Genomic DNA, 72,089 nt, shown 5'->3' on the forward strand with positions numbered 1-72,089 from the left:
TCATACAATCACAATCATACAATCACAATCATACAATCACAATCATACAATCACAATCCGACAATCATAATCGTACAATCACAACCATACAATCACAATCATACAATCACAATCCGACAATCATAATCGTACATACAGAATCGTACAATCACAACCATACAATCACAATCATACAATCACAATCATACAATCACAATCATACAATCACAATCATACAATCACAATCATACAATCACAATCATACAATCACAATCATACAATCACAGTCGTACAATCACAATCGTACAATCGCAATCATACAATTGCAATCATACAATCATAATAATACGATCACAATCATACAATCACTATCATACAATCAAAATCACACAATCACAATCATACAATCACAATCATACAATCACAATCATGCAATTCAAATCATACAATCGCAATCATACAATCGCAATCATACAATCGCAATCATACGATCGCAATCATACAACACAATCATACAGTCACAATCACACAATCACAATCATACAATCACAATCCGACAATCATAATCGTACAATCACAACCATACAATCACAATCATACAATCACAATTCGACAATCATAATCGTACATACAGGATCGTACAATCACAACCATACAATTACAATCATAGAATCACAATCCTACAATCGCAACCATACAATCACAATGATACAATCATAATCATACAATGACAATGTTATAATCACAATGATACATCCACAATCGCACAATCACAATGATACAATCACAATGATACAATCATAATCATACAATCACAATCATACAATCACAATCCGACAATCATAATCGTACCATCACAACCATACAATCACAATCATACAATCACAATCCGACAATCATAATCGTACATACAGAATCGTACAATCACAAACATACAATCACAATCATTCAATCGCAATCGTACAATCACAATCATACAATCACAATCATACAATCACAATCATAGAATCACAATCATACAATTCAAATCATACAATCACAATTATACAATGGCAATCATACAATCAGAATTATTCAATCACAATCATACAGTCACAGTCATACAATCACAATCATACAATCACAATCATACAATCACAATCATACAATCACAATCATACAATCACAATCCGACAATCATAATCGTACAATCACAACCATACAATCACAATCATACAATCACAATCCGACAATCATAATCGTACATACTGAATCGTACAATCACAACCATACAATCACAATCATTCAATCACAGTCATACAATCACAATCATACAATCACAATCATACCATCACAATCATACAATCTCAATCATACAATCACAATCATACAATCACAATCATACAATCGCAATCATACAATAGCAATTATACAATCACATTCATACAATCACAATCATACAATCACAATCATAGAATCACAATCATACAATCACAATCATACAATCACAATCATACAATCACAATCATACAATCACAATCATACAATCACAATCATACAATCACAATCATACAATCACAATCATACAATCACAATCATACAATGCCAATCATACAATCACAATCCGACAATCATAATCGTACAATCACAACCATACAATCACAATCATACAATCACAATCCGACAATCATAATCGTACATACTGAATCGTACAATCACAACCATACAATCACAATCATTCAATCACAATCATACAATCACCATCATAGAATCACAATCATACAATCACAATCATACAATCACAGTCGTACAATCACAATCGTACAATCACAATCGTACAATCACAATCATACAATCCCAATCATACAATCGCAACCATACAATTGCAATCATACAATCATAATCATACGATCACAATCATACAATGACTATCATACAATCACAATCACACAATCGCAATCATACAACACAATCATACAATCACAATCACACAATCACAATCACACAATCACAATCATACAATCACTATCATACAATCACAATCATACAATCACCATCATAGAATCACAATCATACAATCACAATCATTCAATCGCAATCATACATGCGCTATCATACAATCACAATCATACAATCACAATCATACAATCACAATCATACAATCACAATCATACAATCACAATCATACAATCACAATCATACAATCACAATCATTCAATCGCAATCGTACAATCACAATCATAGAATCACAATCATAGAATCACAATCATAGAATCACAATCATAGAATCACAATCATAGAATCACAATCATACAATTCAAATCATACAATCACAATTATACAATGACAATCATACAATCACAATCATTCAATCACAATCATACAATCACAGTCATAAAATCACAATCATACAATCACAATCATACCATCACAATCATCCAATCTCAATCATACAATCACAATCATACAATCACAATCATACAATCACAATCATACAATCACAATCATACAATAGCAATTATACAATCACATTCATACAATCACAATCATACAATCACAATCATAGAATCACAATCATACAATCACAATCATACAATTACAATCATACAATCACAATCATACAATCACAATCATACAATCACAATTATACAATCACAATCATACAATCACAATCCGACAATCATAATCGTACAATCACAACCATACAATCACAATCATTCAATCACAATCCGACAATCATAATCGTACATACTGAATCGTACAATCACAACCATACAATCACAATCATTCAATCGCAATCGTACAATCACAATCATAGAATCACAATCATAGAATCACAATCATAGAATCACAATCATAGAATCACAATCATACAATTCAAATCATACAATCACAATTATACAATGACAATCATACAATCATAATCATTCAATCACAATCATACAATCACAGTCATACAATCACAATCATACAATCACAATCATACAATCACAATCAGACAATCACAATCATACAATCACAATCATACAATCACAATCATACAATCACAATCATACAATCACAATCATACAATCACAATCATACAATCACAATCATACAATCACAATCATACAATCACAATCATACAATCACAATCATACAATCACAATCATACAATCACAATCATACAATCACAATCATACAATCACAATCCGAAAATCATAGTCGTACATACAAAATCGTACCATCCCATTCACACAATCGCAATCATACAATCACAATCATACAATAACAATCACACAATCACAATCACACAATCACAATCATATTATCACTATCATACAATCACAATCATACAATCACCATCATAGAATCACAATCATACAATCACAATCATTCAATCGCAATCATACATGCGCTATCATACAATCACAATCATACAATCACAATCATACAATCGCAATCATACAATCACAATCATTCAATCGCAATCGTACAATCACAATCATAGAATCACAATCATAGAATCACAATCATAGAATCACAATCATAGAATCACAATCATACAATTCAAATCATACAATCACAATTATACAATGACAATCATACAATCACAATCATTCAATCACAATCATACAATCACAGTCATACAATCACAATCATACAATCACAATCATACCATCACAATCATCCAATCTCAATCATACAATCACAATCATACAATCACAATCATACAATCACAATCATACAATAGCAATTATACAATCACAATCATACAATCACAATCATAGAATCACAATCATACAATCACAATCATACAATCACAATCATACAATCACAATCATACAATCACAATCATACAATCACAATCATACAATCACAATCATACAATCACAATTATACAATCACAATCATACAATCACAATCCGACAATCATAATCGTACAATCACAACCATACAATCACAATCATTCATTCACAATCCGACAATCATAATCGTACATACTGAATCGTACAATCACAACCATACAATCACAATCATACAATCACAATTCGACAATCATAATCGTACATACAGGATCGTACAATCACAACCATACAATTACAATCATAGAATCACAATCCTACAATCGCAACCATACAATCACAATGATACAATCATAATCATACAATGACAATGTTATAATCACAATGATACATCCACAATCGCACAATCACAATGATACAATCACAATGATACAATCATAATCATACAATCACAATCATACAATCACAATCCGACAATCATAATCGTACCATCACAACCATACAATCACAATCATACAATCACAATCCGACAATCATAATCGTACATACAGAATCGTACAATCACAAACATACAATCACAATCATTCAATCGCAATCGTACAATCACAATCATACAATCACAATCATACAATCACAATCATAGAATCACAATCATACAATTCAAATCATACAATCACAATTATACAATGGCAATCATACAATCAGAATTATTCAATCACAATCATACAGTCACAGTCATACAATCACAATCATACAATCACAATCATACAATCACAATCATACAATCACAATCATACAATCACAATCATACAATCACAATCATACAATCACAATCCGACAATCATAATCGTACAATCACAACCATACAATCACAATCATACAATCACAATCCGACAATCATAATCGTACATACTGAATCGTACAATCACAACCATACAATCACAATCATTCAATCACAGTCATACAATCACAATCATACAATCACAATCATACCATCACAATCATACAATCTCAATCATACAATCACAATCATACAATCACAATCATACAATCGCAATCATACAATAGCAATTATACAATCACATTCATACAATCACAATCATACAATCACAATCATAGAATCACAATCATACAATCACAATCATACAATCACAATCATACAATCACAATCATACAATCACAATCATACAATCACAATCATACAATCACAATCATACAATCACAATCATACAATCACAATCATACAATCACAATCATACAATCACAATCATACAATGACAATCATACAATCACAATCCGACAATCATAATCGTACAATCACAACCATACAATCACAATCATACAATCACAATCCGACAATCATAATCGTACATACTGAATCGTACAATCACAACCATACAATCACAATCATTCAATCACAATCATACAATCACCATCATAGAATCACAATCATACAATCACAATCATACAATCACAGTCGTACAATCACAATCGTACAATCACAATCGTACAATCACAATCATACAATCCCAATCATACAATCGCAACCATACAATTGCAATCATACAATCATAATCATACGATCACAATCATACAATGACTATCATACAATCACAATCACACAATCGCAATCATACAACACAATCATACAGTCACAATCACACAATCACAATCACACAATCACAATCATACAATCACAATCATAGAATCACAATCATACAATCACAATCATACAAACACAATCATAAAATCACAATCCGACAATCATAATCGTACAATCACAACCATACAATCACAATCATACAATCACAATCCGACAATCATAATCGTACCTACAGAGTCGTACAGTCACAACCCTACAATCGCAATCATTCAATCGCAATCGTACAATCACAATCATACAATCACAATCATACAATCACAATCATACAATCACAATCATACAATCACAATCATACAATCACAATCATACAATCACAATCATACAATCACAATCATACAATCACAATCATACAATCACAATCATACAATCACAATCCGACAATCGCAATCATACAATCCCAATCATACAATCACAATCATACCATCACAATCATACAATCACAAGCATACAATCACAATCATACAATCACAATCATACAATCACAATCATACAATCACAATCACACAATCAGAATCGTACAATCACAATCCGACAATCATAATCGTACATACAGAATCGTACAATCACAACCATACAATCACAATCATTCAATCGCAATCGTACAATCACAATCATACAATCACAGTCATATAATCACAATCATACAATCACAATCATACAATCACAATCACACAATCACAATCATACAATCACAATCATACAATCGCAATCATACAATCACAATCATACAATCACAATCATACAATAACAATTATACAGTCACATTCATACAATCACAATCATACAATCACAATCACGCAATCACAGTCATACAATCACAATCATACAATCACAATCATACAGTCACAACCATACAATCACAATCACACAATCACAATCACTCAATCACAATCATACAATCACAATCATACAATCACAATCATACAATCACAATCATACAATCACAATCATACAATCACAATCCGACAATCATAATCGTACATACAAAATCGTACAATCCCATTCACACAATCGCAATCATACAATCGCAATCATACAATCGCAATCACACAATCACATTCACACAATCACAATCACACAATCACAATCATACAATCACAATCATGCAATCACAGTCATACAATTCAAATCATACAATCACAACAATACAATGACAATCATACAATCACAATCATTCAATCACAATCATACAATCACAAACATACAATCACAATCATGCAATCACAATCATACAATCACAATCATACAATCACAATCACACAATCACAATCACACAATCACAATCATACAATCACTATCATACAATCACAATCATACAATCACAATCATACAATCACAATCATGCAATTCAAATCATACAATCGCAATCATACAATCGCAATCATACAATCGCAATCATACGATCACAATTCGACAATCATAATCGTACATACAGGATCGTACAATCACAACCATACAATTACAATCATAGAATCACAATCCTACAATCGCAACCATACAATCACAATGATACAATCATAATCATACAATGACAATGTTATAATCACAATGATACATCCACAATCGCACAATCACAATGATACAATCACAATGATACAATCATAATCATACAATCACAATCATACAATCACAATCCGACAATCATAATCGTACCATCACAACCATACAATCACAATCATACAATCACAATCCGACAATCATAATCGTACATACAGAATCGTACAATCACAAACATACAATCACAATCATTCAATCGCAATCGTACAATCACAATCATACAATCACAATCATACAATCACAATCATACAATCACAATCATAGAATCACAATCATACAATTCAAATCATACAATCACAATTATACAATGGCAATCATACAATCAGAATTATTCAATCACAATCATACAGTCACAGTCATACAATCACAATCATACAATCACAATCATACAATCACAATCATACAATCACAATCATACAATCACAATCATACAATCACAATCCGACAATCATAATCGTACAATCACAACCATACAATCACAATCATACAATCACAATCCGACAATCATAATCGTACATACTGAATCGTACAATCACAACCATACAATCACAATCATTCAATCACAATCATACAATCACCATCATAGAATCACAATCATACAATCACAATCATACAATCACAGTCGTACAATCACAATCGTACAATCACAATCGTACAATCACAATCATACAATCCCAATCATACAATCGCAACCATACAATTGCAATCATACAATCATAATCATACGATCACAATCATACAATGACTATCATACAATCATAATCACACAATCGCAATCATACAACACAATCATACAGTCACAATCACACAATCACAATCACACAATCACAATCATACAATCACAATCATAGAATCACAATCATACAATCACAATCATACAAACACAATCATAAAATCACAATCCGACAATCATAATCGTACAATCACAACCATACAATCACAATCATACAATCACAATCCGACAATCATAATCGTACCTACAGAGTCGTACAGTCACAACCCTACAATCGCAATCATTCAATCGCAATCGTACAATCACAATCATACAATCACAATCATACAATCACAATCATACAATCACAATCATACAATCACAATCATACAATCACAATCATACAATCACAATCATACAATCACAATCATACAATCACAATCATACAATCACAATCCGACAATCGCAATCATACAATCCCAATCATACAATCACAATCATACCATCACAATCATACAATCACAAGCATACAATCACAATCATACAATCACAATCATACAATCACAATCATACAATCACAATCACACAATCAGAATCGTACAATCACAATCCGACAATCATAATCGTACATACAGAATCGTACAATCACAACCATACAATCACAATCATTCAATCGCAATCGTACAATCACAATCATACAATCACAGTCATATAATCACAATCATACAATCACAATCATACAATCACAAACACACAATCACAATCATACAATCACAATCATACAATCGCAATCATACAATCACAATCATACAATCACAATCATACAATAACAATTATACAATCACATTCATACAATCACAATCATACAATCACAATCACGCAATCACAGTCATACAATCACAATCATACAATCACAATCATACAGTCACAACCATACAATCACAATCACACAATCACAATCACTCAATCACAATCATACAATCACAATCATACAATCACAATCATACAATCACAATCATACAATCACAATCATACAATCACAATCCGACAATCATAATCGTACATACAAAATCGTACAATCCCATTCACACAATCGCAATCATACAATCGCAATCATACAATCGCAATCACACAATCACATTCACACAATCACAATCACACAATCACAATCATACAATCACAATCATGCAATCACAGTCATACAATTCAAATCATACAATCACAACAATACAATGACAATCATACAATCACAATCATTCAATCACAATCATACAATCACAAACATACAATCACAATCATGCAATCACAATCATACAATCACAATCATACAATCACAATCACACAATCACAATCACACAATCACAATCATACAATCACTATCATACAATCACAATCATACAATCACCATCATAGAATCACAATCATACAATCACAATCATTCAATCGCAATCATACATGCGCTATCATACAATCACAATCATACAATCACAATCATACAATCACAATCATACAATCACAATCATACAATCACAATCATACAATCACAATCATACAATCACAATCATTCAATCGCAATCGTACAATCACAATCATAGAATCACAATCATAGAATCACAATCATAGAATCACAATCATAGAATCACAATCATACAATTCAAATCATAGAATCACAATCATACAATCACAATCATACAATTACAATCATACAATCACAATCATACAATCACAATCATACAATCACAATTATACAATCACAATCATACAATCACAATCCGACAATCATAATCGTACAATCACAACCATACAATCACAATCATTCAATCACAATCCGACAATCATAATCGTACATACTGAATCGTACAATCACAACCATACAATCACAATCATTCAATCGCAATCGTACAATCACAATCATAGAATCACAATCATAGAATCACAATCATAGAATCACAATCATAGAATCACAATCATAGAATCACAATCATACAATTCAAATCATACAATCACAATTATACAATGACAATCATACAATCACAATCATTCAATCACAATCATACAATCACAGTCATACAATCACAATCATACAATCACAATCATACAATCACAATCAGACAATCACAATCATACAATCACAATCATACAATCACAATCATACAATCACAATCATACAATCACAATCATACATTCACAATCATACAATCACAATCATACAATCACAATCATACAATCACAATCATACAATCACAATCATACAATCACAATCATACAATCACAATCCGAAAATCATAGTCGTACATACAAAATCGTACCATCCCATTCACACAATGGCAATCATACAATCACAATCATACAATCACAATCACACAATCACAATCACACAATCACAATCATATTATCACTATCATACAATCACAATCATACAATCACCATCATAGAATCACAATCATACAATCACAATCATTCAATCGCAATCATACATGCGCTATCATACAATCACAATCATACAATCACAATCATACAATCGCAATCATACAATCACAATCATTCAATCGCAATCGTACAATCACAATCATAGAATCACAATCATAGAATCACAATCATAGAATCACAATCATACAATTCAAATCATACAATCACAATTATACAATGACAATCATACAATCACAATCATTCAATCACAATCATACAATCACAGTCATACAATCACAATCATACAATCACAATCATACCATCACAATCATCCAATCTCAATCATACAATCACAATCATACAATCACAATCATACAATCACAATCATACAATAGCAATTATACAATCACAATCATACAATCACAATCATAGAATCACAATCATACAATCACAATCATACAATCACAATCATACAATCACAATCATACCTTCACAATCATACAATCACAATCATACAATCACAATTATACAATCACAATCATACAATCACAATCCGACAATCATAATCGTACAATCACAACCATACAATCACAATCATTCATTCACAATCCGACAATCATAATCGTACATACTGAATCGTACAATCACAACCATACAATCACAATCATTCAATCACAATCATACAATCACCATCATAGGATCACAATCATACAATCACAATCATACAATCACAGTCGTACAATCACAATCGTACAATCACAATCGTATAATCACAATCGTACAATTACAATCGTACAATCACAATCATACAATCATAATCATACAATCCCAATCATACAATCGCATTCATACAATCGCAATCATACAATCGCAATCATACAATCGCAATCATACGATCGCAATCATACAACACAGTCATACAGTCACAATCATACAATCACAATCATACAATCACAATCATACAATCACAATCATACAATCACAATCATACAATCACAATCATACAATCACAATCATACAATCACAATCATACAATCACAATCATACAATCCCAATCATACAATCGCAACCATACAATTGCAATCATACAATCATAATCATACAATGACTATCATACAATCACAATCACACAATCGCAATCATACGATCGCAATCATACAACACAATCATACAGTCACAATCACACAATCACAATCATACAATCACAATCATACGATCACAATCATACAATCACAATCATAGAATCACAATCATACAATCACAATCAGACAATCACAATCATACAATCACAATCATACAATCACAATCATACAATCACAATCATACAATCACAATCATACAATCACAATCATACAATCACAATCATACAATCACAATCCGACAATCATAATCGTACAATCACAACCATACAATCACAATCATACAATCACAATCCGACAATCATTATCGTACATACAGAATCGTACAATCACAACCATACAATCACAATCATACAATCACAATCATACAATCACAATCATACAATCACAATCATACAATCACAATCATACAATCACAATCATACAATCACAATCATACAATCACAGTCGTACAATCACAATCGTACAATCGCAATCATACAATTGCAATCATACAATCATAATAATACGATCACAATCATACAATCACTATCATACAATCAAAATCACACAATCACAATCATACAATCACAATCATACAATCACAATCCGACAATCATAATCGTACAATCACAACCATACAATCACAATCATACAATCACAATTCGACAATCATAATCGTACATACAGGATCGTACAATCACAACCATACAATTACAATCATAGAATCACAATCCTACAATCGCAACCATACAATCACAATGATACAATCATAATCATACAATGACAATGTTATAATCACAATGATACATCCACAATCGCACAATCACAATGATACAATCACAATGATACAATCATAATCATACAATCACAATCATACAATCACAATCCGACAATCATAATCGTACCATCACAACCATACAATCACAATCATACAATCGCAATCCGACAATCATAATCGTACATACAGAATCGTACAATCACAAACATACAATCACAATCCTTCAATCGCAATCGTACAATCACAATCATACAATCACAATCATACAATCACAATCATAGAATCACAATCATACAATTCAAATCATACAATCACAATTATACAATGGCAATCATACAATCAGAATTATTCAATCACAATCATACAGTCACAGTCATACAATCACAATCATACAATCACAATCATACAATCACAATCATACAATCACAATCATACAATCACAATCCGACAATCATAATCGTACAATCACAACCATACAATCACAATCATACAATCACAATCCGACAATCATAATCGTACATACTGAATCGTACAATCACAACCATACAATCACAATCATTCAATCACAGTCATACAATCACAATCATACAATCACAATCATACCATCACAATCATACAATCTCAATCATACAATCACAATCATACAATCACAATCATACAATCGCAATCATACAATAGCAATTATACAATCACATTCATAAAAACACAATCCGACAATCATAATCGTACAATCACAACCATACAATCACAATCATACAATCACAATCCGACAATCATAATCGTACCTACAGAGTCGTACAGTCACAACCCTACAATCGCAATCATTCAATCGCAATCGTACAATCACAATCATACAATCACAATCATACAATCACAATCATACAATCACAATCATACAATCACAATCATACAATCACAAACATACAATCACAATCATGCAATCACAATCATACAATCACAATCATACAATCACAATCACACAATCACAATCACACAATCACAATCATACAATCACTATCATACAATCACAATCATACAATCACCATCATAGAATCACAATCATACAATCACAATCATTCAATCGCAATCATACATGCGCTATCATACAATCACAATCATACAATCACAATCATACAATCACAATCATACAATCACAATCATACAATCACAATCATACAATCACAATCATACAATCACAATCATTCAATCGCAATCGTACAATCACAATCATAGAATCACAATCATAGAATCACAATCATAGAATCACAATCATAGAATCACAATCATACAATTCAAATCATAGAATCACAATCATACAATCACAATCATACAATTACAATCATACAATCACAATCATACAATCACAATCATACAATCACAATTATACAATCACAATCATACAATCACAATCCGACAATCATAATCGTACAATCACAACCATACAATCACAATCATTCAATCACAATCCGACAATCATAATCGTACATACTGAATCGTACAATCACAACCATACAATCACAATCATTCAATCGCAATCGTACAATCACAATCATAGAATCACAATCATAGAATCACAATCATAGAATCACAATCATAGAATCACAATCATACAATTCAAATCATACAATCACAATTATACAATGACAATCATACAATCACAATCATTCAATCACAATCATACAATCACAGTCATACAATCACAATCATACAATCACAATCATACAATCACAATCAGACAATCACAATCATACAATCACAATCATACAATCACAATCATACAATCACAATCATACAATCACAATCATACAATCACAATCATACAATCACAATCCGAAAATCATAGTCGTACATACAAAATCGTACCATCCCATTCACACAATCGCAATCATACAATCACAATCATACAATCACAATCACACAATCACAATCACACAATCACAATCATATTATCACTATCATACAATCACAATCATACAATCACAATCATACCATCACAATCATCCAATCTCAATCATACAATCACAATCATACAATCACAATCATACAATCACAATCATACAATAGCAATTATACAATCACAATCATACAATCACAATCATAGAATCACAATCATACAATCACAATCATACAATCACAATCATACAATCACAATCATACAATCACAATCATACAATCACAATCATACAATCACAATCATACAATCACAATTATACAATCACAATCATACAATCACAATCCGACAATCATAATCGTACAATCACAACCATACAATCACAATCATTCATTCACAATCCGACAATCATAATCGTACATACTGAATCGTACAATCACAACCATACAATCACAATCATTCAATCACAATCATACAATCACCATCATAGGATCACAATCATACAATCACAATCATACAATCACAGTCGTACAATCACAATCGTACAATCACAATCGTATAATCACAATCGTACAATTACAATCGTACAATCACAATCATACAATCATAATCATACAATCCCAATCATACAATCGCATTCATACAATCGCAATCATACAATCGCAATCATACAATCGCAATCATACGATCGCAATCATACAACACAGTCATACAGTCACAATCATACAATCACAATCATACAATCACAATCATACAATCACAATCATACAATCACAATCATACAATCACAATCATACAATCACAATCATACAATCCCAATCATACAATCGCAACCATACAATTGCAATCATACAATCATAATCATACAATGACTATCATACAATCACAATCACACAATCGCAATCATACGATCGCAATCATACAACACAATCATACAGTCACAATCACACAATCACAATCATACAATCACAATCATACGATCACAATCATACAATCACAATCATAGAATCACAATCATACAATCACAATCAGACAATCACAATCATACAATCACAATCATACAATCACAATCATACAATCACAATCATACAATCACAATCATACAATCACAATCATACAATCACAATCATACAATCACAATCATACAATCACAATCCGACAATCATAATCGTACAATCACAACCATACAATCACAATCATACAATCACAATCCGACAATCATTATCGTACATACAGAATCGTACAATCACAACCGTACAATCACAATCATACAATCACAATCATACAATCACAATCATACAATCACAATCATACAATCACAATCATACAATCACAATCATACAATCACAGTCGTACAATCACAATCGTACAATCGCAATCATACAATTGCAATCATACAATCATAATAATACGATCACAATCATACAATCACTATCATACAATCAAAATCACACAATCACAATCATACAATCACAATCATACAATCACAATCATGCAATTCAAATCATACAATCGCAATCATACAATCGCAATCATACAATCGCAATCATACGATCGCAATCATACAACACAATCATACAGTCACAATCACACAATCACAATCATACAATCACAATCCGACAATCATAATCGTACAATCACAACCATACAATCACAATCATACAATCACAATTCGACAATCATAATCGTACATACAGGATCGTACAATCACAACCATACAATTACAATCATAGAATCACAATCCTACAATCGCAACCATACAATCACAATGATACAATCATAATCATACAATGACAATGTTATAATCACAATGATACATCCACAATCGCACAATCACAATGATACAATCACAATGATACAATCATAATCATACAATCACAATCATACAATCACAATCCGACAATCATAATCGTACCATCACAACCATACAATCACAATCATACAATCACAATCATACAATCACAATCCGACAATCATAATCGTACATACAGAATCGTACAATCACAAACATACAATCACAATCATTCAATCGCAATCGTACAATCACAATCATACAATCACAATCATACAATCACAATCATAGAATCACAATCATACAATTCAAATCATACAATCACAATTATACAATGGCAATCATACAATCAGAATTATTCAATCACAATCATACAGTCACAGTCATACAATCACAATCATACAATCACAATCATACAATCACAATCATACAATCACAATCATACAATCACAATCCGACAATCATAATCGTACAATCACAACCATACAATCACAATCATACAATCACAATCCGACAATCATAATCGTACATACTGAATCGTACAATCACAACCATACAATCACAATCATTCAATCACAGTCATACAATCACAATCATACAATCACAATCATACCATCACAATCATACAATCTCAATCATACAATCACAATCATACAATCACAATCATACAATCGCAATCATACAATAGCAATTATACAATCACATTCATACAATCACAATCATACAATCACAATCATAGAATCACAATCATACAATCACAATCATACAATCACAATCATACAATCACAATCATACAATCACAATCGTACAATCACAACCATACAATCACAATCATTCAATCGCAATCGTACAATCACAATCATACAATCACAGTCATACAATCACAATCATACAATCACAATCATACAATCACAATCACACAATCACAATCATACAATCACAATCATACAATCGCAATCATACAATCACAATCATACAATCACAATCATACAATAACAATTATACAATCACATTCATACAATCACAATCATACAATCACAATCACGCAATCACAGTCATACAATCACAATCATACAATCACAATCATACAGTCACAACCATACAATCACAATCACACAATCACAATCACTCAATCACAATCATACAATCACAATCATACAATCACAATCATACAATCACAATCATACAATCACAATCATACAATCACAATCATACAATCACAATCCGACAATCATAATCGTACATACAAAATCGTACAATCCCATTCACACAATCGCAATCATACAATCGCAATCATACAATCGCAATCACACAATCACATTCACACAATCACAATCACACAATCACAATCATACAATCACAATCATGCAATCACAGTCATACAATTCAAATCATACAATCACAACAATACAATGACAATCATACAATCACAATCATTCAATCACAATCATACAATCACAAACATACAATCACAATCATGCAATCACAATCATACAATCACAATCATACAATCACAATCACACAATCACAATCACACAATCACAATCATACAATCACTATCATACAATCACAATCATACAATCACCATCATAGAATCACAATCATACAATCACAATCATTCAATCGCAATCATACATGCGCTATCATACAATCACAATCATACAATCACAATCATACAATCACAATCATACAATCACAATCATACAATCACAATCATACAATCACAATCATACAATCACAATCATTCAATCGCAATCGTACAATCACAATCATAGAATCACAATCATAGAATCACAATCATAGAATCACAATCATAGAATCACAATCATACAATTCAAATCATAGAATCACAATCATACAATCACAATCATACAATTACAATCATACAATCACAATCATACAATCACAATCATACAATCACAATTATACAATCACAATCATACAATCACAATCCGACAATCATAATCGTACAATCACAACCATACAATCACAATCATTCAATCACAATCCGACAATCATAATCGTACATACTGAATCGTACAATCACAACCATACAATCACAATCATTCAATCGCAATCGTACAATCACAATCATAGAATCACAATCATAGAATCACAATCATAGAATCACAATCATAGAATCACAATCATACAATTCAAATCATACAATCACAATTATACAATGACAATCATACAATCACAATCATTCAATCACAATCATACAATCACAGTCATACAATCACAATCATACAATCACAATCATACAATCACAATCAGACAATCACAATCATACAATCACAATCATACAATCACAATCATACAATCACAATCATACAATCACAATCATACAATCACAATCATACAATCACAATCATACAATCACAATCATACAATCACAATCATACAATCACAATCATACAATCACAATCATACAATCACAATCCGAAAATCATAGTCGTACATACAAAATCGTACCATCCCATTCACACAATCGCAATCATACAATCACAATCATACAATCACAATCACACAATCACAATCACACAATCACAATCATATTATCACTATCATACAATCACAATCATACAATCACAATCATACCATCACAATCATCCAATCTCAATCATACAATCACAATCATACAATCACAATCATACAATCACAATCATACAATAGCAATTATACAATCACAATCATACAATCACAATCATAGAATCACAATCATACAATCACAATCATACAATCACAATCATACAATCACAATCATACAATCACAATCATACAATCACAATCATACAATCACAATCATACAATCACAATTATACAATCACAATCATACAATCACAATCCGACAATCATAATCGTACAATCACAACCATACAATCACAATCATTCATTCACAATCCGACAATCATAATCGTACATACTGAATCGTACAATCACAACCATACAATCACAATCATTCAATCACAATCATACAATCACCATCATAGGATCACAATCATACAATCACAATCATACAATCACAGTCGTACAATCACAATCGTACAATCACAATCGTATAATCACAATCGTACAATTACAATCGTACAATCACAATCATACAATCATAATCATACAATCCCAATCATACAATCGCATTCATACAATCGCAATCATACAATCGCAATCATACAATCGCAATCATACGATCGCAATCATACAACACAGTCATACAGTCACAATCATACAATCACAATCATACAATCACAATCATACAATCACAATCATACAATCACAATCATACAATCACAATCATACAATCACAATCATACAATCCCAATCATACAATCGCAACCATACAATTGCAATCATACAATCATAATCATACAATGACTATCATACAATCACAATCACACAATCGCAATCATACGATCGCAATCATACAACACAATCATACAGTCACAATCACACAATCACAATCATACGATCACAATCATACGATCACAATCATACAATCACAATCATAGAATCACAATCATACAATCACAATCAGACAATCACAATCATACAATCACAATCATACAATCACAATCATACAATCACAATCATACAATCACAATCATACAATCACAATCATACAATCACAATCATACAATCACAATCATACAATCACAATCCGACAATCATAATCGTACAATCACAACCATACAATCACAATCATACAATCACAATCCGACAATCATTATCGTACATACAGAATCGTACAATCACAACCATACAATCACAATCATACAATCACAATCATACAATCACAATCATACAATCACAATCATACAATCACAATCATACAATCACAATCATACAATCACAATCATACAATCACAGTCGTACAATCACAATCGTACAATCGCAATCACACAATTGCAATCATACAATCATAATAATACGATCACAATCATACAATCACTATCATACAATCAAAATCACACAATCACAATCATACAATCACAATCATACAATCACAATCATGCAATTCAAATCATACAATCGCAATCATACAATCGCAATCATACAATCGCAATCATACGATCGCAATCATACAATCACAATCATAGAATCACAATCATACAATTCAAATCATACAATCACAATTATACAATGGCAATCATACAATCAGAATTATTCAATCACAATCATACAGTCACAGTCATACAATCACAATCATACAATCACAATCATACAATCACAATCATACAATCACAATCATACAATCACAATCCGACAATCATAATCGTACAATCACAACCATACAATCACAATCATACAATCACAATCCGACAATCATAATCGTACATACTGAATCGTACAATCACAACCATACAATCACAATCATTCAATCACAGTCATACAATCACAATCATACAATCACAATCATACCATCACAATCATACAATCTCAATCATACAATCACAATCATACAATCACAATCATACAATCGCAATCATACAATAGCAATTATACAATCACATTCATACAATCACAATCATACAATCACAATCATAGAATCACAATCATACAATCACAATCATACAATCACAATCATACAATCACAATCATACAATCACAATCATACAATCACAATCATACAATCACAATCATACAATCACAATCATACAATCACAATCATACCATCACAATCATACAATCACAATCCGACAATCATAATCGTACAATCACAACCATACAATCACAATCATACAATCACAATCCGACAATCATAATCGTACATACTGAATCGTACAATCACAACCATACAATCACAATCATTCAATCACAATCATACAATCACCATCATAGAATCACAATCATACAATCACAATCATACAATCACAGTCGTACAATCACAATCGTACAATCACAATCGTACAATCACAATCATACAATCCCAATCATACAATCGCAACCATACAATTGCAATCATACAATCATAATCATACGATCACAATCATGCAATGACTATCATACAATCGCAATCACACAATCGCAATCATACAACACAATCATACAGTCACAATCACACAATCACAATCACACAATCACAATCATACAATCACAATCATAGAATCACAATCATACAATCACAATCATACAAACACAATCATAAAATCACAATCCGACAATCATAATCGTACAATCACAACCATACAATCACAATCATACAATCACAATCCGACAATCATAATCGTACCTACAGAGTCGTACAGTCACAACCCTACAATCGCAATCATTCAATCGCAATCGTACAATCACAATCATATAATCACAATCATACAATAACAATCATACAATCACAATCATACAATCGCAATCATACAATCACAATCATACAATCACAATCATACAATCACAATCATACAATCACAATCATACAATCACAATCATACAATCACAATCATACAATCACAATCATACAATCACAATCATACAATCACAATCATACAATCACAATCATACAATCACAATCCGACAATCGCAATCATACAATTGCAATCATACAATCATAATAATACGATCACAATCATACAATCACTATCATACAATCAAAATCACACAATCACAATCATACAATCACAATCATGCAATTCAAATCATACAATCGCAATCATACAATCGCAATCATACAATCGCAATCATACGATCGCAATCATACAACACAATCATACAGTCACAATCACACAATCACAATCATACAATCACAATCCGACAATCATAATCGTACAATCACAACCATACAATCACAATCATACAATCACAATTCGACAATCATAATCGTACATACAGGATCGTACAATCACAACCATACAATTACAATCATAGAATCACAATCCTACAATCGCAACCATACAATCACAATGATACAATCATAATCATACAATGACAATGTTATAATCACAATGATACATCCACAATCGCACAATCACAATGATACAATCACAATGATACAATCATAATCATACAGTCACAATCATACAATCACAATCCGACAATCGTAATCGTACCATCACAACCATACAATCACAATCATACAATCACAATCCGACAATCATAATCGTACATACAGAATCGTACAATCACAAACATACAATCACAATCATTCAATCGCAATCGTACAATCACAATCATACAATCACAATCATACAATCACAATCATAGAATCACAATCATACAATTCAAATCATACAATCACAATTATACAATGGCAATCATACAATCAGAATTATTCAATCACAATCATACGATCACAATCATACAATCACAATCATAGAATCACAATCATACAATCACAATCAGACAATCACAATCATACAATCACAATCATACAATCACAATCTGACAATCATAATCGTACAATCACAACCATACAATCACAATCATACAATCACAATCCGACAATCATAATCGTACATACTGAATCGTACAATCACAACCATACAATCACAATCATTCAATCACAGTCATACAATCACAATCATACAATCACAATCATACCATCACAATCATACAATCTCAATCATACAATCACAATCATACAATCACAATCATACAATCGCAATCATACAATAGCAATTATACAATCACATTCATACAATCACAATCATACAATCACAATCATAGAATCACAATCATACAATCACAATCATACAATCACAATCATACAATCACAATCATACAATCACAATCATACAATCACAATCATACAATCACAATCATACAATCACAATCATACAATCACAATCATACAATCACAATCCGACAATCATAATCGTACAATCACAACCATACAATCACAATCATACAATCACAATCCGACAATCATAATCGTACATACTGAATCGTACAATCACAACCATACAATCACAATCATTCAATCACAATCATACAATCACCATCATAGAATCACAATCATACAATCACAATCATACAATCACAGTCGTACAATCACAATCGTACAATCACAATCGTACAATCACAATCATACAATCCCAATCATACAATCGCAACCATACAATTGCAATCATACAATCATAATCATACGATCACAATCATACAATGACTATCATACAATCACAATCACACAATCGCAATCATACAACACAATCATACAGTCACAATCACACAATCACAATCACACAATCACAATCATACAATCACAATCATAGAATCACAATCATACAATCACAATCATACAAACACAATCATAAAATCACAATCCGACAATCATAATCGTACAATCTCAACCATACAATCACAATCATACAATCACAATCCGACAATCATAATCGTACCTACAGAGTCGTACAGTCACAACCCTACAATCGCAATCATTCAATCGCAATCGTACAATCACAATCGTACAATCACAATCATACAATCACAATCATACAATCACAATCATACAATCACAATCATACAATCACAATCATACAATCACAATCATACAATCACAATCATACAATCACAATCATACAATCACAATCATACAACCACAATCATAGAATCACAATCATACAATCACAATCATAGAATCACAATCCTCCAATCGCAACCATACAATCACAATGATACAATCATAATCATACAATCACAATGTTATAATCACAATGATACATCCACAATCGCACAATCACAATGATACAATTACAATGATACAATCATAATCATACAATCACAATCATACAATCACAATCCGACAATCATAATCGTACCATCACAACCATACAATCACAATCATACGATCACAATCCGACAATCATAATCGTACATACAGAATCGTAAAATCACAACCATACAATCACAATCATTCAATCCCAATCATACAATCACAATCATACAATCCCAATCATACAATCACAATCATACAATCACAATCATACAATCACAATCATACAATCACAGTCGTACAATCACAATCGTACAATCACAATCGTACAATCACAATCGTACAATCACAATCATACAATCATAATCATACAATCCCAATCATACAATCGCAATCATACAATCGCAATCATACAGTAACAATTATACAATCACATTCATACAATCACAATCATACAATCACAATCACACAATCACAATCATACAATCACAATCATACAATCACAATCATACAGTCACAACCATACAATCACAATCACACAATCACAATCACTCAATCACAATCATACAATCACAATCATACAATCGCAATCACACAATCACATTCACACAATCACAATCACACAATCACAATCATACAATCACAATCATGCAATCACAGTCATACAATTCAAATCATACAATCACAACAATACAATGACAATCATACAATCACAATCATTCAATCACAATCATACAATCACACACATACAATCACAATCATGCAATCACAATCATACAATCACAATCATACAATCACAATCACACAATCACAATCACACAATCACAATCATACAATCACTATCATACAATCACAATCATAGAATCACCATCATAGAATCACAATCATACAATCACAATCACTCAATCGCAATCATACATGCGCTATCATACAATCACAATCATACAATCACAATCATACAATCACAGTCATTCAATCGCAATCGTACAATCACAATCATAGAATCACAATCATAGAATCACAATCATAGAATCACAATCATACAATTCAAATCATACAATCACAATTATACAATGACAATCATACAATCACAATCATTCAATCACAATCATACAATCACAGTCATACAATCACAATCATACAATCACAATCATACCATCACAATCATCCAATCTCAATCATACAATCACAATCATACAATCACAATCATACAATCACAATCATACAATAGCAATTATACAATCACATTCATACAATCACAATCATACAATCACAATCATAGAATCACAATCATACAATCACAATCATACAATCACAATCATACAATCACAATCATACAATCAAAATCATACAATCACAATCATACAATCACAATCATACAATCACAATCATACAATCACAATCATACAGTCACAATCCGACAATCATAATCGTACAATCACAACCATACAATCACAATCATTCAATCACAATCCGACAATCATAATCGTACATACTGAATCGTACAATCACAACCATACAATCACAATCATTCAATCACAATCATACAATCACCATCATAGAATCACAATCATACAATCACAATCATACAATCACAGTCGTACAATCACAATGGTACAATCACAATCGTACAATCACAATCGTACAATTACAATCGTACAATCACAATCATACAATCATAATCATACAATCGCAATCATACAATCGCAATCATACAATCGCAATCATACAATCGCAATCATACGATCGCAATCATACAACACAATCATACAGTCACAATCATACAATCACAATCATACAATCACAATCATACAATCACAATCATACAATCACAATCATACAATCACAATCATACAATCCCAATCATACAATCGCAACCATACAATTGCAATCATACAATCATAATCATACGATCACAATCATACAATGACTATCATACAATCACAATCACACAATCGCAATCATACGATCGCAATCATACAACACAATCATACAGTCACAATCACACAATCACAATCATACAATCACAATCATACAATCACAATCATACAATCACAATCATACAATCACAATCATACAATCACAATCAGACAATCACAATCAGACAATCACAATCATACAATCACAATCATACAATCACAATCATACAATCACAATCATACAATCACAATCATACAATCACAATCATACAATCACAATCATTCAAACGCAATCGTACAATCACAATCATACAATCACAATCATGCAATCACAATCATACAGTCACAATCATACAATCACAATCATGCAATTCAAATCATACAATCACTATTATACAATCACATTCACACAATCACAATCATACAATCGCAATCATACAATCACAATCACACAATCACAATCATACAATCACAATCATACAATCACAATCAAACAATCACAATCATACAATCACAATCATACAATCACAACCATACAAGCACAATCACACAATCACAATCATACAATCACAATCATACAATCACAATCATAGAATCACAATCATACAATCACAATCATACAATCACAATCATACAATCACAATCATACAATCACAATCATACAATCACAATCATACAATCACAATCATACAATCACAGTCGTACAATCACAATCGTACAATCGCAATCATACATTTGCAATCATACAATCATAATAATACGATCACAATCACACAATCACTATCATACAATCAAAATCACACAATCACAATCATACAATCACAATCATACAATCACAATCATGCAATTCAAATCATACAATCGCAATCATACAATCGCAATCATACAATCGCAATCATACAATCGCAATCATACGATCGCAATCATACAACACAATCATACAGTCACAATCACACAATCACAATCATACAATCACAATCCGACAATCATAATCGTACAATCACAACCATACAATCACAATCATACAATCACAATCCGACAATCATAATCGTACATACAGGATCGTACAATCACAACCATACAATTACAATCATAGAATCACAATCCTACAATCGCAACCATACAATCACAATGATACAATCATAATCATACAATGACAATGTTATAATCACAATGATACATCCACAATCGCACAATCACAATGATACAATCACAATGATACAATCATAATCATACAATCACAATCATACAACACAATCCGACAATCGTAATCGTACCATCGCAACCATACAATCACAATCATACAATCACAATCCGACAATCATAATCGTACATACAGAATCGTGCAATCACAAACATACAATCACAATCATTCAATCGCAATCGTACAATCACAATCATACAATCACAATCATAGAATCACAATCATACAATTCAAATCATACAATCACAATTATACAATGGCAATCATACAATCACAATTATTCAATCACAATCATACAATCACAGTCATACAATCACAATCATACAATGACAATCATACCATCACAATCATACAATCACAAGCATACAATCACAATCATACAATCACAATCATACAATCACAATCATACCTTCACAATCACACAATCACAATCATACAATCACAATCCGACAATCATAATCGTACAATCACAATCATACAATCACAATCATACAATCACAATCATACAATCACAATCATACAATCACAATCATACAATCACAATCATTCAAACGCAATCGTACAATCACAATCATACAATCACAATCATGCAATCACAATCATACAGTCACAATCATACAATCACAATCATGCAATTCAAATCATACAATCACTATTATACAATCACATTCACACAATCACAATCATACAATCGCAATCATACAATCACAATCACACAATCACAATCATACAATCACAATCATACAATCACAATCAAACAATCACAATCATACAATCACAATCATACAATCACAACCATACAAGCACAATCACACAATCACAATCATACAATCACAATCATACAATCACAATCATAGAATCACAATCATACAATCACAATCATACAATCACAATCATACAATCACAATCATACAATCACAATCATACAATCACAATCATACAATCACAATCATACAATCACAGTCGTACAATCACAATCGTACAATCGCAATCATACAATTGCAATCATACAATCATAATAATACGATCACAATCACACAATCACTATCATACAATCAAAATCACACAATCACAATCATACAATCACAATCATACAATCACAATCATGCAATTCAAATCATACAATCGCAATCATACAATCGCAATCATACAATCGCAATCATACAATCGCAATCATACGATCGCAATCATACAACACAATCATACAGTCACAATCACACAATCACAATCATACAATCACAATCCGACAATCATAATCGTACAATCACAACCATACAATCACAATCATACAATCACAATCCGACAATCATAATCGTACATACAGGATCGTACAATCACAACCATACAATTACAATCATAGAATCACAATCCTACAATCGCAACCATACAATCACAATGATACAATCATAATCATACAATGACAATGTTATAATCACAATGATACATCCACAATCGCACAATCACAATGATACAATCACAATGATACAATCATAATCATACAATCACAATCATACAACACAATCCGACAATCGTAATCGTACCATCGCAACCATACAATCACAATCATACAATCACAATCCGACAATCATAATCGTACATACAGAATCGTGCAATCACAAACATACAATCACAATCATTCAATCGCAATCGTACAATCACAATCATACAATCACAATCATAGAATCACAATCATACAATTCAAATCATACAATCACAATTATACAATGGCAATCATACAATCACAATTATTCAATCACAATCATACAATCACAGTCATACAATCACAATCATACAATGACAATCATACCATCACAATCATACAATCACAAGCATACAATCACAATCATACAATCACAATCATACAATCACAATCATACCTTCACAATCACACAATCACAATCATACAATCACAATCCGACAATCATAATCGTACATACAGAATCGTACAATCACAACCATACAATCACAATCATTCAATCGCAATCGTACAATCACAATCATACAATCACAATCATACAATCACAATCATACAATCACAATCATACAATCACAATCATACAGTCACAACCATACAATCACAATCACACAATCACAATCACTCAATCACAATCATACAATCACAATCATACAATCACAATCATACAACCACAATCATACAATCACAATCATACAATCACAATCTGACAATCATAATCGTACATACAGAATCGTACAATCACAAACATACAATCACAATCATTCAATCGCAATCGTACAATCACAATCATACAATCACAATCATACAATCACAATCATACAGTCACAACCATACAATCACAATCACACAATCACAATCACTCAATCACAATCATACAATCACAATCATACAATCACAATCATACAATCACAATCATACAATCACAATCATACAATCACAATCATACAATCACAATCCGACAATCATAATCGTACATACAGAATCGTACAATCACAAACATACAATCACAATCATTCAATCGCAATCGTACAATCACAATCATACAATCACAATCATACAATCACAATCATACAATCACAATCATACAATCACAATCATACAATCACAATCATACAATCACAATCATACAATCACAATCATACAATCACAATCATACAATCACAATCATACAACCACAATCATAGAATCACAATCATACAATCACAATCATAGAATCACAATCCTCCAATCGCAACCATACAATCACAATCATAGAATCACAATCCTCCAATCGCAACCATACAATCACAATGATACAATCATAATCATACAATCACAATGTTATAATCACAATGATACATCCACAATCGCACAATCACAATGATACAATTACAATGATACAATCATAATCATACAATCACAATCATACAATCACAATCCGACAATCATAATCGTACCATCACAACCATACAATCACAATCATACGATCACAATCCGACAATCATAATCGTACATACAGAATCGTAAAATCACAACCATACAATCACAATCATTCAATCCCAATCATACAATCACAATCATACAATCCCAATCATACAATCACAATCATACAATCACAATCATACAATCACAATCATACAATCACAGTCGTACAATCACAATCGTACAATCACAATCGTACAATCACAATCGTACAATCACAATCATACAATCATAATCATACAATCCCAATCATACAATCGCAATCATACAATCGCAATCATACAGTAACAATTATACAATCACATTCATACAATCACAATCATACAATCACAATCACACAATCACAATCATACAATCACAATCATACAATCACAATCATACAGTCACAACCATACAATCACAATCACACAATCACAATCACTCAATCACAATCATACAATCACAATCATACAATCGCAATCACACAATCACATTCACACAATCACAATCACACAATCACAATCATACAATCACAATCATGCAATCACAGTCATACAATTCAAATCATACAATCACAACAATACAATGACAATCATACAATCACAATCATTCAATCACAATCATACAATCACAAACATACAATCACAATCATGCAATCACAATCATACAATCACAATCATACAATCACAATCACACAATCACAATCACACAATCACAATCATACAATCACTATCATACAATCACAATCATAGAATCACCATCATAGAATCACAATCATACAATCACAATCACTCAATCGCAATCATACATGCGCTATCATACAATCACAATCATACAATCACAATCATACAATCACAATCATACCATCACAATCATCCAATCTCAATCATACAATCACAATCATACAATCACAATCATACAATCACAATCATACAATCACAATCATACAAGCACAATCATACAATCCCAATCATACAATCGCAACCATACAATTGCAATCATACAATCATAATCATACGATCACAATCATACAATGACTATCATACAATCACAATCACACAATCGCAATCATACGATCGCAATCATACAACACAATCATACAGTCACACTCACACAATCACAATCATACAATCACAATCATACAATCACAATCATACAATCACAATCATACAATCACAATCATACAATCACAATCAGACAATCACAATCAGACAATCACAATCATACAATCACAATCATACAATCACAATCATACAATCACAATCATACAATCACAATCATACAATCACAATCATACAATCACAATCATTCAATCGCAATCGTACAATCACAATCATACAATCACAATCATGCAATCACAATCATACAGTCACAATCATACAATCACAATCATGCAATTCAAATCATACAATCACTATTATACAATCACATTCACACAATCACAATCATACAATCGCAATCATACAATCACAATCACACAATCACAATCATACAATCACAATCATACAATCACAATCAAACAATCACAATCATACAATCACAATCATACAATCACAATCATAGAATCACAATCATACAATCACAATCATACAATCACAATCATACAATCACAATCATACAATCACAATCATACAATCACAATCATACAATCACAGTCGTACAATCACAATCGTACAATCGCAATCATACAATTGCAATCATACAATCATAATAATACGATCACAATCACACAATCACTATCATACAATCAAAATCACACAATCACAATCATACAATCACAATCATACAATCACAATCATGCAATTCAAATCATACAATCGCAATCATACAATCACAATCATACAATCACAATCATTCAATCACAATCATACAATCACAGTCATACAATCACAATCATACAATCACAATCATACCATCACAATCATCCAATCTCAATCATACAATCACAATCATACAATCACAATCATACAATCACAATCATACAATCACAATCATACAATAGCAATTATACAATCACATTCATACAATCACAATCATACAATCACAATCATAGAATCACAATCATACAATCACAATCATACAATCACAATCATACAATCACAATCATACAATCAAAATCATACAATCACAATCATACAATCACAATCATACAATCACAATCATACAATCACAATCATACAGTCACAATCCGACAATCATAATCGTACAATCACAACCATACAATCACAATCATTCAATCACAATCCGACAATCATAATCGTACATACTGAATCGTACAATCACAACCATACAATCACAATCATTCAATCACAATCATACAATCACCATCATAGAATCACAATCATACAATCACAATCATACAATCACAGTCGTACAATCACAATGGTACAATCACAATCGTACAATCACAATCGTACAATTACAATCGTACAATCACAATCATACAATCATAATCATACAATCGCAATCATACAATCGCAATCATACAATCGCAATCATACAATCGCAATCATACGATCGCAATCATACAACACAATCATACAGTCACAATCATACAATCACAATCATACAATCACAATCATACAATCACAATCATACAATCACAATCATACAATCACAATCATACAATCACAATCATACAATCCCAATCATACAATCGCAACCATACAATTGCAATCATACAATCATAATCATACGATCACAATCATACAATGACTATCATACAATCACAATCACACAATCGCAATCATACGATCGCAATCATACAACACAATCATACAGTCACAATCACACAATCACAATCATACAATCACAATCATACAATCACAATCATACAATCACAATCATACAATCACAATCATACAATCACAATCAGACAATCACAATCAGAGAATCACAATCATACAATCACAATCATACAATCACAATCATACAATCACAATCATACAATCACAATCATACAATCACAATCATACAATCACAATCATTCAATCGCAATCGTACAATCACAATCATACAATCACAATCATGCAATCACAATCATACAGTCACAATCATACAATCACAATCATGCAATTCAAATCATACAATCACTATTATACAATCACATTCACACAATCACAATCATACAATCGCAATCATACAATCACAATCACACAATCACAATCATACAATCACAATCATACAATCACAATCAAACAATCACAATCATACAATCACAATCATACAATCACAATCATAGAATCACAATCATACAATCACAATCATACAATCACAATCATACAATCACAATCATACAATCACAATCATACAATCACAATCATACAATCACAATCATACAATCACAATCATACAATCACAGTCGTACAATCACAATCGTACAATCGCAATCATACAATTGCAATCATACAATCATAATAATACGATCACAATCACACAATCACTATCATACAATCAAAATCACACAATCACAATCATACAATCACAATCATACAATCACAATCATGCAATTCAAATCATACAATCGCAATCATACAATCGCAATCATACAATCGCAATCATACGATCGCAATCATACAACACAATCATACAGTCACAATCACACAATCACAATCATACAATCACAATCCGACAATCATAATCGTACAATCACAACCATACAATCACAATCATACAATCACAATCCGACAATCATAATCGTACATACAGGATCGTACAATCACAACCATACAATTACAATCATAGAATCACAATCCTACAATCGCAACCATACAATCACAATGATACAATCATAATCATACAATGACAATGTTATAATCACAATGATACATCCACAATCGCACAATCACAATGATACAATCACAATGATACAATCATAATCATACAATCACAATCATACAATCACAATCCGACAATCGTAATCGTACCATCGCAACCATACAATCACAATCATACAATCACAATCCGACAATCATAATCGTACATACAGAATCGTGCAATCACAAACATACAATCACAATCATTCAATCGCAATCGTACAATCACAATCATACAATCACAATCATAGAATCACAATCATACAATTCAAATCATACAATCACAATTATACAATGGCAATCATACAATCACAATTATTCAATCACAATCATACAATCACAGTCATACAATCACAATCATACAATGACAATCATACCATCACAATCATACAATCACAAGCATACAATCACAATCATACAATCACAATCATACAATCACAATCATACCTTCACAATCACACAATCACAATCATACAATCACAATCCGACAATCATAATCGTACATACAGAATCGTACAATCACAACCATACAATCACAATCATTCAATCGCAATCGTACAATCACAATCATACAATCACAATCATACAATCACAATCATACAATCACAATCATACAATCACAATCATACAGTCACAACCATACAATCACAATCACACAATCACAATCACTCAATCACAATCATACAATCACAATCATACAATCCCAATCATACAATCACAATCATACAATCACAATCATACAATCACAATCATACAATCACAGTCGTACAATCACAATCGTACAATCACAATCGTACAATCACAATCGTACAATCACAATCATACAATCATAATCATACAATCCCAATCATACAATCGCAATCATACAATCGCAATCATACAGTAGCAATTATACAATCACATTCATACAATCACAATCATACAATCACAATCACACAATCACAATCATACAATCACAATCATACAATCACAATCATACAGTCACAACCATACAATCACAATCACACAATCACAATCACTCAATCACAATCATACAATCACAATCATACAATCGCAATCACACAATCACATTCACACAATCACAATCACACAATCACAATCATACAATCACAATCATGCAATCACAGTCATACAATTCAAATCATACAATCACAACAATACAATGACAATCATACAATCACAATCATTCATTCACAATCATACAATCACAAACATACAATCACAATCATGCAATCACAATCATACAATCACAATCATGCAATCACAATCACACAATCACAATCACACAATCACAATCATACAATCACTATCATACAATCACAATCATACAATCACAATCATACAATAGCAATTATACAATCACATTCATACAATCACAATCATACAATCACAATCATAGAATCACAATCATACAATCACAATCATACAATCACAATCATACAATCACAATCATACAATCAAAATCATACAATCACAATCATACAATCACAATCATACAATCACAATCATACAGTCACAATCCGACAATCATAATCGTACAATCACAACCATACAATCACAATCATTCAATCACAATCCGACAATCATAATCGTACATACTGAATCGTACAATCACAACCATACAATCACAATCATTCAATCACAATCATACAATCACCATCATAGAATCACAATCATACAATCACAATCATACAATCACAGTCGTACAATCACAATGGTACAATCACAATCGTACAATCACAATCATGCAATCACAATCATACAGTCACAATCATACAATCACAATCATGCAATTCAAATCATACAATCACTATTATACAATCACATTCACACAATCACAATCATACAATCGCAATCATACAATCACAATCACACAATCACAATCATACAATCACAATCATACAATCACAATCAAACAATCACAATCATACAATCACAATCATACAATCACAACCATACAAGCACAATCACACAATCACAATCATACAATCACAATCATACAATCACAATCATAGAATCACAATCATACAATCACAATCATACAATCACAATCATACAATCACAATCATACAATCACAATCATACAATCACAATCATACAATCACAATCATACAATCACAGTCGTACAATCACAATCGTACAATCGCAATCATACAATTGCAATCATACAATCATAATAATACGATCACAATCACACAATCACTATCATACAATCAAAATCACACAATCACAATCATACAATCACAATCATACAATCACAATCATGCAATTCAAATAATACAATCGCAATCATACAATCGCAATCATACAATCGCAATCATACGATCGCAATCATACAACACAATCATACAGTCACAATCACACAATCACAATCATACAATCACAATCCGACAATCATAATCGTACAATCACAACCATACAATCACAATCATACAATGACAATCCGACAATCATAATCGTACATACAGGATCGTACAATCACAACCATACAATTACAATCATAGAATCACAATCCTACAATCGCAACCATACAATCACAATGATACAATCATAATCATACAATGACAATGTTATAATCACAATGATACATCCACAATCGCACAATCACAATGATACAATCACAATGATACAATCATAATCATACAATCACAATCATACAATCACAATCCGACAATCGTAATCGTACCATCGCAACCATACAATCACAATCATACAATCACAATCCGACAATCATAATCGTACATACAGAATCGTGCAATCACAAACATACAATCACAATCATTCAATCGCAATCGTACAATCACAATCATACAATCACAATCATAGAATCACAATCATACAATTCAAATCATACAATCACAATTATACAATGGCAATCATACAATCACAATTATTCAATCACAATCATACAATCACAGTCATACAATCACAATCATACAATGACAATCATACCATCACAATCATACAATCACAAGCATACAATCACAATCATACAATCACAATCATACAATCACAATCATACCTTCACAATCACACAATCACAATCATACAATCACAATCCGACAATCATAATCGTACATACAGAATCGTACAATCACAACCATACAATCACAATCATTCAATCGCAATCGTACAATCACAATCATACAATCACAATCATACAATCACAATCATACAATCACAATCATACAATTACAATCATACAGTCACAACCATACAATCACAATCACACAATCACAATCACTCAATCACAATCATACAATCACAATCATACAATCACAATCATACAATCACAATCATACAATCACAATCCGACAATCATAATCGTACATACAGAATCGTACAATCACAAACATACAATCACAATCATTCAATCGCAATCGTACAATCACAATCATACAATCACAATCATACAATCACAATCATACAGTCACAACCATACAATCACAATCACACAATCACAATCACTCAATCACAATCATACAATCACAATCATACAATCACAATCATACAATCACAATCATACAATCACAATCATACAATCACAATCCGACAATCATAATCGTACATACAGAATCGTACAATCACAAACATACAATCACAATCATTCAATCGCAATCGTACAATCACAATCATACAATCACAATCATAGAATCACAATCATACAATTCAAATCATACAATCACAATTATACAATGACAATCATACAATCACAATTATTCAATCACAATCATACAATCACAGTCGTACAATCACAATCATACAGTCACAACCATACAATCACAATCACACAATCACAATCACTCAATCACAATCATACAATCACAATCATACAATCACAATCATACAATCACAATCATACAATCACAATCATACAATCACAATCCGACAATCATAATCGTACATACAAAATCGTACAATCCCATTCACACAATCGCAATCATACAATCGAAATCACACAATCACATTCACACAATCACAATCACACAATCACAATCATACAATCACAATCATGCAATCACAGTCATACAATTCAAATCATACAATCACAACAATACAATGACAATCATACAATCACAATCATTCAATCACAATCATACAATCACAAACATACAATCACAATCATGCAATCACAATCATACAATCACAATCATACAATCACAATCACACAATCACAATCACACAATCACAATCATACAATCACTATCATACAATCACAATCATACAATCACCATCATAGAATCACAATCATACAATCACAATCATTCAATCGCAATCATACATGCGCTATCATACAATCACAATCATACAATCACAATCATACAATCACAATCATACAATCACAATCATTCAATCGCAATCGTACAATCACAATCATAGAATCACAATCATAGAATCACAATCATAGAATCACAATCATACAATTCAAATCATACAATCACAATTATACAATGACAATCATACAATCACAATCATTCAATCACAATCATACAATCACAGTCATACAATCACAATCATACAATCACAATCATACCATCACAATCATCCAATCTCAATCATACAATCACAATCATACAATCACAATCATACAATCACAATCATACAATCACAATCATACAATAGCAATTATACAATCACATTCATACAATCACAATCATACAATCACAATCATAGAATCACAATCATACAATCACAATCATACAATCACAATCATACAATCACAATCATACAATCACAATCATACAATCACAATCATACAATCACAATCATACAGTCACAATCATACAATCACAATCATACAGTCACAATCCGACAATCATAATCGTACAATCACAACCATACAATCACAATCATTCAATCACAATCCGACAATCATAATCGTACATACTGAATCGTACAATCACAACCATACAATCACAATCATTCAATCACAATCACACAATCACCATCATAGAATCACAATCATACAATCACAATCATACAATCACAGTCGTACAATCACAATGGTACAATCACAATCGTACAATCACAATCGTACAATTACAATCGTACAATCACAATCATACAATCATAATCATACAATCGCAATCATACAATCGCAATCATACAATCGCAATCATACAATCGCAATCATACGATCGCAATCATACAACACAATCATACAGTCACAATCATACAATCACAATCATACAATCACAATCATACAATCACAATCATACAATCACAATCATACAATCCCAATCATACAATCGCAACCATACAATTGCAATCATACAATCATAATCATACGATCACAATCATACAATGACTATCATACAATCACGATCACACAATCGCAATCATACGATCGCAATCATACAACACAATCATACAGTCACAATCACACAATCACAATCATACAATCACAATCATACAATCACAATCATACAATCACAATCAGACAATCACAATCATACAATCACAATCAGACAATCACAATCATACAATCACAATCATACAATCACAATCATACAATCACAATCATACAATCACAATCATACAATCACAATCATACAATCACAATCGTACAATCACAATCATACAATCACAATCATACAATCACAATCATACAATCACAATCATACAATCACAATCATACAATCACAATCATACAATCACAATCATACAATCACAATCATACAATCACAATCCGACAATCATAATCGTACAATCACAACCATACAATCACAATCATACAATCACAATCCGACAATCATTATCGTACATACAGAATCGTACAATCACAACCATACAATCACAATCATTCAATCGCAATCGTACAATCACAATCATACAATCACAATCATACAATCACAATCATACAATCACAATCATACAATCACAATCACACAATCACAATCATACAATCACAATCATACAATCACAGTCATGCAATCACAATCATACAATAACAATTATACAATCACATTCATACAATCACAATCATGCAATCACAATCATACAGTCACAATCATACAATCACAATCATGCAATTCAAATCATACAATCACTATTATACAATCACATTCATACAATCACAATCATACAATCGCAATCATACAATCACAATCACACAATCACAATCATACAATCACAATCATACAATCACAATCATACAGTCACAATCATACAATCACAATCATACAGTCACAATCCGACAATCATAATCGTACAATCACAACCATACAATCACAATCATACAATCACAACCATACAAGCACAATCACACAATCACAATCATACAATCACAATCATACAATCACAATCATAGAATCACAATCATACAATCACAATCATACAATCACAATCATACAATCACAATCATACAATCACAATCATACAATCACAATCATACAATCACAATCATACAATCACAATCATACAATCACAATCATACAGTCACAATCCGACAATCATAATCGTACAATCACAACCATACAATCACAATCATTCAATCACAATCCGACAATCATAATCGTACATACTGAATCGTACAATCACAACCATACAATCACAATCATTCAATCACAATCATACAATCACCATCATAGAATCACAATCATACAATCACAATCATACAATCACAGTCGTACAATCACAATGGTACAATCACAATCGTACGATCACAATCGTACAATTACAATCGTACAATCACAATCATACAATCATAATCATACAATCGCAATCATACAATCGCAATCACACAATCACAATCATACAATCACAATCATACAATCACAGTCATGCAATCACAATCATACAATAACAATTATACAATCACATTCATACAATCACAATCATGCAATCACAATCATACAGTCACAATCATACAATCACAATCATGCAATTCAAATCATACAATCGCAACCATACAATTGCAATCATACGATCACAATCATACAATGACTATCATACAATCACAATCACACAAACGCAATCATACGATCGCAATCATGCAACACAATCATACAGTCACAATCACACAATCACAATCATACAATCACAATCATACAATCACAATCATACAATCACAATCATACAATCACAATCATACAATCACAATCATAGAATCACAATCATACAATCACAATCATACAATCACAATCATACAATCACAATCATACAATCACAATCATACAATCACAATCATACAATCACAATCATACAATCACAATCATACAATCACAATCATACAGTCACAATCCGACAATCATAATCGTACAATCACAATCATTCAATCACAATCCGACAATCATAATCGTACATACTGAATCGTACAATCACAACCATACAATCACAATCATTCAATCACAATCATACAATCACCATCATAGAATCACAATCATACAATCACAATCATACAATCACAGTCGTACAATCACAATGGTACAATCACAATCGTACAATCACAATCATGCAATCACAATCATACAGTCACAATCATACAATCACAATCATGCAATTCAAATCATACAATCACTATTATACAATCACATTCATAAAATCACAATCATACAATCATAATCATACAATCGCAATCATACAATCGCAATCATACAATCGCAATCATACAATCGCAATCATACAATCGCAATCATACAATCACAATCATACAATCACAATCATACAATCACGATCATACAATCCCAATCATACAATCGCAACCATACAATTGCAATCATACAATCATAATCATACGATCACAATCATACAATGACTATCATACAATCACAATCACACAATCGCAATCATACGATCGCAATCATACAACACAATCATACAGTCACAATCACACAATCACAATCATACAATCACAATCATACAATCACAATCATACAATCACAATCATACAATCACAATCATACAATCACAATCAGACAATCACAATCATACAATCACAATCATACAATCACAATCATACAATCACAATCATACAATCACAATCATACAATCACAATCATACAATCACAATCATACAATCACAATCATACAATCACAATCATACAATCACAATCATACAATCACAATCATACAATCACAATCCGACAATCATAATCGTACAATCACAACCATACAATCACAATCATACAATCACAATCCGACAATCATTATCGTACATACAGAATCGTACAATGACAACCATACAATCACAATCATTCAATCGCAATCGTACAATCACAATCATACAATCACAATCATACAATCACAATCATACAATCACAATCATACAATCACAATCATACAATCACAATCATACAATCACAATCATACAATCACAATCATACAATCACAATCATACAATCTCAATGCTATAATCACAATGATACAACCACAATCACACAATCACAATGATACAATCACAATCACACAATCACAATCATACAATCACAATCATACAATCACAGTCATGCAATCACAATCATACAATAACAACTATACAATCACATTCATACAATCACAATCATGCAATCACAGTCATACAGTCACAATCATACAATCACAATCATGCAATTGAAATCATACAATCACTATTATACAATCACATTCATACAATCACAATCATACAATCGCAATCATACAATCACAATCACACAATCACAATCATACAATCACAATCATACAATCACAATCAAACAATCACAATCATACAATCACAATCATACAAACACAATCATACAATCACAATCATACAATCACAATCATACAATCACAATCATACAATCACAATCATACAATCACAATCATACAATCACAGTCGTACAATCACAATCGTACAATCGCAATCATACAATTGCAATCATACAATCATAATAATACGATCACAATCATACAATCACTATCATACAATCAAAATCACACAATCACAATCATACAATCACAATCATACAATCACAATCATGCAATTCAAATCACACAATCACAATCATACAATCACAATCATACAATCACAATCATACAATCACAATCATACAATCACAATCATACAATAACAATTATACAATCACATTCATACAATCACAATCATACAATCACTATCACACAATCACAATCATACAATCACAATCATACAATCACAATCATACAGTCACAACCATACAATCACAATCACACAATCACAATCACTCAATCACAATCATACAATCACAATCATACAATCACAATCATACAATCACAATCATACAATCACAATCCGACAATCATAATCGTACATACAAAATCGTACAATCCCATTCACACAATCGCAATCATACAATCGCAATCACACAATCACATTCACACAATCACAATCACACAATCACAATCATACAATCGCAATCATGCAATCACAGTCATACAATTCAAATCATACAATCACAACAATACAATGACAATCATACAATCACAATCATTCAATCACAATCATACAATCACAAACATACGATCACAATCATGCAATCACAATCATAAAATCACAATCATACAATCACAATCACACAATCACAATCACGCAATCACAATCATACAATCACTATCATACAATCCCAATCATACAATCACCATCATAGAATCACAATCATACAATCACAATCATACAATCACAATCATACAATCACAATCATACAATCACAATCATGCAATCACAATCATACAATCACAATCATTCAATCGCAATCGTACAATCACAATCATAGAATCGCAATCATAGAATCACAATCATAGAATCACAATCATACAATTCAAATCATACAATCACAATTGTACAATGACAATCATACAATCACAATCATTCAATCACAATCATACAATCGCAGTCATACAATCACAATCATACAATCACAATCATACAATCACAATCATACAATCACAATCATACAATAGCAATTATACAATCACATTCATACAATCACAATCATACAATCACAATCATAGAATCACAATCATACAATAACAATCATACAATCACAATCATACAATCACAATCATACAATCACAATCATACAATCACAATCATACAATCACAATCATACAATCACAATCCGACAATCATAATCGTACAATCACAACCATACAATCACAATCATACAATCACAATCCGACAATCATAATCGTACATACTGAATCGTACAATCACAACCATACAATCACAATCATTCAATCACAATCATACAATCACCGTCATAGAATAACAATCATACAATCACAATCATACAATCACAGTCGTACAATCACAATCGTACAATCACAATCGTAAAAACACAATCGTACAATTACAATCGTACAATCACAGTCATACAATCATAATCATACAATCCCAATCATACAATCCCAATCATACAATCGCAATCATACAATCGCAATCATACAATCGCAATCATACGATCGCAATCATACAACACAATCATACAGTCACAATCATACAATCACAATCATACAATCACAATCATCCAATCACAATCATACAATCACAATCATACAATCACAATCATACAATCCCAATCATACAATCGCAACCATACAATTGCAATCATACAATCATAATCATACGATCACAATCATACAATGACTATCATACAATCACAATCACACAATCCCAATCATACGATCGCAATCATACAACACAATCATACAGTCACAATCACACAATCACAATCACACAATCACAATCATACAATCGCAATCATAGAATCACAATCATACAATCACAATCCGACAATCATAATCGTACAATCACAACCATACAATCACAATCATACAATCACAATCCGACAATCATAATCGTACGTACAGAGTCGTACAGTCACAACCCTACAATCGCAATCATACAATCACAATCATACAATCACAATCATACAATCACAATCATACAATCCCAATCATACAATCGCAACCATACAATTGCAATCATACAATCATAATCATACGATCACAATCATACAATGACTATCATACAATCACAATCACACAATCGCAATCATACGATCGCAATCATACAACACAATCATACAGTCACAATCACAAAATCACAATCATACAATCACAATCATACAATCACAATCATACAATCACAATCATACAACCACAATCATACAATCACAATCAGACAATCACAATCATACAATCACAATCATACAATCACAATCATACAATCACAATCATACAATCACAATCATACAATCACAATCATACAATCACAATCATACAATCACAATCATACAATCACAATCATACAATCACAATCATACAATCACAATCCGACAATCATAATCGTACAATCACAACCATACAATCACAATCATACAATCACAATCCGACAATCATTATCGTACATACAGAATCGTACAATCACAACCATACAATCACAATCATTCAATCGCAATCGTACAATCACAATCATACAATCACAATCATACAATCACAATCATACAATCACAATCATACAATCACAATCATACAATCACAATCATACAATCACAATCACACAATCACAATCATACAATCACAATCATACAATCACAGTCATGCAATCACAATCATACAATAACAATTATACAATCACATTCATACAATCACAATCATGCAATCACAATCATACAGTCACAATCATACAATCACAATCATGCAATTGAAATCATACAATCACTATTATACAATCACATTCATACAATCACAATCATACAATCGCAATCATACAATCACAATCACACAATCACAATCATACAATCACAATCATACAATCACAATCAAACAATCACAATCATACAATCACAATCATACAATCACAATCATACAATCACAATCATACAATCACAATCATACAATCACAATCATACAATCACAATCATACAATCACAATCATACAGTCACAGTCGTACAATCACAATCGTACAATCGCAATCATACAATTGCAATCATACAATCATAATAATACGATCACAATCATACAATCACTATCATACAATCAAAATCACACAATCACAATCATACAATCACAATCATACAATCACAATCATGCAATTCAAATCATACAATCGCAATCATGCAATCGCAATCATACAATCGCAATCATACGATCGCAATCATACAACACAATCATACAGTCACAATCACACAATCACAATCATACAATCACAATCCGACAATCATAATCGTACAATCACAACCATACAATCACAATCATACAATCACAATCCGACAATCATAATCGTACATACAGGTTCGTACAATCACAACCATACAATTACAATCATAGAATCACAATCCTACAATCGCAACCATACAATCACAATCCGACAATCATAATCGTACATACAGAATCGTACAATCACAAACATACAATCACAATCATTCAATCGCAATCGTACAATCACAATCATACAATCACAATCATAGAATCACAATCATACAATTCAAATCATACAATCACAATTATACAATGGCAATCATACAATCACAATTATTCAATCACAATCATACAATCACAGTCATACAATCGCAATCATACAATCACAATCATACCATCACAATCATACAATCACAAGCATACAATCACAATCATACAATCACAATCATACAATCACAATCATACCTTCACAATCACACAATCACAATCATACAATCACAATCCGACAATCATAATCGTACATACAGAATCGTACAATCACAACCATACAATCACAATCATTCAATCGCAATCGTACAATCACAATCATACAATCACAATCATACAATCACAATCATACAATCACAATCATACAATCACAATCATACAATCACAATCATACAATCACAATCATACAATCACAATCATACAATCACAATCATACAATCACAATCCGACAATCATAATCGTACAATCACAACCATACAATCACAATCATACAATCACAATCCGACAATCATTATCGTACATACAGAATCGTACAATCACAACCATACAATCACAATCATTCAATCGCAATCGTACAATCACAATCATACAATCACAATCATAGAATCACAATCATACAATCACAATCATACAATCACAATCATACAATCACAATCACACAATCACAATCATACAATCACAATCATACAATCACAGTCATGCAATCACAATCATACAATAACAATTATACAATCACATTCATACAATCACAAGCATGCAATCACAATCATACAGTCACAATCATACAATCACAATCATGCAATTCAAATCATACAATCACTATTATACAATCACATTCATACAATCACAATCATACAATCGCAATCATACAATCACAATCACACAATCACAATCATACAATCACAATCATACAATCACAATCAAACAATCACAATCATACAATCACAACCATACAAGCACAATCACACAATCACAATCATACAATCACAATCATACAATCACAATCATAGAATCACAATCATACAATCACAATCATACAATCACAATCATACAATCACAATCATACAATCACAATCATACAATCACAATCATACAATCACAATCATACAATCACAATCATACAATCACAATCATACAATCACAGTCGTACAATCACAATCGTACAATCGCAATCTTACAATTGCAATCATACAATCATAATAATACGATCGCAATCATACAATCACTATCATACAATCAAAATCACACAATCACAATCATACAATCACAATCATACAATCACAATCATGCAATTCAAATCATACAATCGCAATCATACAATCGCAATCATACAATCGCAATCATACGATCGCAATCATACAACACAATCATACAATCACAATCATACAATCACAATCATAGAATCACAATCATAGAATCACAATCATACAATCACAATCATACAATCACAATCATACAATCACAATCATACAATCACAATCATACAATCACAATCCGACAATCATAATCGTACAATCACAACCATACAATCACAATCATACAATCACAATCCGACAATCATAATCGTACATACTGAATCGTACAATCACAACCATACAATCACAATCATTCAATCACAATCATACAATCACCATCATAGAATAACAATCATACAATCACAATCATACAATCACAGTCGTACAATCACAATCGTACAATCACAATCGTACAAACACAATCGTACAATTACAATCGTACAATCACAGTCATACAATCATAATCATACAATCCCAATCATACAATCCCAATCATACAATCGCAATCATACAATCGCAATCATACAATCGCAATCATACGATCGCAATCATACAACACAATCATACAGTCACAATCATACAATCACAATCATACAATCACAATCATCCAATCACAATCATACAATGACAATCATACAATCACAATCATACAATCCCAATCATACAATCGCAACCATACAATTGCAATCATACAATCATAATCATACGATCACAATCATACAATGACTATCATACAATCACAATCACACAATCCCAATCATACGATCGCAATCATACAACACAATCATACAGTCACAATCACACAATCACAATCACACAATCACAATCATACAATCGCAATCATAGAATCACAATCATACAATCACAATCCGACAATCATAATCGTACAATCACAACCATACAATCACAATCATACAATCACAATCCGACAATCATAATCGTACGTACAGAGTCGTACAGTCACAACCCTACAATCGCAATCATACAATCACAATCATACAATCACAATCATACAATCACAATCATACAATCCCAATCATACAATCGCAACCATACAATTGCAATCATACAATCATAATCATACGATCACAATCATACAATGACTATCATACAATCACAATCACACAATCGCAATCATACGATCGCAATCATACAACACAATCATACAGTCACAATCACAAAATCACAATCATACAATCACAATCATACAATCACAATCATACAATCACAATCATACAATCACAATCATACAATCACAATCAGACAATCACAATCATACAATCACAATCATACAATCACAATCATACAATCACAATCATACAATCACAATCATACAATCACAATCATACAATCACAATCATACAATCACAATCATACAATCACAATCATACAATCACAATCATACAATCACAATCATACAATCACAATCCGACAATCATAATCGTACAATCACAACCATACAATCACAATCATACAATCAGAATCCGACAATCATTATCGTACATACAGAATCGTACAATCACAACCATACAATCACAATCATTCAATCGCAATCGTACAATCACAATCATACAATCACAATCATACAATCACAATCATACAATCACAATCATACAATCACAATCATACAATCACAATCACACAATCACAATCATACAATCACAATCATACAATCACAGTCATGCAATCACAATCATACAATAACAATTATACAATCACATTCATACAATCACAATCATGCAATCACAATCATACAGTCACAATCATACAATCACAATCATGCAATTGAAATCATACAATCACTATTATACAATCACATTCATACAATCACAATCATACAATCGCAATCATACAATCACAATCACACAATCACAATCATACAATCACAATCATACAATCACAATCAAACAATCACAATCATACAATCACAATCATACAATCACAATCATACAATCACAATCATACAATCACAATCATACAATCACAATCACACAATCACAATCACTCAATCACAATCATACAATCACAATCATACAATCACAATCATACAATCACAATCATACAATCACAATCATACAATCACAATCCGACAATCATAATCGTACATACAGAATCGTACAATCACAAACATACAATCACAATCATTCAATCGCAATCGTACAATCACAATCATACAATCACAATCATAGAATCACAATCATACAATTCAAATCATACAATCACAATTATACAATGACAATCATACAATCACAATTATTCAATCACAATCATACAATCACAGTCGTACAATCACAATCATACAGTCACAACCATACAATCACAATCACACAATCACAATCACTCAATCACAATCATACAATCACAATCATACAATCACAATCATACAATCACAATCATACAATCACAATCATACAATCACAATCCGACAATCATAATCGTACATACAAAATCGTACAATCCCATTCACACAACCGCAATCATACAATCGAAATCACACAATCACATTCACACAATCACAATCACACAATCACAATCATACAATCACAATCATGCAATCACAGTCATACAATTCAAATCATACAATCACAACAATACAATGACAATCATACAATCACAATCATTCAATCACAATCATACAATCACAAACATACAATCACAATCATGCAATCACAATCATACAATCACAATCATACAATCACAATCACACAATCACAATCACACAATCACAATCATACAATCACTATCATACAATCACAATCATACAATCACCATCATAGAATCACAATCATACAATCACAATCATTCAATCGCAATCATACATGCGCTATCATACAATCACAATCATACAATCACAATCATACAATCACAATCATACAATCACAATCATTCAATCGCAATCGTACAATCACAATCATAGAATCACAATCATAGAATCACAATCATAGAATCACAATCATACAATTCAAATCATACAATCACAATTATACAATGACAATCATACAATCACAATCATTCAATCACAATCATACAATCACAGTCATACAATCACAATCATACAATCACAATCATACCATCACAATCATCCAATCTCAATCATACAATCACAATCATACAATCACAATCATACAATCACAATCATACAATAGCAATTATACAATCACATTCATACAATCACAATCATACAATCACAATCATAGAATCACAATCATACAATCACAATCATACAATCACAATCATACAATCACAATCATACAATCACAATCATACAATCACAATCATACAATCACAATCATACAATCACAATCATACAATCACAATCATACAATCACAATCATACAATCACAATCATACAATCACAATCATACAATCACAATCAAACAATCACAATCATACAATCACAGTCGTACAATCACAATCGTACAATCGCAATCATACAATTGCAATCATACAATCATAATAATACGATCACAATCATACAATCACTATCATACAATCAAAATCACACAATCACAATCATACAATCACAATCATACAATCACAATCATACAATCACAATCATGCAATTCAAATCACACAATCACAATCATACAATCACAATCATACAATCACAATCATACAATCACAATCATACAATCACAATCATACAATCACAATCATACAATCACAATCATACAATCACAATCATACAATCACAATCATACAATCACAATCATACAATCACAATCATACAATCACAATCATACAATCACAATCAAACAATCACAATCATACAATCACAGTCGTACAATCACAATCGTACAATCGCAATCATACAATTGCAATCATACAATCATAATAATACGATCACAATCATACAATCACTATCATACAATCAAAATCACACAATCACAATCATACAATCACAATCATACAATCACAATCATACAATCACAATCATACAATCACAATCATACAGTCACAACCATACAATCACAATCACACAATCACAATCACTCAATCACAATCATACAATCACAATCATACAATCACAATCATACAATCACAATCCGACAATCATAATCGTACATACAAAATCGTACAATCCCATTCACACAATCGCAATCATACAATCGCAATCACACAATCACATTCACACAATCACAATCACACAATCACAATCATACAATCGCAATCATGCAATCACAGTCATACAATTCAAATCATACAATCACAACAATACAATGACAATCATACAATCACAATCATTCAATCACAATCATACAATCACAAACATACGATCACAATCATGCAATCACAATCATAAAATCACAATCATACAATCACAATCACACAATCACAATCACGCAATCACAATCATACAATCACTATCATACAATCACAATCATACAATCACCATCATAGAATCACAATCATACAATCACAATCATACAATCACAATCATACAATCACAATCATACAATCACAATCATGCAATCACAATCATACAATCACAATCATTCAATCGCAATCGTACAATCACAATCATAGAATCGCAATCATAGAATCACAATCATAGAATCACAATCATACAATTCAAATCATACAATCACAATTGTACAATGACAATCATACAATCACAATCATTCAATCACAATCATACAATCGCAGTCATACAATCACAATCATACAATCACAATCATACAATCACAATCATACAATCACAATCATACAATCACAATCATACAATAGCAATTATACAATCACATTCATACAATCACAATCATACAATCGCAATCATAGAATCACAATCATACAATAACAATCATACAATCACAATCATACAATCACAATCATACAATCACAATCATACAATCACAATCATACAATCACAATCATACAATCACAATCATACAATCACAATCATACAATCACAATCCGACAATCATAATCGTACAATCACAACCATACAATCACAATCATACAATCACAATCCGACAATCATAATCGTACATACTGAATCGTACAATCACAACCATACAATCACAATCATTCAATCACAATCATACAATCACCATCATAGAATAACAATCATACAATCACAATCATACAATCACAGTCGTACAATCACAATCGTACAATCACAATCGTACAAACACAATCGTACAATTACAATCGTACAATCACAGTCATACAATCATAATCATACAATCCCAATCATACAATCCCAATCATACAATCGCAATCATACAATCGCAATCATACAATCGCAATCATACGATCGCAATCATACAACACAATCATACAGTCACAATCATACAATCACAATCATACAATCACAATCATCCAATCACAATCATACAATCACAATCATACAATCACAATCATACAATCCCAATCATACAATCGCAACCATACAATTGCAATCATACAATCATAATCATACGATCACAATCATACAATGACTATCATACAATCACAATCACACAATCCCAATCATACGATCGCAATCATACAACACAATCATACAGTCACAATCACACAATCACAATCACACAATCACAATCATACAATCGCAATCATAGAATCACAATCATACAATCACAATCCGACAATCATAATCGTACAATCACAACCATACAATCACAATCATACAATCACAATCCGACAATCATAATCGTACGTACAGAGTCGTACAGTCACAACCCTACAATCGCAATCATACAATCACAATCATACAATCACAATCATACAATCACAATCATACAATCCCAATCATACAATCGCAACCATACAATTGCAATCATACAATCATAATCATACGATCACAATCATACAATGACTATCATACAATCACAATCACACAATCGCAATCATACGATCGCAATCATACAACACAATCATACAGTCACAATCACAAAATCACAATCATACAATCACAATCATACAATCACAATCATACAATCACAATCATACAATCACAATCATACAATCACAATCATACAATCACAATCAGACAATCACAATCATACAATCACAATCATACAATCACAATCATACAATCACAATCATGCAATCACAATCATACAATCACAATCATACAATCACAATCATACAATCACAATCATACAATCACAATCATACAATCACAATCATACAATCGCAATCATACAATCACAATCCGACAATCATAATCGTACAATCACAACCATACAGTCACAATCATACAATCACAATCCGACAATCATTATCGTACATACAGAATCGTACAATCACAACCATACAATCACAATCATTCAATCGCAATCGTACAATCACAATCATACAATCACAATCATACAATCACAATCATACAATCACAATCATACAATCACAATCATACAATCACAATCATACAATCACAATCACACAATCACAATCATACAATCACAATCATACAATCACAGTCATGCAATCACAATCATACAATAACAATTATACAATCACATTCATACAATCACAATCATGCAATCACAATCATACAGTCACAATCATACAATCACAATCATGCAATTGAAATCATACAATCACTATTATACAATCACATTCATACAATCACAATCATACAATCGCAATCATACAATCACAATCACACAATCACAATCATACAATCACAATCATACAATCACAATCAAACAATCACAATCATACAATCACAATCATACAATCACAATCATACAATCACAATCATACAATCACAATCATACAATCACAATCATACAATCACAATCATACAATCACAATCATACAATCACAGTCGTACAATCACAATCGTACAATCGCAATCATACAATTGCAATCATACAATCATAATAATACGATCACAATCATACAATCACTATCATACAATCAAAATCACACAATCACAATCATACAATCACAATCATACAATCACAATCATGCAATTCAAATCATACAATCGCAATCATGCAATCGCAATCATACAATCGCAATCATACGATCGCAATCATACAACACAATCATACAGTCACAATCACACAATCACAATCATACAATCACAATCCGACAATCATAATCGTACAATCACAACCATACAATCACAATCATACAATCACAATCCGACAATCATAATCGTACATACAGAATCGTACAATCACAACCATACAATCACAATCATTCAATCGCAATCGTACAATCACAATCATACAATCACAATCATACAATCACAATCATACAATCACAATCATACAATCACAATCATACAATCACAATCATACAATCACAATCGGACAATCATAATCGTACATACAGAATCGTACAATCACAAACATACAATCACAATTATTCAATCGCAATCGTACAATCACAATCATACAATCACAATCATACAATCACAATCATACAATCACAATCATACAATCACAATCATACAATCACAATCATACAATCACAATCATACAATCACAATCATACAATCACAATCATACAATCACAATCATACAATCACAATCATACAATCACAATCATACAATCACAATCCGACAATCATAATCGTACAATCACAACCATACAATCACAATCATACAATCACAATCCGACAATCATTATCGTACATACAGAATCGTACAATCACAACCATACAATCACAATCATTGAATCGCAATCGTACAATCACAATCATACAATCACAATCATAGAATCACAATCATACAATCACAATCATACAATCACAATCATACAATCACAATCACACAATCACAATCATACAATCACAATCATACAATCACAGTCATGCAATCACAATCATACAATAACAATTATACAATCACATTCATACAATCACAATCATGCAATCACAATCATACAGTCACAATCATACAATCACAATCATGCAATTCAAATCATACAATCACTATTATACAATCACATTCATACAATCACAATCATACAATCGCAATCATACAATCACAATCACACAATCACAATCATACAATCACAATCATACAATCACAATCAAACAATCACAATCATACAATCACAACCATACAAGCACAATCACACAATCACAATCATACAATCACAATCATACAATCACAATCATAGAATCACAATCATACAATCACAATCATACAATCACAATCATACAATCACAATCATACAATCACAATCATACAATCACAATCATACAATCACAATCATACAATCACAATCATACAATCACAGTCGTACAATCACAATCGTACAATCGCAATCTTACAATTGCAATCATACAATCATAATAATACGATCACAATCATACAATCACTATCATACAATCAAAATCACACAATCACAATCATACAATCACAATCATACAATCACAATCATGCAATTCAAATCATACAATCGCAATCATACAATCGCAATCATACAATCGCAATCATACGATCGCAATCATACAACACAATCATACAATCACAATCATACAATCACAATCATAGAATCACAATCATAGAATCACAATCATACAATCACAATCATACAATCACAATCATACAATCACAATCATACAATCACAATCATACAATCACAATCCGACAATCATAATCGTACAATCACAACCATACAATCACAATCATACAATCACAATCCGACAATCATAATCGTACATACTGAATCGTACAATCACAACCATACAATCACAATCATTCAATCACAATCATACAATCACCATCATAGAATAACAATCATACAATCACAATCATACAATCACAGTCGTACAATCACAATCGTACAATCACAATCGTACAAACACAATCGTACAATTACAATCGTACAATCACAGTCATACAATCATAATCATACAATCCCAATCATACAATCCCAATCATACAATCGCAATCATACAATCGCAATCATACAATCGCAATCATACGATCGCAATCATACAACACAATCATACAGTCACAATCATACAATCACAATCATACAATCACAATCATCCAATCACAATCATACAATCACAATCATACAATCACAATCATACAATCCCAATCATACAATCGCAACCATACAATTGCAATCATACAATCATAATCATACGATCACAATCATACAATGACTATCATACAATCACAATCACACAATCCCAATCATACGATCGCAATCATACAACACAATCATACAGTCACAATCACACAATCACAATCACACAATCACAATCATACAATCGCAATCATAGAATCACAATCATACAATCACAATCCGACAATCATAATCGTACAATCACAACCATACAATCACAATCATACAATCACAATCCGACAATCATAATCGTACGTACAGAGTCGTACAGTCACAACCCTACAATCGCAATCATACAATCACAATCATACAATCACAATCATACAATCACAATCATACAATCCCAATCATACAATCGCAACCATACAATTGCAATCATACAATCATAATCATACGATCACAATCATACAATGACTATCATACAATCACAATCACACAATCGCAATCATACGATCGCAATCATACAACACAATCATACAGTCACAATCACAAAATCACAATCATACAATCACAATCATACAATCACAATCATACAATCACAATCATACAATCACAATCATACAATCACAATCATACAATCACAATCAGACAATCACAATCATACAATCACAATCATACAATCACAATCATACAATCACAATCATACAATCACAATCATACAATCACAATCATACAATCACAATCATACAATCACAATCATACAATCACAATCATACAATCACAATCATACAATCACAATCATACAATCACAATCCGACAATCATAATCGTACAATCACAACCATACAATCACAATCATACAATCACAATCCGACAATCATTATCGTACATACAGAATCGTACAATCACAACCATACAATCACAATCATTCAATCGCAATCGTACAATCACAATCATACAATCACAATCATACAATCACAATCATACAATCACAATCATACAATCACAATCATACAATCACAATCACACAATCACAATCATACAATCACAATCATACAATCACAGTCATGCAATCACAATCATACAATAACAATTATACAATCACATTCATACAATCACAATCATGCAATCACAATCATACAGTCACAATCATACAATCACAATCATGCAATTGAAATCATACAATCACTATTATACAATCACATTCATACAATCACAATCATACAATCGCAATCATACAATCACAATCACACAATCACAATCATACAATCACAATCATACAATCACAATCAAACAATCACAATCATACAATCACAATCATACAATCACAATCATACAATCACAATCATACAATCACAATCATACAATCACAATCATACAATCACAATCATACAATCACAATCATACAATCACAGTCGTACAATCACAATCGTACAATCGCAATCATACAATTGCAATCATACAATCATAATAATACGATCACAATCATACAATCACTATCATACAATCAAAATCACACAATCACAATCATACAATCACAATCATACAATCACAATCATGCAATTCAAATCATACAATCGCAATCATGCAATCGCAATCATACAATCGCAATCATACGATCGCAATCATACAACACAATCATACAGTCACAATCACACAATCACAATCATACAATCACAATCCGACAATCATAATCGTACAATCACAACCATACAATCACAATCATACAATCACAATCCGACAATCATAATCGTACATACAGGTTCGTACAATCACAACCATACAATTACAATCATAGAATCACAATCCTACAATCGCAACCATACAATCACAATGATACAATCATAATCATACAATGACAATGTTATAATCACAATGATACATCCACAATCGCACAATCACAATGATACAATCACAATGATACAATCATAATCATACAATCACAATCATACAATCACAATCCGACAATCGTAATCGTACCATCACAACCATACAATCACAATCATACAATCACAATCCGACAATCATAATCGTACATACAGAATCGTACAATCACAAACATACAATCACAATCATTCAATCGCAATCGTACAATCACAATCATACAATCACAATCATAGAATCACAATCATAGAATCACAATCATACAATTCAAATCATACAATCACAATTATACAATGGCAATCATACAATCACAATTATTCAATCACAATCATACAATCACAGTCATACAATCGCAATCATACAATCACAATCATACCATCACAATCATACAATCACAAGCATACAATCACAATCATACAATCACAATCATACAATCACAATCATACCTTCACAATCACACAATCACAATCATACAATAACAATCCGACAATCATAATCGTACATACAGAATCGTACAATCACAACCATACAATCACAATCATTCAATCGCAATCGTACAATCACAATCATACAATCACAATCATACAATCACAATCATACAATCACAATCATACAATCACAATCATACAATCACAATCATACAATCACAATCGGACAATCATAATCGTACATACAGAATCGTACAATCACAAACATACAATCACAATTATTCAATCGCAATCGTACAATCACAATCATACAATCACAATCATACAATCACAATCATACAATCACAATCATACAATCACAATCATACAATCACAATCATACAATCACAATCATACAATCACAATCATACAGTCACAACCATACAATCACAATCACACAATCACAATCACTCAATCACAATCATACAATCACAATCATACAATCACAATCATACAATCACAATCATACAATCACAATCCGACAATCATAATCGTACATACAAAATCGTACAATCCCATTCACACAATCGCAATCATACAATCGCAATCACACAATCACATTCACACAATCACAATCACACAATCACAATCATACAATCGCAATCATGCAATCACAGTCATACAATTCAAATCATACAATCACAACAATACAATGACAATCATACAATCACAATCATTCAATCACAATCATTCAATCACAATCATACAATCACAAACATACAATCACAATCATGCAATCACAATCATAAAATCACAATCATACAATCACAATCACACAATCACAATCACACAATCACAATCATACAATCACTATCATACAATCACAATCATACAATCACCATCATAGAATCACAATCATACAATCACAATCATACAATCACAATCATACAATCACAATCATACAATCACAATCATGCAATCACAATCATGCAATCAAAATCATACAATCACAATCATTCAATCGCAATCGTACAATCACAATCATAGAATCGCAATCATAGAATCACAATCATAGAATCACAATCATACAATTCAAATCATACAATCACAATTATACAATGACAATCATACAATCACAATCATTCAATCACAATCATACAATCGCAGTCATACAATCACAATCATACAATCACAATCATACCATCACAATCATACAATCTCAATCATACAATCACAATCATACAATCACAATCATACAATCACAATCATACAATAGCAATTATACAATCACATTCATACAATCACAATCATACAATCACAATCATAGAATCACAATCATACAATCACAATCATACAATCACAATCATACAATCACAATCATACAATCACAACCATACAATCACAATCATACAATCACAATCCGACAATCATAATCGTACATACTGAATCGTACAATCACAACCATACAATCACAATCATTCAATCACAATCATACAATCACCATCATAGAATAACAATCATACAATCACAATCACACAATCCCAATCATACGATCGCAATCATACAACACAATCATACAGTCACAATCACACAATCACAATCACACAATCACAATCATACAATCGCAATCATAGAATCACAATCATACAATCACAATCCGACAATCATAATCGTACAATCACAACCATACAATCACAATCATACAATCACAATCCGACAATCATAATCGTACGTACAGAGTCGTACAGTCACAACCCTACAATCGCAATCATTCAATCGCAATCGTACAATCACAATCATACAATCACAATCATACAATCACAGTCATACAATCACAATCATACAAGCACAATCATACAATCATAATCATACAATCACAATCATACAATCACAATCATACAATCACAATCATAGAATCACAATCATACAATCACAATCATACAATCACAATCATAGAATCACAATCCTCCAATCGCAACCATACAATCACAATGATACAATCATAATCATACAATCACAATGTTATAATCACAATGATACATCCACAATCGCACAATCACAATGATACAATCACAATGATACAATCACAATGATACAATCACAATGATACAATCATAATCATACAATCACAATCATACAATCACAATCCGACAATCATAATCGTACCATCACAACCATACAATCACAATCATACGATCACAATCCGACAATCATAATCGTACATACGGAATCGTAAAATCACAACCATACAATCACAATCATTCAATCCCAATCATACAATCACAATCATACAATCCCAATCATACAATCACAATCATACAATCACAATCATACAATCACAGTCGTACAATCACAGTCGTACAATCACAATCGTACAATCACAATCGTACAATCACAATCATACAATCATAATCATACAATCCCAATCATACAATCACAATCATACAATCACAGTCGTACAATCACAATCGTACAATCACAATCGTACAAACACAATCGTACAATTACAATCGTACAATCACAGCCATACAATCATAATCATACAATCCCAATCATACAATCCCAATCATACAATCGCAATCATACAATCGCAATCATACGATCGCAATCATACAACACAATCATACAGTCACAATCATACAGTCACAATCATACAATCACAATCATACAATCACAATCATACAATCACAATCATACAATCACAATCATGCAATTCAAATCATACAATCACAATTATACAATTCAAATCATACAATCACAATTATACAATCACAATCATTCAATCGCAATCGTACAATCACAATCATACAATCACAATCATAGAATCACAATCATACAATTCAAATCATACAATCACAATTATACAATGACAGTCATACAATCACAATTATTCAATCACAATCATACAATCACAGTCATACAATCACAATCATACAATCACAATCATACCATCACAATCATACAATCACAAGCATACAATCACAATCATACAATCACAATCATACAATCACAATCATACAATCACAATCATACAATCACAGTCATACAATCACAATCATACAATCACAATCATACCATCACAATCATACAATCACAAGCATACAATCACAATCATACAATCACAATCATACAATCACAATCATACAATCACAATCATACAATCACAATCATACAATCACAATTATACAATCACAATCATACAATCACAATCATACAATCACAATCATACAATCACAATCATATAATCACAATCATACAATCACAATCCGACAATCATAATCGTACATACAGAATCGTACAATCACAACCATACAATCACAATCATTCAATCGCAATCGTACAATCACAATCATACAATCACAATCACACAATCACAATCATACAATCACAATCATACAATCACAGTCATGCAATCACAATCATACAATAACAATTATACAATCACATTCATACAATCACAATCATGCAATCACAATCATACAGTCACAATCATACAATCACAATCATGCAATTGAAATCATACAATCACTATTATACAATCACATTCATACAATCACAATCATACAATCGCAATCATACAATCACAATCACACAATCACAATCATACAATCACAATCATACAATCACAATCAAACAATCACAATCATACAATCACAATCATACAATCACAATCATACAATCACAATCATACAATCACAATCATACAATCACAATCATACAATCACAATCATACAATCACAATCATACAATCACAGTCGTACAATCACAATCGTACAATCGCAATCATACAATTGCAATCATACAATCATAATAATACGATCACAATCATACAATCACTATCATACAATCAAAATCACACAATCACAATCATACAATCACAATCATACAATCACAATCATGCAATTCAAATCATACAATCGCAATCATGCAATCGCAATCATACAATCGCAATCATACGATCGCAATCATACAACACAATCATACAGTCACAATCACACAATCACAATCATACAATCACAATCCGACAATCATAATCGTACAATCACAACCATACAATCACAATCATACAATCACAATCCGACAATCATAATCGTACATACAGGTTCGTACAATCACAACCATACAATTACAATCATAGAATCACAATCCTACAATCGCAACCATACAATCACAATGATACAATCATAATCATACAATGACAATGTTATAATCACAATGATACATCCACAATCGCACAATCACAATGATACAATCACAATGATACAATCATAATCATACAATCACAATCATACAATCACAATCCGACAATCGTAATCGTACCATCACAACCATACAATCACAATCATACAATCACAATCCGACAATCATAATCGTACATACAGAATCGTACAATCACAAACATACAATCACAATCATTCAATCGCAATCGTACAATCACAATCATACAATCACAATCATAGAATCACAATCATAGAATCACAATCATACAATTCAAATCATACAATCACAATTATACAATGGCAATCATACAATCACAATTATTCAATCACAATCATACAATCACAGTCATACAATCGCAATCATACAATCACAATCATACCATCACAATCATACAATCACAAGCATACAATCACAATCATACAATCACAATCATACAATCACAATCATACCTTCACAATCACACAATCACAATCATACAATAACAATCCGACAATCATAATCGTACATACAGAATCGTACAATCACAACCATACAATCACAATCATTCAATCGCAATCGTACAATCACAATCATACAATCACAATCATACAATCACAATCATACAATCACAATCATACAATCACAATCATACAATCACAATCATACAATCACAATCGGACAATCATAATCGTACATACAGAATCGTACAATCACAAACATACAATCACAATTATTCAATCGCAATCGTACAATCACAATCATACAATCACAATCATACAATCACAATCATACAATCACAATCATACAATCACAATCATACAATCACAATCATACAATCACAATCATACAATCACAATCATACAATCACAATCATACAGTCACAACCATACAATCACAATCACACAATCACAATCACTCAATCACAATCATACAATCACAATCATACAATCACAATCATACAATCACAATCATACAATCACAATCCGACAATCATAATCGTACATACAAAATCGTACAATCCCATTCACACAATCGCAATCATACAATCGCAATCACACAATCACATTCACACAATCACAATCACACAATCACAATCATACAATCGCAATCATGCAATCACAGTCATACAATTCAAATCATACAATCACAACAATACAATGACAATCATACAATCACAATCATTCAATCACAATCATTCAATCACAATCATACAATCACAAACATACAATCACAATCATGCAATCACAATCATAAAATCACAATCATACAATCACAATCACACAATCACAATCACACAATCACAATCATACAATCACTATCATACAATCACAATCATACAATCACCATCATAGAATCACAATCATACAATCACAATCATACAATCACAATCATACAATCACAATCATACAATCACAATCATGCAATCACAATCATGCAATCAAAATCATACAATCACAATCATTCAATCGCAATCGTACAATCACAATCATAGAATCGCAATCATAGAATCACAATCATAGAATCACAATCATACAATTCAAATCATACAATCACAATTATACAATGACAATCATACAATCACAATCATTCAATCACAATCATACAATCGCAGTCATACAATCACAATCATACAATCACAATCATACCATCACAATCATACAATCTCAATCATACAATCACAATCATACAATCACAATCATACAATCACAATCATACAATAGCAATTATACAATCACATTCATACAATCACAATCATACAATCACAATCATAGAATCACAATCATACAATCACAATCATACAATCACAATCATACAATCACAATCATACAATCACAACCATACAATCACAATCATACAATCACAATCCGACAATCATAATCGTACATACTGAATCGTACAATCACAACCATACAATCACAATCATTCAATCACAATCATACAATCACCATCATAGAATAACAATCATACAATCACAATCACACAATCCCAATCATACGATCGCAATCATACAACACAATCATACAGTCACAATCACACAATCACAATCACACAATCACAATCATACAATCGCAATCATAGAATCACAATCATACAATCACAATCCGACAATCATAATCGTACAATCACAACCATACAATCACAATCATACAATCACAATCCGACAATCATAATCGTACGTACAGAGTCGTACAGTCACAACCCTACAATCGCAATCATTCAATCGCAATCGTACAATCACAATCATACAATCACAATCATACAATCACAGTCATACAATCACAATCATACAAGCACAATCATACAATCATAATCATACAATCACAATCATACAATCACAATCATACAATCACAATCATAGAATCACAATCATACAATCACAATCATACAATCACAATCATAGAATCACAATCCTCCAATCGCAACCATACAATCACAATGATACAATCATAATCATACAATCACAATGTTATAATCACAATGATACATCCACAATCGCACAATCACAATGATACAATCACAATGATACAATCACAATGATACAATCACAATGATACAATCATAATCATACAATCACAATCATACAATCACAATCCGACAATCATAATCGTACCATCACAACCATACAATCACAATCATACGATCACAATCCGACAATCATAATCGTACATACGGAATCGTAAAATCACAACCATACAATCACAATCATTCAATCCCAATCATACAATCACAATCATACAATCCCAATCATACAATCACAATCATACAATCACAATCATACAATCACAGTCGTACAATCACAGTCGTACAATCACAATCGTACAATCACAATCGTACAATCACAATCATACAATCATAATCATACAATCCCAATCATACAATCACAATCATACAATCACAGTCGTACAATCACAATCGTACAATCACAATCGTACAAACACAATCGTACAATTACAATCGTACAATCACAGTCATACAATCATAATCATACAATCCCAATCATACAATCCCAATCATACAATCGCAATCATACAATCGCAATCATACGATCGCAATCATACAACACAATCATACAGTCACAATCATACAGTCACAATCATACAATCACAATCATACAATCACAATCATACAATCACAATCATACAATCACAATCATGCAATTCAAATCATACAATCACAATTATACAATTCAAATCATACAATCACAATTATACAATCACAATCATTCAATCGCAATCGTACAATCACAATCATACAATCACAATCATAGAATCACAATCATACAATTCAAATCATACAATCACAATTATACAATGACAGTCATACAATCACAATTATTCAATCACAATCATACAATCACAGTCATACAATCACAATCATACAATCACAATCATACCATCACAATCATACAATCACAAGCATACAATCACAATCATACAATCACAATCATACAATCACAATCATACAATCACAATCATACAATCACAATCATACAATCACAATTATACAATCACAATCATACAATCACAATCATACAATCACAATCATACAATCACAATCATATAATCACAATCATACAATCACAATCCGACAATCATAATCGTACATACAGAATCGTACAATCACAACCATACAATCACAATCATTCAATCGCAATCGTACAATCACAATCATACAATCACAATCATACAATCACAATCATACAATCACAATCATACAATCACAATCATACAATCACAATCACAAAATCACAATCATACAATCACAATCATATAGTAACAATTATACAATCACATTCATACAATCACAATCATACAATCACAATCACACAATCACAATCATACAATCACAATCATACAATCACAATCATACAGTCACAACCATACAATCACAATCACACAATTACAATCACTCAATCACAATCATACAATCACAATCATACAATCACAATCATACAATCACAATCATACAATCACAATCATACAATCACAATCATACAATCACAATCCGACAATCATAATCGTACATACAGAATCGTACAATCACAACCATACAATCACAATCATTCAATCGCAATCGTACAATCACAATCATACTATCACAATCATACAATCACAATCATACAATCACAATCATACAATCACAATCATACAATCACAATCATACAATCACAATCATACAATCACAATCCGACAATCATAATCGTACATACAAAATCGTACAATCCCATTCACACAATCGCAATCGTACAATCGCAATCACACAATCACATTCACACAATCACAATCACACAATCACAATCATACAATCACAATCATGCAATCACAGTCATACAATTCAAATCATACAATCACAACAATACAATGACAATCATACAATCACAATCATTCAATCACAATCATACAATCACAAACATACAATCACAATCATGCAATCCAAATCATACAATCACAATCATACAATCACAATCACACAATCACAATCACACAATCACAATCATACAATCACTATCATACAATCACAATCATACAATCACCATCATAGAATCACAATCATACAATCACAATCATTCAATCGCAATCATACATGCGCTATCATACAATCACAATCATACAATCACAATCATACAATCACAATCATTCAATCGCAATCGTACAATCACAATCATAGAATCACAATCATAGAATCACAATCATAGAATCACAATCATAGAATCACAATCATACAATTCAAATCATACAATCAGAATTATACAATGACAATCATACAACCACAATCATTCAATCACAATCATACAATCACAGTCATACAATCACAATCATACAATCACAATCATACCATCACAATCATCCAATCTCAATCATACAATCACAATCATACAATCACAATCATACAATCACAATCATACAATCACAATCATACAATAGCAATTATACAATCACATTCATTACATCACAATCATACAATCACAATCATAGAATCACAATCATACAATCACAATCATACAATCACAATCATACAATCACAATCATACAATCACAATCATACAATCACAATCATACAATCACAATCATACAATCACAATCATACAATCACAATCATACAATCACAATCCGACAATCATAATCGTACAATCACAACCATACAATCACAATCATTCAATCACAATCCGACAATCATAATCGTACATACTGAATCGTACAATCACAACCATACAATCACAATCATTCAATCACAATCATACAATCACCATCATAGAATCACAATCATACAATCACAATCATACAATCACAGTCGTACAATCACAATCGTACAATCACAATCGTACAATCACAATCGTACAATTACAATCGTACAATCACAATCATACAATCATAATCATACAATCCCAATCATACAATCGCAATCATACAATCGCAATCATGCAATCGCAATCATACAATCGCAATCATACGATCGCAATCATACAACACAATCATACAGTCACAATCATACAATCACAATCATACAATCACAATCATACAATCACAATCATACAATCACAATCATACAATCACAATCATACAATCACAATCATACAATCACAATCATACAATCCCAATCATACAATCGCAACCATACAATTGCAATCATACAACCATAATCATACGATCACAATCATACAATGACTATCATACAATCACAATCACACAATCGCAATCATACGATCGCAATCATACAACACAATCATACAGTCACAATCACACAATCACAATCATACAATCACAATCATACAATCACAATCATACAATCACAATCATAGAATCACAATCATACAATCACAATCAGACAATCACAATCATACAATCACAATCATACAATCACAATCATACAATCACAATCATACAATCACAATCATACAATCACAATCATACAATCACAATCATACAATCACAATCATACAATCACAATCATACAATCACAATCATACAATCACAATCATACAATCACAATCATACAATCACAATCATACAATCACAATCATACAATCACAATCATACAATCACAATCATACAATCACAATCATACAATCACAATCATACAATCACAATCCGACAATCATAATCGTACAATCACAACCATACAATCACAATCATACAATCACAATCCGACAATCATTATCGTACATACAGAATCGTACAATCACAACCATACAATCACAATCATTCAATCGCAATCGTACAATCACAATCATACAATCACAATCATACAATCACAATCATACAATCACAATCATACAATCACAATCATACAATCACAATCACACAATAACAATCATACAATCACAATCATACAATCACAGTCATGCAATCACAATCATACAATAACAATTATACAATCACATTCATACAATCACAATCATGCAATCACAATCATACAGTCACAATCATACAATCACAATCATGCAATTCAAATCATACAATCACTATTATACAATCACATTCATACAATCACAATCATACAATCGCAATCATACAATCACAATCACACAATCACAATCATACAATCACAATCATACAATCACAATCAAACAATCACAATCATACAATCACAATCATACAATCACAACCATACAAGCACAATCACACAATCACAATCATACAATCACAATCATACAATCACAATCATAGAATCACAATCATACAATCACAATCATACAATCACAATCATACAATCACAATCATACAATCACAATCATACAATCACAATCATACAATCACAATCGTACAATCACAGTCGTACAATCACAATCGTACAATCACAATCATGCAAATCAAATCATACAATCGCAATCATACAATCGCAATCATACAATCGCAATCATACAATCGCAATCATACGATCGCAATCATACAACACAATCATACAGTCACAATCACACAATCACAATCATACAATCACAATCCGACAATCATAATCGTACAATCACAACCATACAATCGCAACCATACAATCACAATGATGCAATCATAATCATACAATGACAATGTTATAGTCACAATGATACATCCACAATCGCACAATCACAATGATACAATCATAATCATACAATCACAATCATACAATCGCAATCCGACAATCGTAATCGTACCATCACAACCATACAATCACAATCATACAATCACAATCCGACAATCATAATCGTACATACAGAATCGTACAATCACAAACATACAATCACAATCATTCAATCGCAATCGTACAATCACAATCATACAATCACAATCATAGAATCACAATCATACAATTCAAATCATACAATCACAATTATACAATGGCAATCATACAATCACAATTATTCAATCACAATCATACAATCACAGTCATACAATCACAATCATACAATCACAATCGTACCATCACAATCATACAATCACAAGCATACAATCACAATCATACAATCACAATCATACAATCACAATCATACCTTCACAATCACACAATCACAATCATACAATCACAATCCGACAATCATAATCGTACATACAGAATCGTACAATCACAACCATACAATCACAATCATTCAATCGCAATCGTACAATCACAATCACACAATCACAATCATACAATCACAATCATACAATCACAATCATACAATCACAATCATACAATCACAATCATACAATCACAATCATACAATCACAATCATACAATCACAATCATACAATCACAACAATACAATGACAATCATACAATCACAATCATTCAATCACAATCATACAATCACAATCATACAATCACAATCATACAATCACAATCATACAATCACAATCATACAATCACAATCATACAATCACAATCATACAATCACAATCATACAATCACTATCATACAATCACAATCATACAATCACCATCATAGAATCACAATCATACAATCACAATCATTCAATCGCAATCATACATGCGCTATCATACAATCACAATCATACAATCACAATCATTCAATCGCAATCGTACAATCACAATCATAGAATCACAATCATAGAATCACAATCATAGAATCACAATCATAGAATCACAATCATAGAATCACAATCATAGAATCACAATCATAGAATCACAATCATACAATTCAAATCATACAATCACAATTATACAATGACATTCATACAATCACAATCATTCAATCACAATCATACAATCACAGTCATACAATCACAATCATACAATCACAATCATACCATCACAATCATCCAATCTCAATCATACAATCACAATCATACAATCACAATCATACAATCACAATCATACAATCACAATCATACAATAGCAATTATACAATCACATTCATACAATCACAATCATACAATCACAATCATAGAATCACAATCATACAATCACAATCATACAATCACAATCATACAATAGCAATTATACAATCACATTCATACAATCACAATCATACAATAGCAATTATACAATCACATTCATACAATCACAATCATACAATCACAATCGTACAATCACAATCGTACAATCACAATCGTACAATTACAATCATACAATCACAATCATACAATCACAATCCGACAATCATAATCGTACAATCACAACCATACAATCACAATCATACAATCACAATCCGACAATCATAATCGTACATACTGAATCGTACAATCACAACCATACAATCACAATCATTCAATAACAATCATACAATCACCATCATAGAATCACAATCATACAATCACAATCATACAATCACAGTCGTACAATCACAATCGTACAATCACAATCGTACAAACACAATCGTACAATTACAATCGTACAAACTCAGTCATACAATCATAATCATACAATCCCAATCATACAATCCCAATCATACAATCGCAATCATACAATCGCAATCACACAATCGCAATCATACGATCGCAATCATACAACACAATCATACAGTCACAATCATACAATCACAATCATACAATCACAATCATACAATCACAATCATACAACCCCAATCATACAATCGCAACCATACAATTGCAATCATATAATCATAATCATACGATCACAATCATACAATGACTATCATACAATCACAATCACACAATCCCAATCATACGATCGCAATCATACAACACAATCATACAGTCACAATCACACAATCACAATCACACAATCACAATCATACAATCACAATCATAGAATCACAATCCTCTAATCGCAACCATACAATCACAATGATACAATCATAATCATACAATCAGAATGTTATAATCACAATGATACATCCACAATCGCACAATCACAATGATACAATCACAATGATACAATCACAATGATACAATCACAATGATACAATCATAATCATACAATCACAATCATACAATCACAATCCGACAATCATAATCGTACCATCACAACCATACAATCACAATCATACGATCACAATCCGACAATCATAATCGTACATACAGATTCGTAAAATCACAACCATACAATCACAATCATTCAATCCCAATCATACAATCACAATCATACAATCCCAAACATACAATCACAATCATACAATCACAATCATACAATCACAGTCGTACAATCACAATCGTACAATCACAATCGTACAATCACAATCATACAATCATAATCATACAATCCCAATCATACAATCGCAATCATACAATCGCAATCATACAATCGCAATCATACGATCGCAATCATACAACACAATCATACAGTCACAATCATACAGTCACAATCATACAATCACAATCAT

This window comes from Megachile rotundata, chromosome 5 (assembly GCF_050947335.1).
Source record: "Megachile rotundata isolate GNS110a chromosome 5, iyMegRotu1, whole genome shotgun sequence".
NCBI lineage: Eukaryota > Metazoa > Arthropoda > Insecta > Hymenoptera > Megachilidae > Megachile > Megachile rotundata.